Genomic DNA, 62,318 nt, shown 5'->3' with positions numbered 1-62,318 from the left:
TCATTCTTTGTTTTTCTTTTGTTTTTCTTCTTTGATATTATTCTTATCCCAGTTTCACAGAGGAGGAAACAGGCTTGGTGAGATCCAGCATCTTACCCAAGATCACATATCTAGTGACTTATAGCACCAGTACTCAGAGCAAGACTTTCTAGTTCCAGAAGCCATACTTTTAACCATCTTGATTGAATGCCTCTTGGAGATTTATTCATACATTCAACTAATATTTATTGAGAGCTTTTATGGACCAGGCACAATTTCATGTGTAAGAGCAGAGCAACGAATAAGTCAAAAAAAAGCTCACCTAGCTCCACACTTCATGGATGAGAAAACGAAGAGTGAAAGAGATGAAAAGGTGTATAATCTATGAGCAAGCTGGGCCTTCCACCTAGAATTTCTGATTCTCAGCCCAGAACTCTTTCACTTTACTAGAAATCTGTTCTCCAAGGCCAGGGACTGTTTACTTTGTAGGGCTGTGAAATCATCTCTAGAATTATCACATGGCTTGATCTTTAGGAAATTTATATTGTGAATCTGGCCAGTTTTGCCCATGCTTTAGGTATCTGTCTCTACAAAAGTTAACTCAGGTAAGGTTCACCATGGGTAAACCACTGGAAAATTATGACCAATTCTGGCACTGTCAGTCTCTGAAACCCATCAGTGAGCTTATGGTACTTTGGCTAGAGGCAATAGGAATCTTCTCTCATGAGTTCATTTTAACGACATGTTCTTTAGTTGTAGGAACAATATGTTCATCAAAATATCTCAAGTATGACATTTTTAGATATCAGATAAAGACTGGGTGAAATAAAGTCTTAGCTCAAATGCCACAAAATTTATAGTGTTCCTTTTCTATGACCAGAGTGTGGAGCCCATCTCTGCCTAAGAAGAGAGGCCTTAAACATGGGGGGATTTGTTCCTTTGAAAAGAATTGATTCTAGAATGGCAATCAAGATTGTGAAGTCTTTGAACCTCATTTTCTGTTCTTCCATCTTTCAGGAGAAGATGTTGGAAACTAGATAGCATTTTTCAGGACTTTCCAAAGGCTTATCAAGAAGGCATACTTCTGAGCCTTTATTTGTCACCTGTTTTCTCTTCTCTCTCTTTAAAGCGAGTGAGTCTAGAATCATAGCAAAGGAAGAAAAAATTCTAGGTTAAACCACAGTTTGCCCAGTTTCTATTCTTCTTCCTTCAAGGTGCCCCTTGGCAGATATTTTCTGGAAGGCCCATTGAGTTCTGAATCTCTTTTCTACGGGATTATTTTCAGTTAGGATTGTAGAATTTTGCAACTCCACCCAAGCAAGAGGTTCTCTGATCTACGTCTCATCCTACCACAGTATCTCATCCATCAGATTTTCTCTTGTAAACAATGTCTCGTGGTATGTGTGAGGCTTCTGAAGTAGAATGTGTATTTGTGGATGTGAATCTAGAACTCCAAGTAGAGGTCTGAGGTAGAGATATAAAACTGAGCATCGTCAGCTCATGGATGACCTCACGCTTGAGCTATGAGAATGGGACCCAGTTCTCACCCAGTCTCAGTGAATCAGAGCTCAGCTAGTTCCCAGCTGCTAACCCACCCAAAGCAAATTAAACAGTTTGTTCTAAAGCTGACTATGTCTTCAAAGTTCATTCTAGAAGACAATGTAATTAATCTTTCCATCTTTTCCAATACCCAAAGCCAAATGTAAGCCTTGCTGCAACTTAACACCTGACAGGATGCTCCCAACATCATCCTCACAGCCAGGCTCTTGGCCCTTGGATGCCAAAATCACAGTTACAGCCTCCACCTCATTGCCTCTCGCAGTCAGGTGCCCTTTCCTGCGTGTGGCTCCTTTTGACTTCAGTTTCTGACACCTACCCTAGCAAAAGGGCCCAGGCTTCTCCTGAAATTTTAAGCACTGCACAGGGAGTTAGTGTTTGATAGTTTCCAGGACCTTAACAAATATGAGCTTTCTCTCTTCACAGACCTTAAAATGCTACTAATACCAATCCTATGATGAAAATTATTCTGAACGTCAGTAACTCACCCAGAGTCACAACGTTGGCAAGCAGCAGAGCCAGGATCTGAACCCATGTGTGTACCAAGCTTAAGTTTGGGATAAAGGGAGATGTCCTTTCTAGAATTCAGTATTGGTACAGAGGAGTGGGTACTTTAATGTCTTTTCCAGCCCTGGGAAAAATGACTCTTTTCATTGATGTCTTGCAATTGCACAATAGTGAGCAAGAGATCCCATTTTATGTGCTTGGGACAAAGTAATCTCAGCAACAAGTGCAGTGCACTGTCCCCTTGAGCCCCTCTCTTTACCCATATGCCATCACCTCCAACAAGGTGCATCTCTCTGAGTTTCTTGCTCACCCATGTCTCTAGAACCACATGACCAGCTCTCATCCCAGTGTGTCAGGTTGCCTGACATCTCTGTATTTTGACATTTGCTGTTCCTTTGGGCGCCCGTCCCTATTCACGTCTTCTAACTAACACATCACTAGCCTTCAAAGTCTGGCTCAACTATCCCTTTTTCAGGGAAGCCTTCCCTGGTCAGGCAGTCAACTTTGAATGTCTCTCATTTAGGCCCCCATAGCCAACTGTGCTTGATGTACTTGTGGTCTCCTTAACTAGACTCAAGTCTTTGTGAGGCCACAGATTAGTGGCCTGGTTCACTTGGTGACTTCTCTTTTTATGATGTTGGCATTTGGTATGTGTGTAGAAAATATTTACTTTTAAAAATCCATGAATTAGTTAATAACACCTGAAGGCAAACTAGGCACATCTCACCTTTCTGCTGAAACGTCCCTTTCCTACACCACAGAAGGGACACTCAGTGTTTCTTCCACATTCAGACTATACCTGGAGTCCTGAACTTAATTCCTGGTGCTTCAGTCTAAGTGAGACAAAGACAAATCTGAGATTATTCTGAGATTAGTGAAGAGAGCTAAAAGGAACTAAGGTGTCCAAATCCTGTCTTGAAATATCTGAAAGGTTAAAATGTGGGGAAAAAATTTGACTTGCAGAGCACAAAGCTTAGCTATACAATAATGAATAAAGAATGTATATATATATGTGTATATGTGTATGTGTGTGTATATATATATATATATATATTCATCATTGAGGAGAATTTTTAAATAGATGCCTTAGGGACATTGAGACTCCAGTTGGTGGTTTGCTTGGTTCTGGGAACATTGAGGTACTGTTCGTCACTGAAATTTTATGATTATATGATTTAGCTGAATAGCCCAAGGACAAAACACTGGGGGAGATCAACCAGTACCTTCCACAGGCAACTGCACATGACCAAAGTCCCAGGATGTTTGTTCTCTTTCTGCTGTGCATAGTCTTTCTGGTCTGCATGAGTAAGGATAAGTCCTGGAGACAGAGGAAGGGTTGGTTGTTGATTAAGAGATGGGAAGATGCTGGGGGAGGAGAAATTTCCAGAATTGGCTCTTGGGGCTTTGGCCGATGCATGTGCGATTATGACAGGGAAACTTCTTCTTTTCACAGGTGAATTTTGTGAACATCTGATAGATATGACCACAGCTAGTCTAAAGTCCTTGGTAAAAAGGTTATTGGTGACATTTTTGGAGTAAACCTTCCCCTCCATCTTTTAAGAAAGCTGTTATCCATTCCTACTATAGAATCCTAGGAGTTTGATCTTCTCCCAGACCAATTTAGTCCATTTCATGGAGTAAGGAAGCTAAAGTCCCCGTCTTTGCTTCCTCTTCCCCATTACTGGACAAAATCATTAGGCTAGATAAGGGGTTCATTACTTGGGGACCATAGATAAATTTTACAGGCACTCCAACCTTTTGAGATTATATACAATATTTGATTTATGTCTGTATAAGTTAGCTTTCACAAGATTATCAAAGGGATCAGGGTCCCTAGAAAAGTTGGGAACCACTAGTCAATAGTAAGTTCCTGTTGGGAAGCCCCCAGACCTGGAGAACCTTCTCCATACTACATCCTTTAAGCACCTCTTTCTGTGTCTGGCAGAGCCTTCGACGATGTGTTATAAATGTAAAAAATATCATCTTGGGATATGCTATGAAGGCATGAGGTCCTGCACCCTGAAGTACCACCAGACCTGTGTTGTTGAAAACATTTACTTACTTACCAGAAAAGGTAGTGTTGGGTATAAAGTGACTGAGAAACAACCACCTTTTCCCCTTAGAGACAGTTACCTGCTTTTGTCCATGGAATACATGGGTGAGTAGGATGGGTGAGGATGGGGTGGTCCTGCAGAGGGTAGGGCAAAGATGGACTTTTCCTTAAGACAGCTTTGAGGAAAGGAAAGGTGAGTGTTCCTTATAAGTTAGGAAATAAAATCCACTCTCTGGGTCAGTAATTGATAGACTCTGTCTTTTAGCTTATTTGGGTCTAGAGAAAGATCATTGAGTCTCTGAAAAGAGGTTATTCCTAGGAATATGGTAGGAGAAAACAGAGTCATTACAGTTATATTCCCTTTCTTTCACCTCCTCAGGGCGGAGTATGTATTTTTATTCAAAACTGTCGTGTATGACCAACTGTGAGGACATCAACTTCTTAAGTTTTGAAAAGAGGACAGAGCTCATCTGTTGCAAACATAAAAACTATTGCAACCTCCCTGAGGGAGTCTAGTTCTGCATGTCTCCTGGATTTTTGATTATTCTTCAACTCACCATCCCCCTTATCTTTTCCCCCAAACCTGTATTTTGCTCTCCACTTCTAACCAATTGTAGAGAGTGAGAAAGCCAGCTGGTAGTGAAGAGTAGCCATCATAAGGAGGCTACTAGGAGATAACTGATTCTCATTAGTGATGGAGCACTAGGCGGAATTTTTGCAAATCCCCGCGCACAGCGTTTTGGTTTTCTTATGATGGTGCTGCCATGAATAGTGTTGGGTTTTAAATTGGTTATTTATTATCTCCTATATGGAAATGCAAAGACTTGTGTCAAAATAATCCCAATCTCATCCTGGGAATTCTGTGATCATACTTTATTGTCCATACCCACTCCTCTGGGCTGGGATTCTCTCTTGATTAGCTCTGACACCTGGCACTCTCCTTTTGCCCATGGGTTATGGAGATAAAAGAAGACTAACTCCAGTTTCCCAATTTGCTGGCAACGTGCGCCCCATCTTTCTCTGGTAGAGCTCTTAGGAGGAATCTCAGGCCAGGGAAAAACTGGACAGGCAAAGGGATGAGGCATCAAGAAAAATTTTAGGGGCATTTCAGTTTGTGGAAACTAAGATATGAGAAACAATTTGGTATGGGTGGAGTTATCATGGCCCTTCCTGGACAGGTAGCCAGGTATCACGTGGTTGAACTAGGTTATTGAATTGGAAATGGAAACCTTGTGCCAGAATGGCTGGTCAGTCTTCTCTCATAAGAATGTGAAAAAAATGTTGATAATAAAGCAGGTGAAGATAATAGAATGTATAGAGATGCCATGTGGTAGTGTTCCAGTTACAAAGTATCCTATGTAAGATGCAGTTATGAGTAAACAGAAGGGATGATATAGCAGAAGCTAGTGGGGGTGGGAAGAGATGCAGGTGACACGGAATGAAACAAATAGGCAGAGAGAAACTGAGTAGCATTGGTGGTGAAACAACCCACCTGTGGCCAAGGTGGTGAAGCTTCCCTGGGTTATAGAATAACCCTGGCATTTCTCTCCTTGTGAATGAAACTTACTGCAGTTCTTGGTCCTGGATTTCCACGATTATTTTTCTCCCTTACTATGCCACATGAAATTCTTACAGTAAAACAATTACCCCTCTGCTTGAAGAGTTTGGTGTACTCTCTGCCTTTGTCTGCGCCTGAAAATATAATCCTTCCTGAGGAATTCTCATCTGAGATTTTAACTGGGATGAAGAAAGTCATGTAGATAACTTTTTCAAAATAGGCAGGTTGGAAAAGCCAATGTAACATGGATATTTTGAGTTAGGGAAGCAACATATGTTTTTAAAAATTTTATTGAAGTATAGTCGATTTACAATGTTGTTTTAATTTCTGCTGTACAACAAAGTGATTCAGTTATACATATATATGTTGTTTTTCATATTCTTTTCCATATGGTTTATCCCAGGATATTGAATATAGTTCCCTGTGCTATACAGTAGGACCTTGTTGTTTATCCATCCTATATATAATAGTTTGCATCTGCTAATCCCAAACTCCCAACCCATCCCTTCCCCAGCCCCCTCCCCCTTGGCAACCACAAGTCTGTTTTCTGTATCTGTGAGTCTGTTTCTGTTTCACAGATATGTTCATTTGTGTCATATTTTAGATTCCACATACAAGTGATATCATATGTTATTTGTCTTTCTTTTTCTGACTTCTCTTAGTATGATAATCTCTAGGTGCATCCATGTTCCTGAAAATGGCATTATTTCATTTTGTTTAATGGCTGAGTAATATTCCATTGTGTATAGTACCACATCTTCTTTATCCATTCATCTGTCGATGGACATTTAGGGGAAACAGCATATTTTTATTTCTGGCTGTATATGGGCTCTCTCACCCATTGAATCACGGGGTTGGGAAACGTCATTTAGAAAAAAAAGAGAGAGAGGGATCATTGTTTTTCACTGAGTTTCAAAATAGACTTTAAAAATATTTGTGAATCAGTGTTTAGACAAAACTTGGCTTTGTTGAACAAGAAGTTTCTAATTATAAAATCTTTCCTTGATCTTTCAAGAACAAGCATTGGCATTGTCAGCAGTAGAGCATTGACTATTACATTATGTAGTGGATGATGTTGATTTGATTTTGGTGCCCTGCCCAAGTCCTTTTTGCTAATCAGTGCATCTGCGACCCAGCTGCGTTGAGTGTTGGCTTATGACAATTCACAGCTATTTACTTCTCTGGAGATTTGCCCTCTGCCAGATGGCAGCTGCCTCGCCTGCATGCTGAACTCCCAACTAGAGCAAAGACCTCAGCCAACAAATGGCCAACTCCTTCCATCAAGCTGGGACTAAGTCTGCAGTGCAATTTTTGTGCCAGAGCTTTTCCATGGGCTCTGACTAAAGCCAGTCTCCAGTTGAGACCATGTTACTGTTAACATTTCCCCTGACCTCCCTGCTTTCTTTACTCCCCCTCTAAATTTTAAGCTGAGAAGACCAAGTGTTTTCTGCCATCGTAGGGCATGGAGCTCTAAAATAAGATGAGGAAATTCCCCAGCAGTCCAGTGGTTAGGACGCTGAGCTTTCACTGCCGAGTGCACGGGTTCAATCCCTGGTCGGGGAACTAAGATCCCACAAGCCGTGTGGTGCAGCCAAAAATTTCAAAAAATAATTTTTTTAATTAAAAAAAATTTTTTTAATGTAAAATAAAACAAGATGAGGTTGGGTTAGAAAATGCAGTTACATTTTGGTGCCTCTGAGTGACAGTGCACATAGTGTGTGAATTAGCTCCTCATGAATGAGGAGAATCTTTTTTATTAGGCTTCCTTACAGCCTAGATAAAATTGCTGTAATCTTGGAGAGAATTTTCTCTTGGTTTACCCCATCTTGGGATATTCTTCCTGTTTCCATTTTCCAACTTGAACAAATGAGCAGAATAAGACCTAGGTGAAAATTTCTTTACCCCCATGATAGCACACCAAGTATCAATCCTGAAATAAGCATAAGCTCTTTTTTCATATATGCAAATTTTTTCTTCACATATCATTTTAAAGACAGTAATTTGCCTACTAATCTAAAGGTTAATTTGGAGTTGACTGGTACATAATACATGCAACCTTATGCATTAAATCAAAATAATTTTTACATATATTAAAGATTTAAATGTAATAAAATCCTTACTTCTTAATTGTTGTGACTATTACTGTTTGACCTCTTAGTGTGCGATAGACACGTGTTTTGTACTTTTCATAAATGGTCTCATTTAATCTTCACAATTTCCTATGAAGTAGCTAGTATTGTAAAACAATGTAATAGATGAAAAACCTGAAGAAGAGGTTGCCCAGATGCTAATTGGGTTAACTCAACAAGTATCACACAATTTTCCAGTTATTATTGATGCATAAAAAATGATTGTGTTCACTAGTACTGTGGGTCAGCAATTCAGAAAGTAGGTAGTAGGGATGGCTTGTCTCTGCTGCATGATGTCTATGACCGCAGCTGGAGAGACTTGAAGGCTGGAGGTGACTCGCGAGTGGGAGACTGGAATTATTCAGAGGTGTCTTCACTTCTACATTTTTGCAGTTGATACTCGTATAAGCTGTGATGTCACCTGGGGCTGTTGGTCAGAACACCTCCATATGGACTCCATATGACTTGGACCCCTGTACTGCATGGAGGCCCAGGCTCCTTACACAGAAGCTTAGGGGCTCTAAAGGCAAGTGTATATTCTAACAAGGTGGAAGTTGCATCACATTTGGAAGTCGTGCATCATCACTTCTGCTACATTCTGTTGGTTATAAGTGAATCACAAGCCTGGCCAGGTTCCACTTTTTTTTTTTTTTTTTTCGGTACGCGGGCCTCTCACTGTTGTGACCTTTCCCGTTGCGGAGCACAGGCTCCGGACGCGCAGGCTCAGCGGCCATGGTTCACGGGCCCAGCCGCTCCGCGGCATGTGGGATCTTCCCGGACCGGGGCACGAACCCGTGCCCCCTGCATCGGCAGGTGGACTCTCAACCACTGCGCCACCAGGGAAGCCCAGGTTCCACTTTTGATTGGAGAGTAGGTAAGTTGTAGAAGAGCTTGTGATATGGGAGATACTGTTGTAGCCATCTTTGGAAAATACAGTCTGTTACAACTAGTTAATGGCAGAGCTGGAATTGAATCCAGTATTTATACAATCCCAAAGCTCTCTCTCATTCTAAGCTCACTATTATATTAAAGATATTTAGAAATATTTATATAATCTAGTGATAGAGGGAGCTTTTCTAATCATGGCATCAGTCACAAAACAGGACAAAATTGATAGATTTGGAAATTCCCTGGCAGTCCAGTGGTTAGGACTTGGTGCTTTCACTGCCAGGGTTTGATCCCTGGTCGGGGAACTAAGATCCCACAAGCCGCGTGGTGAGGCCAAAGAAAAGATTGATAGGTTTGACCACATACAGAAGTAAATGTTTTTGTATGGTAAATCAAAACCATCAAAAAAACCCCCCACATAATATAAAGATTGTAATTTTCCCTTAGCTGTTGTATCTTTAGTTGAATACCTAAAGAGAATAAAGCTCCCTAAAGACCTGTTACCATGATTGTCTATTGTTGTCAAAGAAAGGATTGTGGAAATAAGAAAGAAAAAGAAGAATCTCCAGTGGGTCAGAGAGCAGGATGGAGAAGGGTAGAGAATTGATCTGAAAGGGGTAAATGGAAGAAAACCAGTACACTCCACCACCTTTACCTCTCAGCATCCATTCTCCTTCATTTACGTGGAAACTGCATTCCCAGCACGGGGAATGAGAAACTTCCCATTACAACCTTGGAAGATGATAGAAATTCAGTCATATTATCACCCAAAACTAGGAATAGCTACCCCCAGGGCTGTTTCTGGTGGGAGTCAGAGAGCCTTGAAATGAGCAAGCAATGTAAAATCTTCACTGAAGGCCCCACTCCTGTAACTGGACGTGAGGCTGAGGATAATACTCACAGCTGCATTCACAGTGTCTGCTCCACCTTCTCTCACTTCTGCCAATGTCTCAGCTGGACAGGGTTCTTGACCTGATGGCATAGTCCAGCCTTCATTCCTGTAAGATCTGAACCCTTGGCGGTTTTGTCCTTAGTGCATTGTTGCAGGTTTCTATTGAACAAGTCTGTTCGACAAGAGAGTACTAAGGATGTTCCAGCATATCCTGTGGTTTTCAAAAAAAGTTCTTCTCTTCATTGAGTAGCAGCAACCTAAGTTCCCTTGTAATCCAAATAAATCACCACAGTCAGTGCAGTGAATTTTTCTCCGCCTCTTAGCAACAGGCATTTGAGACACTGTGATGTTCTGCTCCCTCTCCCCTGCCCCCACCCTCTCTCATCACAGGCATTGTAGGTTGACGGGGGTGGGGTGAGGCATTCCCTTTATACCATAAGAGAACTGTCCGATAGGTGGCTCCCAGGTTCCATCATAAATGAAAGGTAAAGGAATTTGGAAAACTCTTTCTCAGAATAATTCCCTGGCTTATTGTCATGTTGCATACTCTTTTAAAATGTAAAACTCTGCCTATTACTACATTATTTTAATTTTCTTTTGTTTTATACCAAATCTCATTTTATTCCTGGACAGAGGGTTACCCAGGCTGGAATGGGGTCGGGTTGGTTCCTGAAGGAGACAAAAGAGAAAAATCACATAAAAGATAAAACAGAGCTTTTCCTGGTACCACTTTTCCCAGTCTTAGAAGCCTCTGCAACTGCGTGCAGGACTTGGGCTGCTGGGCCACACGTACTTCAGTGCCTCTCAGCTAGGCTGAGCTTGGGTTCAGAATGTCAACTTGAGAGACTTCAGATTTCTCCTGTCAACCAACATAGCGTTTCTTCTATCTTCCTCCTCTTAAATAAACTGTATTAACAGTGAGAATTTTCTAGGAGCTCCCCTTGTATCTTATGAAATCTAAGCTTCTACAGTAATGTTTTGCTGTTAAAAGTCTCAGAAATCTTCTCCCATGAGTCCTGAATTTCCCAACTATGTTCCTATGTTTCCTATTTGCATGGTCTCTGCAATAATTTATCTAACCTCAGCATATAAGAAAAGATATTTTGGGTTTTCTTCCAGCAGGCGGCCAGAAGTTAAGTGTACTTTCTCTAATATTACCCATGAAACCAAGTTTCTATTCTAGGGCTGTTGAAGACTGGCCATCTACCCTGAGGCATTGGCTGCTTTGAAACCACAGGCAGAGTGTAACACAGGCCCGGAGGCTTTCTCACACTTGGCCACCCTCTGGCTCAAGAGAGCACACATTGCCACATTTTAGCAGTTTGATCCAGCAGCAGTTCAAAGTATTCCTCTCTAAGGTTTGTTTCTGCACTTCCTGAAAACTTCCTATTCAAAGGGCTCCTCTTGTAACTATATTTGAGAGTAAAGGAGGTTTAGTCTTATATTCACTCCTAATTCAGTTTAATCCTATAACTGCTTCTCAGTGCAGTCTTGTTTCCACAATAGGCTCTGGTTCATTGGATGCTGGTCACCCTCTGGGACTCCTCAGCCACTGTCCTTCTTGATGTAATAAAATTTACTATAATTATAATTTTTACATTAAATAGGTAATGAGCATTTTCTTGTGCCAAGTGCTGATCTAAGCCATTGACGCACATTAACTCATTTTATTCTTACTGCAACCTTATGAAATACAGAAAGTTAATATACTTTGGTAAAGTCGCATATACAGTAGAGCTGTCATTTGAACCCAGAATTCATAGGAGCATTATTTTAAACTGATATGATACTGCTACCATAAAATGGGCCTCAATAAAGAAGTTAATGTACGAAGGCCCAGTTCCTTTATTCCTAACAATACCACCTTTCAGGGCTGAATGAATATATCAGACTTTATGGAGTGTCTGGCATAGGTGGAGCAAAAATGCAAACCATTGAGTTGGCCAAAAAAGTTCATTCGGGTTTTCCGTACCATCTTATGGAAAAACCCAAACGAAATTTTTGCAATACATGCTAAATATGGCTATCTCCATAGTCCAATGGAAAGAGAAGGCAAGTGAAATCTATCCCAGGTGGCCCTCTCATGCATATGACCCAGGTCCTAGCTTTGTTCTGTCAACCTAAATAAAGAGGTAAACCAAAGCAAGTTTGAATGACCAGAAATTGAGTTTATTCAGGAAGAGCAGAGGAATTGCAATTCGGAAAATGTATACTGTAGCAAGATACAGGCATGTTTGTTGAGGGTTTGGGGTGAGCTGTATTTATGGGCAATGAGTGCAAAGAGGGGTAAGTCCAGCCAGAGTCCAAGCAGTAAGTTCATTGGCTTGAGGATGGGGAGAGATTCCTGCTGGATGTTCATTGGTCAAGAGGTAAGTCTCAACCTTCTGTAAATCAGGCACTTATGGGAAATCAGTCTCAGTAAGTTCTGTTCTTTTCAGGGAGAATGCGTGAGATTCTTCGTTACATATCCTCCAGTTCCATTTTAGATGGAAATCTAAATCCCTTCCTCTGTTCCTCTGAATCCTTCTTCAAAGCACTATTTACCCCCTCCTTCTATTGTTCTTAGTAGCAACCCCAGCACCTCAAACAATTCCCCAATATCTATCAGATGGGAAGCATCCAATATATTTGTTGACGGTTGTGTAATTGAGTGTTAATTAATACTCTGTTAGGCCTGCTCCCTCCCCAGCAGTCTGATGGCAGTACTTGGCAACCCATAGAATTTTGTTTCTAAAGCAATGCATTGGCCCACATTGCTACGGGCTTGAGGATGTATGTTTCAGGAGGACAGTCTGGGATGAGCTTTAGCTCTCTAAAGCCAGCCCAAAGTTCAGCCAGTGGTTTCAGCTCCTCAAAACCTATTATCTTTAAAAAAAAAAAAAAAAAACCTATTATCTTTGAGATCTTCCCAGCAATACAAGATGAGACAAAGCCCCCTCAATCATGGGGAGTTTAGTTGTAAACGATCTTATCCCAAATGTAAACATCGATTTTCAAAGATAAATATCCTACTAAATGAATTGTAACCTCATGGAGTTCCATCAAATATGAGGACATATTTTTCATGAATATGCTCAGTGTTACAAGGGCTTCCGTATTCCTCCTCCTGTTTCAAACCCTGCCTAGAAGCTCAGGTGCATAAAAAGGTCGTGAATGCTCTCTTTTTATTTTCTTCTTTTTAATTTTATTTTTTGATTTTTTTTTTTATTGAGGCAAACTTGGTTTACAACATTATATTACTTTCATGTGTACAACAGTATATTTCTACTTCTGTGCATACTACAGTGTGCTCACCACCAAAAATTTAGTTTCTCTTCATCATCATACAGTTAGCTCCCTATACCCATTTCGCCCTCCAGCTGCCCCTTCCTCTCTGGTAACTACTACAGGTGACCCTTGAACAATGTGAGGGTTGGAACGACAACCCTCCACCAGTCAAAAATCCACATATAACTTTACAGTCAGGCTTCCTTATAGGAAATTCCACATTCGGGGATTCAGCCAACAGTGGATTGTGTGGTACTGTAGTAAGTATTTAGTGAAAAGAATCTGAGAATAAGTGGACCCACACGATTCAAACCCTTGTTGCTCAAGGGTCAACTGTACTCTGTTCTCTGTATCTCCATGTTTGTTTTGTTTGGTTGGGTTTGTAGTGATTTTGGTTTTTATGTGTTTTTAATATTCCATCTATGAGTGAAATCATATAGTAGTTGTCTTTTTCCATCTGACATTTCTCTTAGCATAATACCTTTAAGACCCATCTGTGTTGTTACAAAAAATGGCAAGATTTCATCTTTTTTAAAGGCTGAGAAGTATTCCATTGTGTGTGTGTGTGTATGTGTGTGTATATATATATATATGTGTGTGTATATATATATATATATATATATATATATATATATATATATATATATATATAGACACACACACCACATTTTCTTTATCCATTCTTCCACTGATGGGCACTTAGGCTGTTTCCATAACTTGGCTAATGTAAATAATACCTAGATGAACATTGGGTGTATATACCTTTTCAAATTACTGTTTTTGTATTTTTTGGATAAATACCCAGAAGGGGAATAGGTGAATCATATGGTAATTCTATTCTTAATTTTTTTGAGGACTATCCATACTGTTTTCCAGTGTGGCTACACTGATTACATTCCTAGCAACATTGTATAAGGGTTCCCTTTTCTCCACATACTCTCCAACACTTGCTATTTCTTGCTTTTTTGATAATAATCATTCTATTTTGATAATAGCACATTCATGGGTGTGAGATGATATCTCATTGTGGGTTTGATTTGCACTTCCCTAATAATTAGTGATGTTGAACATCTTTTCATGTGTCTGTTGGCCATCTGTATGTCTTTGGAAAAATATCTGTTCAGTTCCTTTGCCCATTTTTCAATCAAGTTGTTGTTGTTGTTGAGCTCTTTATATTTTGGATGTTAACACTGTGTTGGATATATGATTTGCAAATATCTTTTCCCATTCATTAGGTTGTCTTTTTGTTTTGCTGATGTTTTCCTTTGCTGTGCAGAATATTTAGTGGTCTCATTTGTTTATTTTTGCTTTTGTTTCCCTTGCCTGAGGAGTCATAGCCAGAAAGATTGCTAAGACCAATGTCAAAGAGCATATTGTTTTCTTCTAAAAGTTTTATGGTTTCAGGTCTTACATTCAAGTCTTCAATCCATTTTGGGTTGATTTTCGTGTAGGGTGTAAGATAGTGGTCCAGTTTTTGTTTTGTTTTGGGGTTTTTTTTGTTTTTGTTTTTTTGCATGTGGCCGTCCAATTTTCCCAACACCTTTCTCCATTGTATGCTCTTTGCTCCTTCATTGTAATTAATTGTTCATATATGTATGGCTTTATTTCTGGACTCTTAATTCTGCTTCTTTGATCGATGTATCTGTTTTTCTGCCAATACCATGATATTTTGATTACTGTAGCTTTATAATATAGTTTGAAATCAGGGAGTGTAATACCTCTAGCTTTGTTCTTTTTTTCTCAGGATTGCTTGTTATTTGGACTCTTGTGGTTCCATATAAATTTTAGAATTTTTTGTTATATTTCTGTGAAAAATGTCCTTGGAATTTTGATAGGGATTGCATTGAATCTGTAGATTGTTTTAGGTTATATGGACATTTTAACAATGTTAATGCTTCCAATCAATGAGTATGAAACACCTTTCCAGTTTTTGTGTCTTCTTCAATTTCAACAATGTCTTTAGTTTTCAGTATACAGGTCTTTCACCTCCTTGGTTAAAGTTATTTTGTGGTGTTTTATTCTTTTTCTGTAATTGTAAATGGGATTGTTTTCTTAATTTATTTTTCTGCTAGCTCATTGTTAGCATATAGAAATGCAAGATTTTTTTGTAGGTTGATTTTGTACCCTGCAACTTCACTGTATTCATTTATTATTTCTAATAGTTTTTTGGTGGAGTCTTCAGGATTTTCTATACATGAAGTCATGTCATCTGCAAATATTGACAATTTTACTTCTTCCTTTCCAATTTGAATGCATTTTGTTTCTTTTTCTTGCCTAATTGCTCTGGCTAGGACTTCCAATACTGTGTTGAATAAGAGTGGTAAGAGTGAAAATTCTTGTCTTGTTCCTGATTCTAGAGAGGTAGTTTTCAGTTTTTCACCATTGAGTATTAGGTTAGCCATGGGCTTGTCATACATGGCCTTTATTATGTTGAGGTTTGTTCCTTCTATACCCATTTTATTGAGAGTTTTTTTTTTTTTATCATAAGATTTTTTGAATCTTGTCAACTACTTTTTTTGGATCTATTGATATGATCATGTGATTTTTATACTTGATTTTGTTAATGTAATGTATCATATTGATTGATTTGCAGATGTTGAACCATCCTTGCATCCCTGGAATAAATCCCACTTGATCATGGTATATGACCCTTTTAATGTATACAGTAATACATTACAGTATTTGGTTGGCTAATATTTTGTTTTAGGATTTTTCTATCTATGTCCATCAAAGATATTGGCTTATATTTTTCCTTTTTGTGTTGTCCTTCTCTAGTTTTGGTATCAAGGTAATGTTGGTCTCATAAAATTAGGGAGTGTTCCCGCCTCTTCAATTTTTTGGAAGGGTTTGAGAAGAATACATATTAAATCTTCTTTGAATGTTTATTAAAATTCACCTGTGAAGCTGTCTGGTCCTGGACTTTTTTGTTTCTTGGGTGCTATTTTGTTTTTCTATTTCTTCATGATTCAGTCTTGAAAAGCTGTACAATTCTAAGAATTTGTTGATTTCTTCTAGTTTTATCTTTTATTGGCATATAGCTCTTTATAATATTCTCTTATTATTCTTTGTATTTCTGTGGTATCCATTGCTATTTCTCCTCTTTCATTTCTTATTTCATTTATTTATCAGGCCTCCTCTATTTTTTCTTAGTGAGTCTAGCTAAAGTCTTGTCAATTTTGTTTATCTTTTCAAAGAACCAGCTGTTTGATCAATATTTTCTATTGTCTTTTTAGTCTCTGTTTCATTTATTTGTGCTCTGATCTTTATTTCCTCCCTTATACTGACTTTGGGCTTTGCTTTCTTCTTTTCTAGTTCCCTTAGGTGTAAGATTAGCTTGTCTATTTGAGATTTTTCTTCTTTCTTTCATAGACCTCTATTGGTATAAACATCCCTCTAGTACTACTTTTGCTGCATCCCATAGATTTTAGGTTTTCATTTTTATTTGCCTTTAGGTATTTTTTTGATTTCTTCTTTGATATCTTCATTGACCCAATAGTTGTTCAAAAACATGTTGTTCAGTCTCCACATATTTGTTATTTTCCTAGCTTTCTTCATGTAATTGATTTCTAGTTTCATATGACTTTGATTGGAAAAGATGCTTGGTATGATTTCAATCTTCTTAAATTTATTAAGACTTGTTTTGTGTTCCAACATACAGTCTTTCTTTGAGAAAGTTCATGTGCACTTGAGAGGAATGTGTATTCTGCTGCGTTTGAATGGTATGTTCTATACATATCTATCAAATCCATTGGATCAGATGTTTCATTTAAGGCTGCTCTTACCTTATTCACTTTCTGTCTGGATGATCTATCCATCGATTTAAATAGGATGTAAAAGTCCCCTACTATTTTTGTGTTGCTCTTAACTTCTCCCTTTATATCTGTTAATATTTTCTTTATGTATTTTGGTGCTCCTATGTTAGGTGCATATATATTAATAAATGTTATGTCTTCTTGATGGATTGTTCCCTGTATCATTCTATAATGTCTGTGTTTGCCTCTGGTTATATTTTTTGGTTTGAAGTCTAGTTTTGTCTTATATGAGTATGGCTACACCCACTTTTTTTTTTTGGCTGCCATTTGCTTGGAATATCATCTTCCATCCCTTCACTTTGAGACTATGTTTTCCTTTAGAGCTGAGATGGGTCTTCTGGAAGTAGCACATAGTTGGGTCTGTTTTTTCATCCATCCAACAGCTCTCTGTCTTTTGATTGGTACATTCAATCCATTTACGTTTTGGGTGATCATTTGTCTTTTGTATTCTGGTTGCTGTATATCTCTATTTTTTCTTTTTCCTCCTGTTTCTCTCTGCTATTTTAGTTTGGTGGTTTTCTATAGTGTTTTTCTCAGTTTCATCTTTTGTTAAAAAATATTTTGTGTCTCTGCTCTAGATTTATATTTTGTGTTTACCCTGATGTTTGTATAAAACATCTCAAGTAAAATAGTCCTTTTCTGCTGATACCATCTTCATTTGCTTACATGGGTTTCATTCTTTTCCTCTTCCCCTTTTATGTTTTTGTTGTCTCAAATTATCCCTTTTTATGTTATTCATTACCAAATTGGAGTAGCTATAGTTATGTTTTCTGCTTTTTCCCCCCTTTTAACCTTTATGCTATAATAAAGTGTTAAAAATGTTTTGTGATATAAGAGTTGCAATTTTCTGATTCTGTCTCTCTAGTTATCACCTTCCTCAAAGTTTTGCGCACTTTTGCCTTTTTATTTCTGGTAGAAGAGCTCTTTTCAACATTTCTTGTGGGGCAGGTCTAGTAATGTTGATGAACTCCCTCAGCTTTTGTTTGTCTGGGAATGCCTTTATTTCTCCTTCATATCTAAAGGATAACTTTGCTGGATAGAGAATTCTTGGCCAACAATTTTTATCTTTCAGTATTTTGAGAATGTTATTCTACTCCCTCCTGGCCTATAGAATTTCTGCTGAGAAATTTGCTGATGGCCTAATGTGGTAGGGGTGGGGGGATGTCCCTTTGTAGGTTATCATCCTTTTTTTCCTTGGCTGACTTTCAAATTCTTTCTTTGTCTTTGACTTTTGACAGTTTTGTCTTGGAGGTGGTCTTTTTGCATTGAAGTAATAAGGTGTTCTCTTAGCTTCACGGACTTGTATATCTGGTTCCTTGCCAGGTTTAGGAAGTTTCAGGTATTATTTCTTTAAATAAACTCTCTCCTCCCTTCTCCCTCTCTTCTCCTTTTGGGGTAGCCATTACCCTAATGTTGCCCTGCCTAAAAGAGTTGGATACCTCTTGTAGACTTTCCTCATTTTTTTTTTTTTTTTTAGATCTTAATTCTCTTTCCTCTTCTACCTGTATCATTTCTAGATTTCTATCTTCTAGCTGGCTAATTCTGTCTTCCATATGATCTGCTCTATTTCCAGTGCTTTCTAATGCATTGTCCATCTTGTTTATTGAGTTCTTCAGCTCCAGAATAATTTCTGCTTGCTTCTTTCTTAGAGTTTCAATCTCTTTGGTAAAGTATTACTTCTGTTCATTAATTTTATTCCTGAGCTCATTGAATTGCCTTGCTTGTAGCTCATTGAATTTCATGACAGCTATTTTGAATTCTCTATCAGTTAGACTGTAATATTCTGTGACTTTAAGTTTGATTTCTGGAAAATTTTCATTTTCTTTTTGTGTATTACTGTGGTTCTTCATGGTGCTTGATAAGTTGTTCCTCTGCCAGTACATTTGAAGAAGCAGTCACCTTTCTTCTTTAGATTAAGCTTTTATTTTTTTTTAACTTGATTCTAATGATTCAACAGGTTAGAAATTAGAGGTCTCTCTTTTGTTTTGCAGTAAGTGGCAGTATAGTACAAGTTTTTGGGGTTTCTTGCACCTGAACTGCCTCTGGTTATGTTTGAGAGTCTGCACTCTGTCACGGCTGTAGCCCAGTGCCCACCTTAATGCTGCTTGTGCCTCTGGAGTTATTGGTGTCTTACTATTGCCAGTGTCTCTGGCTTCACCTCCTAGGGCACAGGGACGGCAGGCACTTCCACTGCAGCTTGGATCTCCTGAGTTGCACTCTCCACTGCTGTGGGGGAAGAAGGGAGCTGGGATCAGCATACCTCTGCCATTTTGGGTATTGTTGGGTTGGTGGGAGCCACTGCTGTAGGTGGTGGCGTAGGGACCAGAATTGTGGATGCCTCTGTGGCTGGAGGGATGAGTTCACAGGCTCCTCTGTCCCTGCTGTTCAGTTACCTCTGTCTGTGAGCACCGCCGCAGCTGTGGGGCCAGAGGCATGTGGCTACCTCTCCTGATGCTACCAGGTTCTCTGGGGCTGCAGGCTCAGCCAAAGTGGCCAGGGACCCAGGATTGTAAGCAACACTTGTGCTGTTGCCCTGGTTCTGCCTCCTCTTTGTATTCCATCTTTTAGATATAAAGATGTATGGGTTTTCTGGCATCCTGAGTGTGTTGGGAAGAGCTGCTCTGTTGAGTTGTGGATGTTTAACTGATCGAAGGGGAGAGACAAAGGATGCATCTCAATTTGCCATGATACTGATGTCAATACCATTATTTTTTAAATAAATATTCTGTAATTTGAAAGCCCACAATTGGCTACAAAAGTATGAGCTGAAGTTTTGAATCTACTACATTGCTTTGGGAAGACCACCATTGTAGGCAGGGGATTTCTATATTGCTCTCTATGTGTGAAGAGAGATAGCAAGAGGATTAAATAATATTATATCCCCAAATGAATCAGGAGTCAGAGAGGTGACTGTGTTGGTGTTACCATATGTGCAGGGTGATGGGGTAGCAGAATAGGTTGCTCATCTAGATACATAAATTTTCTGAAACACAGTGTAATAGTTTCTATGTCATTTCTTTATCTGATACATTCAAAACCTCCCAGGAAGTCTTTGCTCTAAATTCATATAACAAATATTATCTAAATTGTAAGATGCTTGTGATCTAAATGGCCTCTGTGGAAATGGAGAGAGAAGCCAGCTAATCCAGGATGAACATGTTGTTCACAGTAATAGGAGCCTTCACAATTGGCTACAATGTAGAGATAAAGGAATTCTTCTTACCCGGTACTATCTATCTCCCAATCAAGATTGGATGGGAAGAGTGACTTCTTTGAATGAGAAAGCAAAGGCACTGTGAAGAAAAGAGAGTAAGGAAGGGGAGGCAGAGAGATTGCCAGTGACAGCAAAGGCAGGTACATGGGAGAATCTGGGGAGGCAAGCAGTGGAAATCTTGATGGCAGTTTTTGAACAGTATCAGGGGACTTCCTGATTAGAGGGCAGTGCCTTCTCTTCCCTCCTTCTGAGGCAGAAGCTCTCTATTACTCTCTTGCTGAGTTCCTGGCTCCCGTCACTAACTGTAGTATGAGTGAGGGAGTTTTTGATTCTCCCCTCTACTGGAAGGTAACATATGAGTTCACATGATCTGGAGCCTTCAGAAGATCATTGAGTAATGGACAAAGTTCCTGTTACAGTGTGCTAAAGCTTGGGAAATTTTGCCTGACCTAGGCTTGGCTGGGAAATAGGTTGTCTCCCAAGAATCCTGACACTCCCTGCAGGCTCTCTCCTTCATTTTAGCCAACTACCTCCTCTTCCCCTCCCAAGCCACCTAGAGAACACTGCCAATTTCCAGAAGTTTGGAACATCTAGAAGGGCTCTGGTGGGTTGCCAACATTCTCCAAGAGTTGGGAACTCTATAAATGAAGAGGAGACACAAAGAGAGCCTCCCTAGCCATTAAATGCAAGCTTTTTGGGCTCTATGCATTCTCTGACTGTTTCGTAGACTGTGACCATCCAGAATTGTAGACTGGGGTCCAGTCTCACCCAGGAACAATTACAGAGCTCAGTGAACATCCTTGATGTTCACTCACCAAGGAAAACCGGACAGTCTGTTCTGAACCTGAGCCTCCATCTTCAAAGAAGATGGAGGCTAGAAGAAACTGTTCCTGATTCTAGGGAACAGGAACACACAAGCCCAATCTAAGCCTTGGTGGCAGGTAAGGTTTAACAGACCACTCTTTCAGCCACCGCCCCTGCCAGGTTCTTCCTCATCCCAAACCAGAGCCTTAGCTGCATGCCCTATAGCCCACTGCCCTCTCTGGGCAGAGAGCGGCTCCTGCTGGCTGAGGTTTCTGACATCTCTTCTGGCTAGGAGGGCAAAGCTACTATGGAAAACTAGAAAAAGCATTCCATGTTCTTACCTGAGCCCAACCATACGGTTTTTATTTGGGTAGTCCTGGTGAGCACACACCTGCTTCACTCTTGGCCTGGGGAAACAGAGATAATGGATCCCACAGTGTCATGTTTGCAAGTGTCAGCCACTTCCAAATGAACTTCTGAAGAAAACTGTATGAAGTTAAAGTCAGTGTTATCATTCTGGTAGGCATTGTACTTGGGTTTTTTTGGGTAAGCAAGAACAGACAGAATGCACAGCTAGGGGTCAGTATAACCTCTACTCCCTCTTCTCCAGCCTGACACGTCAAAGTCCCAGAAGCCTGTAGTAGGAAGGACACATGATGGGCATCCATTGTGACTGCAGTCCTAGAAAATAGGTTGGGGACTGTTGCTTAGGGTGGCTTGCAGGAGCCTCCCATCTGAACTCATCACTCCTAAAGTTGGTGGGCTACTATCAGAGCTCCGGACTGGAAGGCAATAGCTGGGGTGATGGGATGGGGCTTGAGAGAATGGTCTCAAGGCAAAGCCCTGTCTGCCTTAGAGACTGAGATCCTGGTGACTCAATCTAGGAAGAGTCTCAGTAGATGGGGTCATGGAGAAATCTTTCAGAGAAGTCCTTATGAAACAGTTAGTGGTTATTCCTGGCCTTCCCACAACTGATCCCCTTTTCAGCTACGTTACATGAGTTAAGCTCCTAAGCCCAACATGTAGTAGGAGCTGAACTGATGAAAAGTGGTGACTCAGAATCCATATCTGACTCCAGATTCATATTCCTTGTTTCTCTTACCTGTCAGACATGACTCCCGACCTGATAACTGAGAGGACATGGATCAGGATCTCCCTCTGCCTTTACACTGTGGTGAAATTTTAATTCAGTCCTGTTTCATAGGTGTAAAATCAAGGCATTGGGCTATATTGCTTCTATGCCCAACTCCTCTATTTTACCCTTGAAGCGTACCTTCAAGGCTATCCAAGGCTAGAAAGTTGAGAAGACGGTTAAAGGAGGGTAAGTGGGGCCAGGTCAGGAGGCGGATTTGGGCTGAATATAGAGGAGGAGAGGGTGGGTCAGTGGTTTCTGGGGTGAGATCCAGACATGCAGGGCAACATTCTTGATCAAGGCTGCTAGAGGGAGCAGGCGTCGGAGGTAGGTCTTAGTGTCAGGCGATCTGCTGGCCTGGGGGTGAGGCAGGTTAGAGGTCCTGGGGAAGAGACGTGACTGTTTCCCCACCACACACGTCCTTTCTCCTGCCTGGATGAGGGCTCTAATGGAAACCCGTAGTAAAGTAAGTCTCTGTCTCCTCACGGACCGACCAGGGACAAGGTGATTCCACCCTCAGGTCTCCTCCCTGCTGAGCAAGCCCAGAGGCAGCACTTGTTTGAGGTTGGCTGAAATGCTTGAAGAGGATATTGCTGAATGCAGGAAACATTTGGGGAGAATTTTTGTTTTTATTTTATTTTCCCTTGCATCCCATGCCCTTTCACTGTCCTCCTACAGAGGCAAAGTAAACCCAACTTTGGGCTGACTACAGAGGAGCCTAATTTGGCTTCAAAGGCATTACTCTTCCTTCCTTCTGTAGAGATAGGGGATGGGAACGGCTTGTGCCCTGCATAGGACAGGAGCAGGACAGGACAGGACAGCAAGTCCCACAGCACCCCTGGTCTAGGAAAGAGCAGCAAGGAGCGGAACAGCCTTGAATGGGAGCCAGGGGTGGGGGGAGCCAGTGCAGGCCCTGGCCCCAGGAGAGGTGGGGGGATGCTGGGAGCCAAGTTCTTGGGGCTCATTTAGAGGTGGGGAGGAAAGAGAGGATTGGAAAGCATGTCCTCCTCCATCTGGGGCAGGGAGAGGTTCCCCAGGTATCTCAGGTCTGTCTGTGGCCCACAGTAAGGTCCTGGGGTGAGAGGTGTTGAAAGGCCAAGCATCTGGCAAAGCTTCTGGCTGAGTCAAAGGCAGGCTCAGGTATTAGCCTTTTGAAAGGGGTTTACCAGGGGATCAGCTCCTGAATCTCCTGAATCTCTACTTCTGGACCTCACATTCTAGGAGGGGTAGTAAGGTAGAGCAATAAGTGTGCAAATTCCACAACAAAAACTCAGAATATCACATATATCATGTCAACTGTGATAGTCTTTAATAACATGAATATGAGATATATGTACAGAAATAATATTACATGGGGATATGGCAAAATATTCACATTGTTATTCTCAGATTCAGGGGCACAAAGAGAATTTTAATTACTTCTTAATAAGTTTGGTATAATTCCAAAATTTCTGTGACTTTTATTCTGAGAATAATGTTGTTCAAAGTTGCCTGAACAAACACAGGGGAAAGACTTGGGTTGCATGAAGTTTGGGATTGAGGCCCAGATTTTAATTATGATGCAGGAGCATCTTCTCAGGGAGAATAAAAGGCTCTTTGCTTGGAGCGGTAAGCTTAATGCTCTTAGCTCAGACCCCCTGGGACTTCCATCCGCTGCCTGTGTCTCACAAGTTCCAAATGCAAGACTTACAAAGGTGGTCCCTATGTGAATTACTTCCCTGACAATGGCCTGTAAGTTTTAAATCCCAGTCAGCCTTGTGGGACCCCTAGTTTCAGTGGGAGTTTGCCCATGAATAATATTTTCTCTGCTAGCAAGAGAGAGATTCTTTTTTTTATACGGAGACAGTATTTTTTTTTACCCCTTCTCCCTGTCTCCCACTGTCATCTGATGATTCAGGGTACATGTCACTCTAGAGCTCCAGCCCTGGGAACCCTTCTCCAGATTGTAGAGAGAAGGAGACAGCACAGTGGAGTGGAAAGATAACTGAATCAGACAGATGTGCGCCTTGTTACCTGGGGAAAGATATTCCAACTCTAAGCGCTCCTGGTCATCAACTGTAAGATGAGGTCAATTATTTCCAACCTATGAAGCTGTTCAGAAAATTCAAAAGGTGAAGTGTATCACATGCCCAAAGAATGTTGGACACCCCGTAGGTCTTAATATTTGTTGCTTCCCCTTTACCATTACCCACGTGTGAGTTTATTAAGCCCTAACAACTATATCAGCTATACCTCTGAGAGTTCCTGTTTTCACCTATGCAGTCACAGAGGCACAGAGAAGTTCAGTAACTGATTTGAGGTCACACAGCAGGGAGGTAGCACACTTGGGCTTCCATCCCAGGTGTTCAGGGAGTATCGTCAGAATGAAGATTACGTGAGGGATCCTACTTGGGTAGAGCGCATGTCTGGCTCTGGGAATGAGCCCACTCAGGTAAAGAGACCCCACACTCCCTCCATCCCCAAGACAGGGGAGTCTGCCATCACCACTGCCTGTCTTCTCTGTCGTGACTACTAACTGCAAGGTGAAGGCCAGGAACTTCATCCTGCAAACTTGGAATTAGAGGCTGTCAGAACAGAGGCACCCTTCCCTTGTGCCTCTCAGGTGAACCATACCAATCGTGCCACCCAGTTTGTCATCAGATATTTTTGATTCTCTGATATGTTCAAGGCACCATTCTAGGTGCTGAGAAGAAAGCAGCGCAACACAGGAAACTTCTTGCGTTTGTGGAGCTTTCGTTCTTGTGAGGGGAGAGAGATAAAATAACCATAAATAAGGAAAAGCTATAGAATGACAAACTGGTTTAAGTACTCTGGAGAAAAAATCAAATAGGAAAGGGGCATGGGAAGTGTGGTAAGGGAGTTTTGTGTGTGCGTATATATATCTGTATCCATATCTATATTTTATAGTACTGCCACATTCCCTTTCTAGTGAGTAATCCAAATATTTCTTCCTCTTTCTCCCCATCACCCCCAGTGTACGTCTCTCCACTGTAATCACTTATGATCTTTGTCCGCCTTGAAAAGTTTAACGAATAAAGCTGGAGGGAAGCTGAGGTCACTTTCCTTCCTGGGCTGTCCCATCCATCTCTCAGAGAGAGATGCTATACCAGGCAGTCAGACCGTATCTGGGGAATCGGCTCTGATCCCAGTGACTCACTTTGTGAGGATGTAGTGCCTCTGGAGGTCATGCTGAGGTGAATGTCTGGGAGGGTTGTGGTACCTTAAAGCGCCTGAGAAACTCACTCACAGATGCTCAGTGACCCCAGCTTTGTTACAGCTGAGTGGACATCATGTGGCTGTGGACTTACACATGTTTTGTGTAGACCAACAAGCAGAAATACAACCCTGTGAAGAGGTACTAGGGAGAGAGATTTGACACCAACATTAATTAGTATCTCATGATAGAGCTAACAAAAATGGCATGGGACATATGCCTGGCCTGAGTTCTAAGTAGGTGGAAACGAAGACAGGTTGTACTGTCTCTTGGGAACGCTGTAGAGAGGATTCAGGTGATTTGACCTAAAATTTATGATTTTGTGATTCTGGTGGGATGCCTGAGGGCAGGTGATGGGGATAAAAAAAGCTGGAGCCTCCCACTGGGACCTTCTCAGGAATGGGCCCCAGGATGTTCCAGTTGCTTCTGCTGGGCATATTCACAGTGCTCTTCATGAATGAGAGTAAGGCCTGGTGAGGGTGGCACTTGGGTGGGCAAATGGGTGGGCAGAGAATGTATGGGGAGGAAGAGAGGGATTTGGTGACTTGACTCTTGGGACTGGTGTGAAGTGGTTCAAGGAGAATTTTTCTTCTTCTCTGTACAGGAGACAGAGTCCTGACATCGAAATGTACGGTGTAGTTCATTTTCAGTTCCTGGGTAAATAATGCCACAATGAGAGGGGACATTTTTTAGTCCTTACACGTCATCTCTCTACCCTCCCTGACGACCCACCACTCTCCTCACTCACTGTTCTAGTGTCTTCTTTCAGCCCCCAGCCTTGCGTGGGGGGCGCTCCTTAACTTCTTGAAGGGAGTAACGACCCCCTGACAGAAGCTGGGAGGGGTGTCAGCATCCTCCTCGTGAGTGTGACACCACCCGTGTATAAATGCTTACAGGTGGGGGCAGGCTTCTGGAGCAGAATCCCTCTCCCTAGAATTCTGCATCAAAGCTTTCCTCTCTTTCTTTAGTTTTTCGATTTTGCAATTATTGTAAAGAGTTTAATGGAATGCAGTGTCACACACCTATGAAGCAGTGTTGGAAGTTTAATTTATTGCTGTATAACGGGAGTTGTACCACAGACCACTTTTACTTTAGTGATCGTGTTACAGGTAAGCAGGGGTAGAAAGAGACAAAAAATATTACCAGTGGTGCCCACAGTCCCTGGACTCAAGATGTGGAGGGAGACTGGGACCAGGGGAGGGTGAGGAAAGTGGGATTCTCCATACACAGACCTGGGATGGAGGCTGCATGGGGGGCAGATGTCTTTTGCCTGGTCCTATTTAGAGAGACACAGATGAGATGCAGACACAGCCTTGGGGCTCATTCCTGTGTATAGAAAACTTTGAGGTTCTGGGGAAAAGTCATCGCTTAGAAGATGGTGAGAGTAAGCAAGGTGGTCACATATGCTTTCCTCTTTTGGGAGACATCTCTACCGTTACTCAGCACTATCTTGCAGGCCTTGTGAAGAGGGAGTGTTCCAAGTACTTCATGACTTAGTGAGAGAAACATATTGCTGTAATCATGACAACAGGTGTAATGATGGAAGCTGTCTCCCAGAAAAGTCAAAGATATTTGGACTAGAAGGAAAGGAAAGTATATATGATACTGAACAGGTTAGCTACAAATAAAATGATTAACATTTTGAAACCATCTCTCCCAGTAATTTTTGCCCTTCCCTTACCCAATGGCAACATCATCTTACGTTTTCTTTTTGTTAATAATGTTTTGTTTCTTTATTAAAAAATGTATTAAGAGTAGTTTGAAAAGTGCTTGCTTTCTTCTCATTATATAACTTATAATATGGATTGAGCATCTTATCTATGTTTAGCAAATTGTCAGACTCCTTTCTAAGTTTAAGTCAGCTTCCAAAATTTTATTCTTTGTGCTGTCAAATGTCATGAAACATCTCTGAGAATTCCTTCAATGTGAAGTTTTTCAACAGCATCACTTCCTTAGAGACACATTCATCCTTTACAACTATTTTCCTCACTTAAAACTTTATATTCACCTTCACTAAGTTCTGCCTCCTGCATATCTAGAACAGTTTCTTGACTGGCAGCAGTGTCAGCACTCCCATGGTCATCTTTATCTTTTAACTCCATTTACATTCTATCCAAATCCTGCAGTTTTTGCACAGGACAGTCTCTTACTACTGTGCAAAACAAGGGCTGCCTGTAATTCTTTGAATATGGGTGCAAATTTCACAGTTGCATCCTTATCTGCACTTGTAGCTGTACCAGGTATCTTAACATTAATCAATTCATGTTGACTTCTGAAACGATGAAACCAGCCTTTACCGGCAGTAAACAGATGTTCTTGTAACTACCATTTTCCTTCAGTGTAGCAACTAACTTCAATGCCAAACGGATTGGGATTTGTTTTTGATTGCAGTCCTCAATCCAAAGTAGAAGTAAATGCTCCAGTTCAACCATGAGCGGCTTTCTGTTCCTACTGCAGTTTAAACTAAGAGATGTTGAAGCAACTTTATCTTGTTTTTATATTCATTCAGTCTTTTAAAATATGTTTTGTCTTGTAGCTTCATGTAGGCCTAGGTCTCTTCCTATCTTTGCTTTGCTGTGGCTATTTTCAAATCTTCTAACCACATCTAATTTCATTTCCAGTGTTATCACTTTTCATTTTTTTGTTCTGTCATATTTGTTGACTAATTCCCTCTTTTGATTATCCATTTTTGTAAAATGTCACATGGGTTTATCACTGGGAGACAAGGAGGCGACACAACTACATGCTTTACTATCTGTGTGTAACTAATAGATGTTCAGTGACCAATCACCAAGACTTTGAAAGAAGTGATGTAACTGTTACTGTTCATGATGCACATCTTTTATTTGCATAACGATTTTGGAATAAAGAGCTAGTAGCAAAGTTTATGCAATAGTTCACAGTTAATATTGTTACAACTAAAAGTTCAGCCTCATTGTTGGGGGACAGGTGTTGTTTAACTACACTGTGAAAACTAATATTCGTGCATGTTGAAATGTTGCAAAGGACTACCTGTATCTTATATGAATCTTAGCTATATATTTATATACACATATATATTATTCTAGGGTTTGTAGTATTCCTCCTGATATGCAGGCTCATGATGGTTATTAGTTTCTACCATATTCTATTTCTATAAAGAAGAAAATATTTTAATATACAAATTAATTTTAAAATATTTTCAATTTATGTGTGCTGGAATTTCCCCCAAATTGTATCGGGTTAGAATGAAAATTATACTTTAACATCTTTCAAAGGAGAAAATATGGTAGATTCTTTCATTCAGGGTTGTTTAATTAGTTTATATGAATAGAGTGGAGATACTAGCAGCAGGTTGCCCATGTGAAATGATTCATGGGGGACTTACTGTGATGTGTGGTTAGTGTTTAGAATGGTCTCAAATGTCAAAACTAGAAACTAAGAGGAAGTGTCACATTAATAAAGAGATACAGCGTGAGGAAGGTAACTGGTAGCAGGAAGAGTAGCAGGTACACATTGAGTGATACAGATGGAGACCAACTGTCACACATTTATAGCTAAGCTTGAAGTGAAGATTCCTAAAGCACTGTGGCAAAGCCCCTAGAGTTTCATCATATCCAGAAGACTCCAGGTCTGGTCTTCCTGAGCCTGTCCTATATGTTTCCCATCTTGGATTTTCATGAGATTCTGACTCCCCTTTGCCCCATGTTACAACACCCCATCACCCCCTAATTTTCAACTCCATTCTTTATATTTTACAGAACAAACAACAAACAACTGGGAAGTAGAGGGAACAGTGAGGGAGGCCAGACCCTGAGCAAGTGCAGTAGTTCTAGACTCAGGTCCAGAATTCTCTTCCAGCCAAAGATCCCTTGGTTGGTGGTGGACCTAAGCTGGCAAAACTGATCAAAGGAGACAAACCAACTGTATGGAACTTTCAATCTGGAGGGTTATTAATATCAGGAAAAACAGGGTTTCTTTTGTATAAATGTGTGTAAAAATCATAGATTTCCAATAGAAATGTGTTCATTATTGAAAAATTGTCAGGAAATCACATCTCAAAACTTTGGATTGCAAATTTTATACAAGTTGCACCTGTATTGGAATCCAGGAACCTGGCTCTGAAACCTCAGTAGGCTCTTCCAATTTGACTTTATGTTTTAATGGACTGGGCTCTAAAACAATTGGTGAATGTTTCAAAACATGCCTTGTGAGTATTCAACACATGTATATGGATTTCTTGATTTATGCTGGTAAGGTGCTGCTAATGGTGACAAAGAGAAACTGGAAAAATGAAAAATTATTTTTACTCTTTCAGCCATTTGGATAATATATTTATTTGTAGTTCTATTGCGGATTCGCTGGGACAGGGAAACCTGCCCATGGGCCCTCAGGCAGAGGTACCAGCCACCAGGAAGGATGTTATGAGCTGCAACTGGGAAGAGGCTGTGAGTCAGGAGGCTGAAGGTGTTTGCTGTGGAGTTCTTGGGTTGATTTTAAAGCTTTGCTTAGGACTGTCTAGGTAGGACTATGGTCTCTCAGTTGGGACAAGTTGGAGGCTAGCAGTATAGTTTATGAATCTCCACAATTTCCATTATAAATAAGGCAGAACAAGTAGGATAGTAAAAAGAAAATGCCATATAAAAAATCAGGGTCTACTAGAATAGCCTAAGCCCTCAAAGATCTCAGAAATATAGAAGTACACCATTAACATTCCTTCTGCAAAAATCGAGCTACATTCTGTGCAAGAAAGGAGCTGTAGGTAGAAATGAAATTGAACAGGGTAAAAAGACTAAGGGATAGGCAAAAGTTCAGTTATTGGTAGGAGAGGAAACAAGAGGTAGCAAGTCCTGGAAATTATTATGGAGGTTTCTTTACAAAGATAAAAACGAATTAACTACTTTGCTTTCAGTGCATTCAAGAGATCAAGCTAGGAAATCTCCCCTGGTCCAGTTCCATCACCAACATAAGAATGCTTCTGTACTGGAAAAATACCTTTAATTTAAATATGTATGACATAAAAAGACTGCAAATGAACCTCATATAATAATATGTAAGAAAAGTGAGTTGAATACCATATTAGGGAAAACAAAACAATACCGGAAGAACGTGTCTCTAAAATAGAAACTCAATGTGACATTTCAAAGTTAACCAAAAGAAAAGAAATGAGGGAAATAATAGAAACTATGAAAAAGCAGCATAAATCAAAATAAAAATAGGTTCAGAGCCTTCTTTAAATGTCAATGGACTAAACGCTCCAATCTAAAGATATAGAATGGCTGATTGGATGAAAACAAGCCTCAACAAATTTAAGAGGATAAAAATCATACCAAGCATTTTTTCCAACCACAATGGTATGAAACTAGAAATCAGTTACAGAAAGAAAAAGGGGAAAACCACAAACACATGTATACTAAACAACATCCAACTAAAAAAACCAATGGGTCAATGATGAAATCAAAGAGGAAATCAGAAAATACCCTGAGACAAATGAAAATGGAAACACAATTTTCCAAGATCCATGGGATACAAAAAAAAAAAAAAAAAAACAACCACTTTTTAGAGGGAAATTTATAGTGATACAGGCCATCCCAAATAAACAAGAAAAAACGAAAATAAGCAACCTAAACTACCACCTAAAAGAAAAAGAAGAATAAACAAAGCCCAAATTGAGCAGAAGGAAATAATAAGATCAGAGAGGAAATGAATAAAATAGAGGCCAAAAAGAAAAACCAATAGGAACCCCCCCCCCAAAAAGAAACAATAGAAAAAAAAATCAATGAAACCAAGTGCTGGTTTTTTGAAAAGATAAAAAGAGTTGACAAACCTTTATCCAGGCTCACCAAGAATAAAAGAGAGAGGGCTCAAATGAACAAAATAAGAAATTAAAGAGGTGAAATAATAATCAATACCATAGAGATACAAAAAATCATAAGAGAATACTATGAACAGTTATATGCCAACAAATTGGACAACCTAGAAAAAAATGGACAAATTTCTAGAAACATACAAGCTGCCATTACTGAATCAAGGAGAAGCAGGCAATTTGAAGAGGCAGATCACAAGAAGTGAAATTGAATTTATAATAATAATGATTAAAAACCTCCCAGGAAATAAAAGTCCAGGACCAGGGGAAGTCTACCAAACATATAAAGACATACTTATCCTTCTCAAACTATTCCCAAAAAAAAAAAAAAAAAAATGAAGAGGAAGGAACACTGCCAAATTCACTTTATGATACCACCACCATCCTGATAGCAAAACCAGGCAAAGACACTACGAAAAGGAAAATGTCAGGCCAATATATTTGGGGAATATAGATGCAAAAATTCTCAACAAAATATTAGCAAACCTAATCCAACAATATATAAAAAGGATCATACACTGTGACCAAGTTGGATTTATTCCAGGGTCACAAGGATGATTCAGCTTTCACAAATCAATCAATGTGATACACCACATTAACGAAAGGATGGATAAAAATCACACAGTATCTCAATAGATGCAGAAAAAGATTTGACAAAATTCAGCATCCATTCATGATAAAAACTCTCATCAAAGTTGGTACAGAGAGACCATATCTCAACATAATAAAGGCCATTTATGACAAACCCACAGCCAACATCACATTCAAGTGAAATCTGGGACTTCCCACTAAATTCAGGAACAAGACAAGGTTGCCCACTCTCGCCACTTCCATTTAACAGAGTATTGGAAGTCCTAGCCTGAGCAGTCAGACAAAAAAAAGAAAAATACCCAGATTGGAAGGGAAGTGTTAAAAGTGTCATTATTTGCAGATGACATGATAACTTCATATAGAGAGCCCTAAAGTCTCCACCCAAAAATAGTACTAATAAATGAATAGAACTAATAAATGAATTCAGCAAAGCTGCAGGATACAAGATTAATAAACAAAAATCTGTTTCATTTCTATACACTAACAATGAAGCATCAGAAAGAGAAAGTAAAAAGACAATTCCATTTTAAAATCACACCAAAAATAATAAAATACCCAGGAATAAACTTAACCAAGGAGGTAAAAGACCTATACCCTGAAAACTACAAATCATTGATGAAGGAAATTGAAGATCATACAAATAAATGCAAAGATATCCCATACTCTTGGATTAGAAGAATCAATATTATTAAAATGACCATACTGCCCAAAGCAATCTACAGATTTACTGCAATCCCTATCAAAATACCCAGGACATTTTTTACAGAACTAGAACAAATAATCAAAAATTTATATAGAACAACAAGAGACCTTGAATTGCCAATGTGATTGTGAATAAAAAGAATAAAGCTGGAGTTATAATCCTCCCAGACTTCAGACTATACTACAAAGCTATAATATTCAAAACAATTGATATTGGCACAGAAACAGACACATAGATTAATGGAACAGAGTAGAGAGCTCAGAAATAAACTTAGGCCCCTATGGTCAATTATCTACAACAAAGGAGGCAAGAATATACAATGGAGAAAAGACAGTCTCTTCAACAATGGTGCTGGGAAAACCGGACAGCCACATGTAAAACAATGAGATTAGAACATTCTCTCATGCCATATACAAAAATAAAATGGTTTAAAGACCTAAATGTAGGACATGAAACCATAAAGCTCCTAGAAGAGAACATAGGCAGAACACTTCTTAGTAGAAATTGTAGCAATAATTTTGGAACAGTCTCCTAAAGCAAGAAATAAAAGCAAAAATAAACAAATGGGACCAATTTAACCTAAAAGCTTTTTCATGGCAAAGTAAACCACTGACAAAGCGAAAAGACAATCTATGGATTGGGGGAAAATATTTGCAAAAGATGTGACTGACAATGGGTTAGTGTTCAACATATACAAACAGCTCGTACAACTCAATATCAAAAAACAAACAACCTGATTAAAAAATGGGCAGAAGACCTAAATAGTCATTTTTCCAAAGAAGACATACAAATGGCCAACAGACACAGGAAAAGATTCTCAACATTATTAATCTTCAGAGAATGCAAATTAAAACCACAATGGGTTATCACCCCACACATGTCAGAATGGCTATTGTCAAAAAGAACACAAATAACAAATGCTGGTGAGGTTGTAGAGAAAAGGGGACCCACTGCTTCTGGGAGTGTAAATCGGTGCAGCCACTGTGGAAAATATTATGGAGGATTCTCAAAAAACTAAAAATAGAACTACCGTATGACCCAGCAATTCCGCTCCTGTGTATATATCTGGAAAAAACAAAAACACTAGTTTGTAAAGATACATGCACCCCAGTATTCATAGCAACATTATTTACAGTAGTCAAGATATGGAAGCAACCTAAGGGTCCATCAGCAGATGAATGGGTAAAGAAGGTTACTTAGCCATAAAAAAGAATGAAATTTTACCATTTGCAGTAACATGGATGGACTTGGAGGGTATTATGCTAAGTGAATTAAGTCAGACAGAGAAAGGCAAATACTGTATGATATCACTTATATGAAGAATCTAAAAACTACAGCAAACTGGTAAATATAACAAAAATGATGCAGACTCACAGATATAGAGGACAATCTAGTGGTTACCAGTGGAAGGAGGGAAGGTTGGAAGGGCAATATAAGGGTAAGGGATTAAGATGTACAAACTATTATGTATAAAATACGCTACAAGGATATATTGTACAACACAGCGAATGTAGCCAATACTTTATAATACGTATAAATGGAGTATAACCTTTAAAAATTGTGAACCACTATATTGTACACCTGTAACTTATATAATACTGTACATCAACTATATCTCAATTTTTAAAAAGATATGAGGCAAAAGAAAAAGATAAATTGGAATATGTAAAAATTAAAAATTCTGTGCATCAAAGGACAGAATCAACAAAGTGAAAAGGCAACTCATGGAATGGCAAATTGTATACCTGATAAGAGATCATATTCAGAATGTATTAAAAAAAAAACTCCTGTAACACAGCAACAAAAAAGACAGCCAGCTGATTAAATTGTGGACAAAAGGACATGAATTCCTCCAAAGAAGATACACAAATGGCCAATAAGCACATGGACAGGTGCTCAACATCACTAATCATTAGGGAAACACAAATAAAAGCCACAATGAGGGCTTCCCTAGTGGCACAGTTTTTAAGAATCTGCCTGCCAATGCAGGGGACATGGGTTTGAGCCCTGCTCTGGAAAGATCCCACATGCCGCAGAGCAACTAAGCCCGTGCACCACAACTACTGAGCCTGCGCTCTAGAGCCTGCGAGCCACAACTACTGAGCCTGAGTGCCACAACTATTGAAGCCCGCACGCCTAGAGCCTGTGCTCTGCAACAAGAGAAGCCACCGCAATGAGAAGTCTGCGCACCGCAACGAGGAGTAGCCCCCGCTCGCTACAACTAGAGAAAAGCCCGCATGCAGCAACGAAGACCCAACGCAGCCAAAAATAAAAATAAATAAATAAATTTATATTAAAAAAAAACGACAATGAAATAACCCTTCACACCCATTAGGATGGCTACTAACATAAAAACAGAAAATGACAAGTGTAGGTAAGGATGTGGAGAAATTGGAGCTCTAGTACACTCTGGGTGGGAGTGTGAAATTACATAGCCACTGTGGAAAACAGTATGGCAGTTCCTCAAAAATTTAAACATAGAATTACTATATGATCTAACAATTTCACTTCTGGATATATACCCTAAAGAATTGAAAGCAGGGACTTGAACAGATACTTGTACACCTGTGTTCATTGTAGTATTATTTGCAATAGCTAAAAGGTGGAAGTAACCTAAATGTCCATCAATGGATGATGAATGGATAAACAAAATGTGGTATATACCTACAATAGAATATTATCTGGCATTAAAAAAGGAGGGATGGGCTTCCCTGGTGGTGCAGTGGTTGAGAGTCCGCCTGCCGATGCAGGGAACACGGGTTCATGCCCCGGATCCTGTCCTCTGCAACGGGAGAGGCCACAACAGTGAGAGGCCCGTGTACCGCAAAAAAAAAAAAAAAAAAAGGAGGGAAATTCTGGCACATTCTACAGCATAGGTGAACTTTGAGGACATTATGCTAGTGAGATAAGTCAGTCACAAAAGGACAAACACTGGATGATTGCACTTCTATGAGGTGTCCAATATAGTCAAACTCAGAAACAGAAAGTAGAATGTGCTGCCAAGGGATGGGGAGTATTGTTTGATGGATACAGAGTTTCGGTTTTGTAGGATGAAAAAGATGGTTGTAGGATCCATGTGGAGATGGATGGTGGTGATGGTTGTATAGCAACATGAAAGTACTTAATGCCACTGAACTGTATATTTAAAAATGATTAAAATGGTAAATTTTGTTTTATGTATGTTTTACCACAATAAACAACAACACAGTGACAATAGTAGCACAAGAAGCAGAAGTGAGTAAATGGAATCAAATTCTTACAGTGTTCTTGGGTTGCTAATAAGGTGGTAAATGTACTAACTTAAGGTAGACTGTAAAGAGTTAAGTATGCATAACTATTAAAAGAATTATTAAAGAATGTATAATTTAAAAGGTAATAGAGAAGATAAAATGACCAATACTAGATTAATCTTAAAGGGTCCAAGAAAGATAAGAATGAGAAAATATTCTATAGTTACATAAAATTCAAAATATTCTTTGTCATAAAGCAGGTTCTGATAAATAAATACATTGAGAACATCCACAAAGTATCATTCTTATTCTTTTATCCATGGGGAGAAAGTTATAAAAAAAATTTTTTATTATGTTTTTTCCCTTACCAAAAGATTCTTTTAAGAACCTTGACTTCAAAGATTTTTGCACTCGTCCATGAAACCGGCTATCTTAATTAACAATCTGCTATGCCAGAAATAAAACTTAGACATGACTTCTTCTGAATTTATACATTGTTCTAAGTTTCTTTGTTAAGACTTTGGCATTTATTCTTTCTCCCTTTATGCTTTTCATGCTCTTTCTTACTGGAAGTGCTTAAAGATCTGTCATCTTTCATAGTCTTTAACTTATGTTTTACTATATATAACTTATGTTTTACTATATTTAGCTTATGTTTTTCCTTATTTCTTAGGTCTGTACTCTGTAAGCCTTTCTATTCTATGGTCATCTTTTCTACATCTTCTTCTTTCTTACTGTATTCTGGGAGAGTTCCTCATTCTGGTCTTCCAAGTGCCTAATTCTTTGCGCATCTTTTTCAAGAAATACGTATAATATTTCATCTATTGTGGGCTGTTTTTATTTGTTATATTTTATACCAAATATTCCCACCTGTTTATTTTTTATTATTTTGTTTCAACTTGCATGTTTAATTATCTCTTTATATTTTCATTCTTGCTTCAGACACCATGAGGACAGCGGTCAGGCTACGGTATCCTAAGGTCCAGCAGTGCCTTAAATACAGGACTTTTAAAATAAATATTTGTTGGCGAAATTAAAGAAGGGTTTGGAGACGAGAGAAAGAAGAAAACACAATATGGGTATGGAAGAAATGTAACTTTCTTTATGATATTTTTATAATATTAATCAATCACCCTTTTCAGGCCTCATCCTACCAGTTTGTTAGGAATCAGTAATCAATCCTTATGAGCATACATTTTCCAACCCCTGTTTTTTCCCAGGAAGGGAAAAAGAGGAAAGGAAGGGAAGGAGCAGGGAAAAGAATTGACCTATCCTCTTTCTTTTCTGAAGCAACTTGGGTATTCAGTGAAAGCACTAGGTTCTGTAACAACCTGCAGGATGTATGTGCTAGAACCGTACAAGCGGAAGACCTGAGCGTGTGTGAGGAGGAGGTGGAGGGTGAGGAAAGGCATCTGGTCATGGGGACAGCTCTCCACAGAGGTTGCTGCTGAGATGTCTAGTGGACAGACCCACATGGCTTCTTCAGACCCCACAGATCTCAGCTTCCTCCATGCCATGCTGCAGGCATGGGAATATTTATGTGACTACTTCTGGTCTCATCCCCTTGGAAGCATACTACAGCTCTTCCCTGTCTAGGGGTTGATGCCTTCCTATGAGTTTGCCAGGGAAGCAGAGTGCAAATACTATCTCTAGAATTCCAGGCATGCCTTCTCCTTTTCTTCTCCAACCCCCAACTCCATAGAGAGTCTCATTCTACAAGGCAGAAAATCTTTTTCTCTTCATGGCTCCGGTACAAATTTCTTTCTATATTCTGCCCTGCTCCTCTCTCGGAGAATAGTATTCATGAACAAAATTTATGAAGACTTAAGTCATCTCTTTTCACGTTGCCCCCTCCCTCCCCATGAGGTCAGAGTTATACGCTTTAATTGGAGTGAGATAAGAAGAACAATACCAAGAGAAAAAAATGAAAATATTCTGTCACAGAAGGAAGGGAAGGAGCAGGGAAAAGAACTGACCTATCTTCTTCCTTTTCTGAAGCAACTTGGGTATTCAGTGAAAACACTAGGTTCTGTAATAACCTGCAGGATGTGTTGATCTTGTATTCAAGGTGTTCCCTACCCCTCACCCTGCCAGGGGCCAAGGCAGAGAATCTATTGATAGAAAAAGAGAGGGCTTTTTCTTACATATGCAGAAGGCAGAGCCATATGTTTGCAATCTGAAATGTGTGTTTTTAGAAAATCATTGTGAAGAGGTGGCACCAACAATGTCACCCACCCAGAGACTGGAGCCAGAAAAGGACCAGTCATTTCTAGAGGTCTTCGTTGCACAAGTCACGTCTTCTGCAGCACCTGAAGTTTACCAGATAGACCCTCCATTATATTGTTCACATTAGCACAGTTCTTTAGGCAGCCCCTAAAGGTTAACCAGGGTGTACCATTATCTGCAGAAGGAGGAGAAACAGGTCAGCAAAGAGGTTTCTGGAAAAGCAAACAAACAAAAAAACACCTTCTTTCCAGCCTGCACCAGCATACAAAAACAACCTTGTGTAGTTCAAGGCTCGGTTATTCAAATGTGAAGAATCAGAAGATGTTGGAATTTGGGGGTTTCCCAAAAGAAAAGCAATAGCAGAGTAGTTAAAAAAAAATTCCTGGATGTGGGGATGTAATGACAGCAGCAATTCAAGGATTGCCCAAGTTGGATGTTTCCACTGGGAATGGTAACCCTGGTTTAAGTAAGGGTTAGAAACACTAAGGAATCGCTCAGCACAAAGGCTAGGAAAACTGAGAAATCATGATGTTTAGTCTTACCCATGAAGAGCCATTTAGTCAATATTTATTGCTAACACTGGCCCCTCTATTTTCACAGTTTAAAACCACCCACAAGGAGGTCCAGGCAGGGACAAAGACAAAGAACTGCCCTCCTCACTCCAACATCCAGCTGTTCTCCACTGGCCGTATTGTGCCTCTCCTTTCCCCTCAGGTAAGTCTCCTCTGTTTTCTTCAGGCTTCTCAAAATATTGATTCCATAGCTACAGACCCCCACCCCTTAGAGACTACCTCTATCTGTTTTTCATTATGGCATGCGATGGGGTAGAGATAGTCAGTCATCCCAGAGTTGAGACTGCCTGAGCTAAAGTAAGGTCCCACCTTTTTACTATGACTAATGTATTCCTGTCTGCTTCCTCTGCCCCTTCCTCCTTCCCCAAACCCACAACTTACTTCTGAAAATCCTCCCAGTTGTGCAAGCCTCTTCCATTGTTGCAGTACATATTCCTCTGCCTCTGGAACACTTCTCACCTGGAAACTGGAGGTGGCACATCCTACACTGAATAATTTCTATAATTTGGGCCAGAGAGTAGGGAAGTCGAAGTGAGAGAGGGTCTCACACTACTATGAAAGGACCCACCTGCCCTTTCAAATTTGAAGTCTGCTGGGAGCCCCGAGGGCTTTGTCAGAGATTCATTAAACATGGGAATCTACCTCTATTAAAATAGGCTAAGTCAAAAGAGGGGCTAAAGTTTATGGTCTCAGAAGTTTTAGCCTGTAAAACAGGTGGAGGGTTAAGGAAAAGGGGAACAAAATCAAAACTGAGATAATCAGGTCTGGTCCTCTTCATACTCACCAGGAATATGGTATTCACCAACAAATAGTTCATGGACTGTGCTGGCAAAGAGAAATAAAACATATCTGCAATTTTCTCTAAGATTTACCCTTGCCTAGGGTCACTGTAAGCCTTGTAACACATGAGGCCCATCCTGCTCTCTTAACCTGGAGCCACTCTAGGCTCTTATGTCCCTCCAAAGCCTAGTCCCCCCGTCTCGTGGCATATCTGCACCTCTCCCTCTTTTCAATTCTCTTCACCTCTAGAGGGCCTCTCAGCCTCCCCTGCCCATCTCTTAGGATACAGCACAGACTCAAAGGAAAAAGATAAATGCACATTTTTTGTGTGTGTGCCTCATTCCCTTCTTTTTAATTGACCTATGTGACTTTCTTACCTACATGTGCCTGGAAGCTGACAAGGGGGAAAGCATCTGAAATCCATGAAATTGCTACACTTTGGATTTAGCCAGCTAGTGCCTTAAAAATCAACATTCCACTTCCCCCTTTCCCTTTTTCTTGCTTTTTAATACACTCATCCTTAGCCTTGTCAACTGCTGCTCATGTTTTTTCATCAAACTTAAAATCAGCTCCCATCCCAGCCCAGTCCTGCTGGAAGAAGTTGTTGAGTGTTGAAATTCAAGGTCTATCTCTGGATTCCTTTCAACCCTCAGTGCTCAGCCTGCCCCTTTCATCTCCTCCCTCCCCCCAAATTCCCCATCCCACACCACTGATCCATTTCTACTCACTTCCATGTTCTTTGTCTGCAAATGACCCGTACAGTACTGTTGGGAAAAAAAAAAAAAAAAAAAAAAGACACACTCTCTGAAGACCTCATTTTAAAAACCTCACCTCACAGCTTCTGTGAAAATCTTTGCAATTCCTTTATAATCTACCTGTTTCCTTCTGCAAGGGCAGACTAAGACTTTGGTGAATGTCCCAGGGACATGATGTGTTGTGGACAAAAGTCATGGCATCAGAATGACAGCTTCTGTTACCATATGGCTCTCATAAGAGAACTTCTGTCATGTGAACCCCGACCCATTCCAGGATCCTGGACACGTCTCTCCAACTGTCAACCATAGGGACTCCCCTCTAAAGCAGCAGAGGAGGGTGGGGAGCCCTAGCAGGAGGGAGTTGTCCATCTTGGAGGGAGAAAACAGCAGGTTAGAGCAGGAAGCTGCAAGGTGCCCGTTTATATATCTACCAGGTTGGGCTTCCCCAGGAAGGGCTAGGGGTGGGGACATTGCGGAAGTCCTTCAAAGGCATTTCCTGCTCCTAGGGAAACCAGGGACTCTAAAATTTTTTCTTTTTGGCAAATTGTGGGGAAGAGGGACTGCCTGGGTAAGTCCTGGACCCAATTTATTTCAGTCCTAGCATCCAGGATTTTTGATTCAGGATTTCTGTGGTCTTTTCATTATACCACGCTGTGGGAGAATACAAGGATAAATCCAGGCTAGGTGGGTTGGATTCAGAGCCATTTACACTGAGATGCTCATTCAAGCTGAGAGAATATATGAGTGTAAATAATTGGAATGCAGGAAGTCCAAAAGAGGGCTTAAGCACAGAGCCTTTAAAACTCAGTACTATAGGGAATGGAGAAGAGAGGTGGAGAGGTTAGATTCAGACGCATTGACAGAGGATACTCATGAAGGAAGTAGTTTCCTGCTGTCAATCATCCTGGAACAAATTAAACCCTGGGGTAGAAAATGAGAGCTGAGGAGGAAGCTGCTTCCCGTACTTGGAGTTCCCGGTGGTTGAGAATTAGACTTTTACTAAGAGAGAGGTTTGAGATTACTTCACCTGGAGTGAGGTAAGCTGGTCCTTCCCACTTGATGTCGAGCCAGGAATTGCGGGGGGGCGGGGGTGTTAGCTCAACTCTGAGAGTGACTAGGTAATCAATTAGGGTGGTGATTGAATGTAAAATTCCTGTAGAGGGGATTGAGCCTGTGGATTCTAAGAACAGCCATATTTAGTATCTCATTCTAAGTTTTCTGTTAGTTTCCTTCAGTTATTCCTATACCTTCCAAAAATTGTGATGGGAGTTGCAGCTTAGTCTCTGCTGTCATTGCAAGGAGTTGAAGGAAGGGTCTGTGCCCATGCTTAGGGCAAAGAAATACAGGGGAAAGAAACAGCAACCTGAAGGAAGCAGACTGCAATAGAGCACACTCTAGGTCTACAGAAAAGTGGGGTAGTAGTCTAAGACAGATGTTGGCTGAAGAGGCAGGGACAGCAAGAGTGACATATGGAAGAGATGCTCTCCAGAATATACTGGGGGTTGTTACTACACGCCCAAAGAGCAAATGGACATTTCCATACAGGGAGGAAGGAGGAAGGGGATATAACTAGTTAACTGCTTACCTGTGGCACCTAGGACTCTGGTGAAGCTTTGAAATAATACCATGAAGTAATCATGTATTACTCTCTAACACACACACACACACACACACACACACACACACACACTCACTCTACATCACTTGTTTTTGTGTTCTGCTTATTCACTAGATGATCTGTCCCTTTCCATCCTCTCAATGCCCTGAAATTTAGCATCTTCTCTTACACTTTTACATTTCTTTCTTCGACTTTTTGAGATCTCCCCTCCTTGCCTTCTAGGAATTCCGTAGTTAATTCTTTGACTAATGGTGGCACACACGAAAGAAGGGAAGGTTTTCTTCCTCTGCCCCACAAGAAACTGTCTCCTCACTTAATTACACTCCGATGATATTATTTTACCACTTCCCCTAAAGCAGAAATTTCCCCCTCTCAGCTTTACTGATCCATCTGAATTACTTGCTTATATTTGAACCCTATTTTATTGACTTACTTTTCTCCTAAAATCTCCTCAAATTCACACTCCCAGTCTTAGTATCCCATAATACCTGATTTTCTTACTGGGCCACATTCGATACCTTTTCTCAGTGCTCCTAATCCTTTTTTCCTATCCTCTTAGGGTACCCCAAAATAATTATTCTTATGTCATAAATTACAGACCCATGACTTAAAAGTGTTCAGGAATGAATTCCTTTTGCCTATTGCCCCAAACCTCATGTGGAGTCTGTATGACCCCTTTACTCATGCTACCCTTCTCTCCATCACAGGGTTCTGGAGGTCCAGTTAGTCCAGAAGAGTAGCCCTGGATTTTCCTCAGCTCTGTGAGTGACTAGGTGAGTACTCAATTACATCTTTATGTATATGATTAGAAGATGTTTAGATTATGCACTAGGATTTTTGGTTTGCACCTCCAACGTTACCATGTAAAACAATAAATTGATGTTTCTTGAATGGAAATCCACTTTCCAATCGGTTACCATTATTTTCAAAAGATATAGATCTACTCTCCATGGTGAATACAGTAAAAATATCCTGAAATTCATTGGTCATAGAGGTATTTTCACACAGTGACATTTTTGGATAGGTTAATGGAGCTGGTGGTGAGTGCCAAGATTTGATTTGAGGAAAGAGATCTCACCTTAGGCAGATGCCACATGTGATGAGGAAGGTCAACAAGATGAAGAACCACAGTTACTGTTCCAAGGCAGCTCAATGACCTTAAGCTCCTGGGGTTTTCCCAGTACCCATAGGATTTATACCAGTGATCTGGCAGGAAAAGAACAATTTCTTCTAGATCAGGGTTTGAAGGAACAGTCAGATCAGAAAATCTTGTCTCTTTTTCCTCAAGCAAGGGAGCAGCTCAGTTCTGGGTGACTGAGACTACATGAAACCAGAGAAGTTCTACCCTCTTGAGGGATGTGAAAATGAAAATTTCAGACAATATGTGCAGATCCAAGAAAGAACATGAAAGAAGTGTCTCTGAGGAGATCTTCTGTGCGTATTCTTTTCTACCATGAGACCCAGCATCCCCGAGGATTGGCTGGGAGTCTCAGAATTGTTCAATACATCCACAGTTCCCTAGATAGTTCATTCCTAGAGTGCTGGGGGCTGGAGAAGGTAACGTGGATGTTAAAGTAACTAGGGAGGCAGTCAACAATGAAGAATAATCTACCCATTGTTCCTGTATAGCTTACAGTTCAAATAAAATGTTCTGTATTTTCAGTGTGCTGTTTCAACGACTCTACTATCACCAGGAGAGCTCTATTTATTTATTTATTGACTTTTTGAATTTTATTTTATTTTTTATACAGCAGGTTCTTATTAGTTATCCATTTTGCACATATTAGTGTATATATGTCAGTCCCAATCTCCCAATTCATCACACCACCACCACCCCTGCTGCTTTCCCCACTTGGTGTCCATACGTTTGTTCTCTACATCTGTGTCTCAATTTCTGCCCTGCAAACCGGTTTATCTGGACCATTTTTCTAGTTTCCACATATATGCGTTAATATACGATATTTGTTTTTCTCTTTCTGACTTACTTCACTCTGTATGACAGTCTCTAGATCCATCCACGTCTCTACAAATGACCCAATTTCGTTCCTTTTTATGGCTGAGTAATATTCCATTGTATATATGTACCACTTCTTCTTTATCCATTCGTCTGTCGATGGGCATTTAGGTGGCTTCCATGACCTGGCTATTGTAAATAGTGCTGCAATGAACACTGGAGTGCATGTGTCTTTTTGAATTATGGCTTTCTCTGGGTATATGCCCAGTAGTGGGATTGCTGGGTCGTATGGTAATTCTATTTTAAGTTTTTGAAGGAACTTCCATACTGTTCTCCAGAGTGGCTGTATCCATTTACATTCCCACCACCAGTGCAAGAGGGTTCCCTTTTCTCCACACCCTCTCCAGCATTTATTGTTTGTAGATTTTCTGATGATGCCCATTCTAACTGGTGTGAGGTGATACCTCATTGTAATTTTGATTTGCATTTCTCTAATAATTAGTGATGTTGAGCAGCTTTTCATGGGCTTCTTGGCCATCTGTATATCTTCTTTGGAGAAATGTCTATTTAGGTCTTCTGCCCATTTTTTGATTGGGTTGTTTGTTTTTCTAATATTGAGCTGTTTATATATTTTGCAGATGAATCCTTTGTCCATTGATTCGTGTGCAAATATTTTCTCCCATTCCGAGGGTTGTCTTTTCAGCTTGTTTCCTTTGCTTTGCAAAAGCTTTTAAGTTTCATTAGGTCCCATTTGTTTAGTTTTGTTTTTATTTCCATTACTCTAGGAGGTGGATCAAAAAAGATCTTGCTGTGACTTATGTCAAAGAGTGTTCTTCCTATGTTTTCCTCTAAGAGTTTTATAGTGTCTGGTCTTACCTTTAGGTCTCTAACCATTTTGAGTTTATTTTTGTGTATGGTGTTAGGGAGTGTTTTAATTTCATTCCTTTACATGTAGCTGTCCAATTTTCCCAGCACCACTTATTGAAGAGATTGTCTTTTCTCCATTGTATGTCCTTGCCTCTGTTATCATAGATTAGTTGACCATAGGTGCATGGGTTTATCCCTGGGCTTTCTATCCTGTTCCATTGATCTATATTTCTGTTTTTGTACCAGTACCATATTGTCTTGATTACTGTAGCTTTGTAGTATAGTCTGAAGTCAGGGAGTCTGATTCCTCCAGCTCTGATTTTTTCCCTCAAGACTGCTTTGGCTATTTGGGGTCTTTTGTGTCTCTGTACAAATTTTAAGATTTTTTGTTCTAGTTCTGTAAAAAATGCCATTGGTACTTTGATAGGGATTGCATTGAATCTGTAGATTGCTTTGGTTAGTATAGTCATTTTCACAATCTTGAGTCTTCCAATCCAAGAACATGGTATATCTCTCCATCTGTTGGTATCATCTTTAATTTCTTTCAGCAGTGTCATAGTTTTCTGCATACAGGTCTTTTTTCTCCCTAGGTAGGTTTAATCCTAGGTTATTTTATTCTTTTTGTTGCAGTGGTAAATGGGAGTGTTTCCTTAATTTCTCTTTCAGATTTTTCATCATTAGTGTATAGCAATGCAAGAGATTACTGTGTATTAATTTTGTATCCTGCAACTTTACCAAATTCATTGATTAGCTCTAGTAGTTTTCTGGTGGCATCTTTAGGATTCTCTATTTATAGTATCATGTCATCTGCAAACAGTGACAATGTTACTTCTTCTTTTCCAGTTTGTATTCTTTTTATTTCGTTTTCTTCTCTGATTGCCATGGCTAGGACTTCCACAACTATGCTGAATAATAGTGGTGAAAGTGGACATCCTTCTCTTGTTACTGATCTTAGAGGAAATGCTTTCAGTTTTTCACCATTGAGAATGATGTTTGCTGTGCCTTTGTCGTATATGGCCTTTATTATGTTGAAGTAGGTTCCCTCCATGCCCACTCTCTGGAGAGTTTTTATCATAAAATGGTGTTGAATTTTCTCAAAAGCTTTTTCTGCATCTATTGAGATGATCATATGGTTTTTATTCTTCAATTTGTTAATATGGTGTATCACATTGATTGATTTACATATATTGTAGAATCCTTGCATCCCTGGGATAAATCCCACTTGATCATGGTGTATGATCCTTTTAATGTGTTGTTGGATTCTGTTTGCTAGTATTTTGTTGAGGATTTTTGCATCTACATTCATCAGTGATATTGGTCTGTAATTTTCTTTTTTTGTAGTATCTTTGTCTGGTATTGGTATCAGGGTGATGGTGGCCTCATAGAATGAGTTTGGGAGTGTTCCTTCCTCTGCAATTTTTTGGAAGAGTTTGAAAAGGATGGGTGTTAGCTCTTCTCTAAATGTTTGATAGAATCCACCTGTGAAGCCACCTTGTCCTGGACTTTTGTTTGTTGGAAGATTTTTAATCACAGTTTCAATTTCATTAGTTGAGATTGGCCTGTTCATAGTTTGTATTTCTTCCTGGTTCAGTCTTGGAAGGTTATAGCTTTCTAAGAATTTGTCCATTTCTTCCAGGTTGTCCATTTGATTGGCATAGAGTTGCTTGTAGTAGTCTCTTAGGATGCTTTGTGTTTCTGTGGTGTCCGTTGTAACTTCTCCTTTTTCATTTCTAATTTTATTGATTTGAATCCTCTCCCTCTTTTTCTTGATGAGTCTCCCTAATGGTTTATCAATTTTGTTTATCTTCTCAAAGAACCAGCTTTTAGTTTTATTGATCTTTGTTATTGTTTCTTCGTTTCTATTTCATTTATTTCTGCTCTGCTCTTTATGATTTCTTTCCTTCTGCTAACTTTGGGTTTTGTTTGCTCTTCTTTCTCTAGTTCCTTTAGGTGTAAGGTTAGATTGTTTATTTGAGATTTTTCTTGTTTCTTGAGGTAGGCTTGTATTGCTATAAACTTCCCTCTTAGAACTGCTTTTGCTGCAACCCATAGGTTTTGGATTGTCGTGTTCTCATTGTCATTTGTCCCTAGGTATTTTTTGATGTCCTCTGTGATTTCTTCAGTGATCTCTTGGTTATTTAGTAACGTATTGTTTAGCCTCCATGTGTTTGTGTTTTTTACATTTTTTTCCTGGCAATTCATTTCTAATCTCATAGCATTGTGGTCAGAAAAGATGCTTGATATGATTTCAATTTTCTTAAATTTACTGAGGCTTGATTTGTGACCCAAGATGTGATCTGTCCTGGAGAATGTTCTGTGTGCACTTGAGAAGAAAGTGTAATCTGCTGTTTTTGAATGGAATGTCTTATCCATATCAGTCAAACCTATCTGGTCTGTTGTGTCATTTAAAGCTTGCATTTCTTTATTAATTTTCTGTTTGGATGATGTGTCCATTGGTGTAAGTGAGGTGTTAAAGTGCCCCACTATTATTGTGTTACTATCAATTTCTTCTTTTATAGCTGTTAGCAGTTGCCTTATGTATTGAGGTGCACCTATGTTGGGTGCATATATATTTATAATTATTATATCTTCTTCTTGGATTGATCCCTTGATTGTTTTGTAGTGTCGCTCCTTGTTTCTTGTAACGTTCTTTATTCTAACATCTATTTTACCTGCTATGAGTATTTTATCTGCTATGAGTATGGAATATCTTTTTCCATCCCCTCACTTCCAGTCTGTGTGTGTCCCTAGGTCTGAAGTGGGTCTCTTGTAGACAGCATATATATGGATCTTGTTTTTGTATCCATTCAGCAAGCCTGTGTCTTTTGGCTGGAGCATTTAATCCATTCACGTTTAAGGTAATTGTTGATATGTATGTTCCTGTGACCATTTTCTTAATTGTTTTGGGCTTGTTTTCGTAGTTCCTTTTCTTCTCTTGTGTTTTGCAATTAGAGAAGTTCCTTTAGCATTCACTGTAGAGCTGGTATGGTGGTGCTGAATTCTCTTAGCTTTTGCTTGTCTGTAAAGCTTTTGATTTCTCCGTCAAATGTGAATGAGATCCTTGCTGGGCAGAGTAATCTTGGTTTTATGTTTTTCCCTTTCATCACTTTAAATATATCATGCCAGTCCCTTCTGACTTGTAGAGTTTCTGCCGAGAAATCAGCTGTTAACCTTATGGAAGTTCCCTTGTATGTTATTTGTCATTTTTCCCTTGCTGCTTTCAATAATTTTTCTTTGTCTTTAATTTTTGTCAATTTGATTCCTATGTGTCTTGGCGTGTTTCTCCTTGGGTTTATCCTGTATGGGACTCTCTGCACTTCCTGGACTTGGGTGGCTATTTCCTTTCCTGTGATAGGGAAGTTTGCGACTATAGTCTCTTCAAATATTTTCTTGGGTCCTTTCTCTCTCTCTTCTCCTTCTGGGACCCCTATAATGCGAATGTTGTTGCATTTAATGTTGTCCCAGAGGTCTCTTAGGCTGTCTTCATTTCTTTTCATTCTTTTTTCTTTATTCTGTTCCGCAGCAGTGAATTCCACCATTCTGTCTTCCAGGTCACTTATCCGTTCTTCTGCCTCAGTTATTCTGCTATTGATTCCTTATAGTGTATTTTTCCATTCCGTTATTGTATTGTTCATCTCTGTTTGTTCTTTACTTCTTCTAAGTCTCTGTTAAACATTTCTTGCATCTTCTCGATCTTTGCCTCCATTCTTTTTCTGAGGTCCTGGATCATCTTCACTAACATTTTTCTGAATTCTTTTTCTGAAAGGTTGCCTATCTTCACTTCATTTAGTTGTTTTTCTGGGGTTTTATCTTGTTCCTTCATCCGGTACCTAGCCCTCTGCCTTTTCATCTTGCCTATCTTTCTGTGAATGTGAGAATTTTTTCTAAGGGTGACCTCAGCTAAGGAGAAATAAGGGATTCCTCTTCTACTTTCCAAGGTAAATTCACCAGTCATGAAAGTCATACTCAGAGACCAGCAGTCCCATGGTAGCATATAACCTTCTGTTTTGCTGAGTTTACTACTTACATTGAGACTATCCCTGACCAGTTTACTGAAGCACATTCCCCCTTCTTATTTCCTCTCTCTCTCTCTCTTTCTCTGTCTCTGTCTCTCTGTCTCTCTCTCTCTCGCTCTGTGTGTGTGTGTGTGTGTGTGTGTGTGTGTGTGTGTATGTGGGAAGCAAGCTGGGAGAAATCTGTTATTTTTAAAATGCCATAGAACTTTCCTACCATGTTTAAGCTGCCTTATTCTGATTCATCATTTCTTGGTTGCTGTAAACCTTAGACAAAGTGGATTTCAATGAATTTTGCTCTTTTGGTCAGTGTTTCTGTGGAGGGACAGTCCTTTCGAGCTCCCTTGTCTGTCATTTCCACTGATGACACCTCCAGGGCTCCTCAAAATATATATTTTAAAATAATTAAATAGCTCATAAGTTCTAATTTAGTCCTCACAATTATTCTTGATAGATACCATTTTTTTTTTCTAGGTAAAAAACCCCTGAGGATAGGGAGGTTAAAGGACACACACAGGGTCACACAACCAGCAAGTGGAGAATCCAGATTTAAACAGAGTTTCATCCAACACTGAGCATGACGCTATAATGATCACCCATGGAAAGAAGGTAGCTGGTTTTCATAGACCAGAGATTATAATAACTTGGTAAGATTTTTATATATATATATTTATTTTATTTATGTATTATTTATTTTTGGCTGCATCAGGTCTTAGTTGTGGCACATGGGATCTTCATTGAGGCATGGGGGGGGGTCTTTCTGCGCGTGGGCTTCTCTCTAGTTGTGGCATGCGGGTTTTCTCTTCTCTAATTGTGGCGCACGGGTTCCAGAGCATGTGGGCTCTGTAGTTTGCGGCATGCAGGCTCTCTACTTGAGGCTTGCGAGCTCAGTAGTCGTGGCATGTGGACTTAGTTGCCCTGCAGCATGTGGGATATTAGTTCCCTGACCAGGGATCAAACCCGCATCCCCTGCATTGGAAGGCAGATTCTTTATCACTGGACCACCAGGGAAGTCCCTAACTTGGTAAAATTTTTAAAACTCTTGTAATGTTCTTGTGTTTGAAATGATCAGCAGTAAAATCCCAAAACTGAAAAGTGTATGTAGGGTCATGGAGCCTAGTGGCCTATTGCATGGCCACGCATAGATGGAGAAAATCTGAAACATGAAGTGGATAGTGGTAGTGTGGGAAGGAAAGAAAGAGAGTTGAGTCTCTGGGTCATTGTGAGGAAGGCTGGAGGGTCCTGGAAATCTCCCAGGGTGAGGTGATGCTCTCTCCCAGTTGTTTGCTATGCAGACAGCCCCACTCAGCATGCACCCTAAGCTTCCACAATGGAGAACCTTCCTCATCTCCCTGCAGAAGCCCCATTCCCTCTTGCACATGCTAGGAAAATGCCTCAACCACAGGTCTTTCTTCCAGGACTCCTCCTCTGCCTCCCTGTTCCTCCTGTGTGTTCCCACAGCACAGCTGAGGCCCATGATATGAAAATAGTCAGCCTTATCTTTGACTCCTCTTCCTCTCTCATTTCACATTAAACCACTGACAGAGTCCAGTCTGTGCTGTCTTCATAAGATCAGGACTGTCATTTCCTTCTCCATTCCCACTATTGCTGCTCTTGTTATGACTTTCATGTTGCCCACCTGGAGCTTATTCTTTTCTCAGTATGTAAGCATTTGTTGAATTAAATCCATTGAAATAGAGTCTTAACAAGCATTGGTTAGAGAAGCAAGCTTTGCTTCTGATCCTTGGAGCACAGGAAGTCTGTCATTACAGAGTTGGGATGCTGAAGCTGCTTGGAGGAATGAAGAAAGGAGAGAGAGATTATTTTAAGCACTTCAACCTGGGAGAAGCCTCAGAGGAAGAAAATGATGAAACTGAAGAAGGAGGTGTTGCATAACCAAAGTCAAGGAGATGAGGCCCTGAGAGAAGTGCATCCCCTGATCATGACTCACAGCACCAGGCAAAGACTGGATCCTGCTCTCAAAGAGGGGCAATAATGCAAGGGGTCTCCTTGAGAGCTTCATGTAGCTCCAGACAGGGTAGGAGGAGGGTTGTGGACCCAGTAGTTCATCAGAATATAATCCTGATAAGCCTGGGAACATAAGCCTTGGGTGCAGCCTGTGGGGTTAGGAGAACAGAACATCTTCTTCTTGAGTCCGTGAGCTGAGATAGTTTTTGATCATTAAAGTCCAAATGGGCATCAGATGAGAGGTGAAAAGCTTAGTCATGTGAGAAGAGGAACAAGGCAACACTGGAACTCTTGGCACCATCCAGAGGTGGGCGGAGAAGGAGTAAGAGGGCATTAGTACATTTATAAGACATCAATATACTCAAGCAAAAAAAAACAGCACTTATCATATCATTTCAAAGACTTAAACATGTGCCAAAATGTTGACAACGCAAGGTTAGAAAGAGGACACAGCCTCCTTTCCGTGTCTTAGATGTTTCCTGAGAGTGTGTGCTCACATGCAGTATAAGAAAGTGAGATTCCTGTAACAGCTCCATACTCTCCTTCTTGCCCCAGAAAAGTTCCTCCCCCCAGTAGAAGTCTGGAATGCAGCTCCAAAGACATTGTGATGAGGACTTTCTGCTCAGGTCAACCGAGGTACCCAGTAGTTCAAAACTGATGAGCTAGCCACAAGTTTAGTATCACAGGTATAGTGGGGCATACTTTGAATCATAATATATATATTTAATTATAAGGTTATCTTTTGTTTCTCAATATGCGTCAGTAGTTTACCATTCTGTCTTCTGTCCCATCTCCTACCATTCAGTACCACCAATTGGCTTTATGGGGTATTGGGTTGGGGGACCTATTTTTGCTACTTCCATTATTCCGATGCTGCCATTTGGCTGATCCTTAGAAGACAATCAGTAGACACAAATCCGACTGTATTCATTCAGGAGGATTCTTAGCAAGCAGCAGAGGCCACAGTGTGAAAGCCATACTGAAAACACTGTGCTTATTGGGCATGCCACTATGCAAGCAGGTGCACAAGAGCTGTATGAAACAACGATAACAACAGCACCACCAGCAATAAATAATAATAACACCTAGTGTCTTGAGTTTCAGGTTTTTATTTTTTCTTTTCAGTTCAGTACCAAAAATCTGAGGCTATGGAGTGATATGACTTTCTCAGTCCTTGGTCTTCTTACCCTATTACTTAACTCCTCTACTGATCACATGTCATAGTTCTAAATACCCTCTATACGCTGATGACTGGCAAATCTCTACTTTCCTCCCTAAACTCTCCACTGCCTTTTAAAAATCTGCATTTGATGGGTTTTTCAAACTTAACATGCCCCAAAACAAACAACTGATTTCCTATCCCAACTCACTCCAACACCATACCCTCCACACACCTGTCTCCCCACTCTAGCCTCACCTCACTTTTCTCACATTCTGTCCCATGTCACCCAATCACTGCACCATTCACCCAATTGCTTGGGCTAAAAACTAAGGGCCATCATAGATTTCTCTTTTTTCTTTCCTTACCCCCCCACCGCACCACACATTCAATCCATTAGCAAGTCCTGTTGGCTCTCTCTTCAAAGTGTTTCCCAAGACCCATCATTTCTTACCACTTGTTCTCTAAGTTAACAGTCTCTTTTCTCTCACAGTTTAATTTTTTCTGAGTTTCATTTTCTTTCTTTTTTTTTATTATATAAGTTTCAGGTTATAATTCAACATCTCTATATACTACATAGTGATTCTCCCAAAGGTCTAGTTACCATTCATCACCATACAGTTGACCCCCTTAACCTTTTTCACCTACCCCTAGCCCCCTTCCCTCTGGTAACCACTGATCTGTTCTCTGTATCTTATGAGTTTTGTTTTGTTTGTTTTGTTTTTGGATTTGACATATGAGTGAAATCATATGGTATTTGTCTTTTTCCTTCTGGCTTATTTCACTTAGTAGAATACCCTCGAGGTCCAACCATGTTGTCACAAATGGCAAGATTCCATTCTTTTTTATGGCTGAATAGTATTCCATTGTATACATATAAACCACATCTTCTTTATTCATTCATCCATTGATGGACACTTTGTTTCCATATCTTGGCTATTGAAAAATAATGCTACAATGAACATAGGAGTGAAATATCTTTCAACTTTTTTTTATTCTCTGGATAAAAACAGAAGTGGAATAGCTGAATTATATGGTAGTTCACTTATTAATTTCTTGAGGAATTTCCATGCTGTTTTCCATAGTGGCCACAACAATTTACATTCCCATCAACAGTGTATCAGAGTTCCCTTTTCTCCACATCCTCTCCAAAACTTATTTCTTGTCTTTTTGATAATAGCCATTCTAACAGGTGTGAGGTGGTATCTCATTGTGGTTTTGATTTGCATTTCCTTGATGATTGAGCATCTTTTCATGTGCTGGTGACCATCTGTATGTCTTCTTTGGAAAAATGATATTCAAATCCTCTACCCGGGACTTTCCTTGTGGCATAGTGGTTAAGACTCTGTGCTCCCAATGCAGGGGGCCCAGGTTCAATCCCTGGTGAGGGAAATAGATCCCACATGCATGCCACAACTAAGAGTTCTCATACCACAACTAAGGAGCTGGTGAGCCACAACTAAGGCGCCTGTGAGCCACAACCAAATAAATAAATAAATAGAATATTTTTAAAAATCCTCTGCCCATTTTTAAATTTGGTTGTTTTAAGTTGTATGAGTTCTTTATATATTTTGGATGTTAACTCCTTATCAGATATATAATTTGCAAATATCTTTTTTCATTTACTAAGTTGCCTTTCATTTTGATGATGGTTTCCTTTGCTGTTCAGAAACTTTGTAGTTGATGAAGGCCCATTTGTTGATTTTTGCTTTTTGTTTCCCCTGCTTTTAAAGTCAGGTCCACAAAAACATCACTAAGGCTGATGTCAGTGAGGTTACCAATGTTTTTTCCTAGAAATTTTATGTTTTCAGGCATTACATTTAAGGCTTTAATCCATTTTGAGTTTGTTCTTGTGTATGGTATAAAATAATGATCTAGTTTCAATATTTTGCATATGTCTCTCTAGTTTTCCCATCATTATTTATTGAAGAGACTGTCTTCTCTCCATCATTATGTTCTTGGCCCCTTTGCTGTAAATTAATTGTTTATATGTGCATGGATTTACTTCTAGGATCTCAATTCTGTTCCATTGATCTGTGTGTCTGTTTTCGTGCCTGTGCCATAATGTTTTCATTACTACAGCTTTGTAGTATAATTTGAAATCCAGGAGCATGATACCTTCAGCTTTGTTCTTCTTCCTTAAGATAGTTTTGGCTATTTGGGATCTTTTGTGTTTCATACAAATTTTAGAATTATTTGTTCTAGTTCTATGAAATATACCATTGGAATATTGATACAGATTGTATTGAATGTGTAGACTGCTTTGGGTAGTATTTACATTTTAACAATATTAATTCTTCCAATCCATAAGCACAAGATGTCTTTTCATTCATTTATGTCTTCTTCAGTTTCTTTCATCAATGTCTTATAGTTTTCAGTATACAGCTCTTTAGCCTCCTTGGTTAATTTTGTTCCTAGGTATTCTTTTTAATACAGTTGGAAATAGGATTGTTTTCTTAATTTCTCTTTCTGATAGATTGTTATTAGTGTACAGATATGCAACAGATTTCTGTATATTAATTTTGTACCTGCAACTTTGCTGAATTCATTTGTAAATTTATTTATTTATTTATTTTTTGGCTGTGTTGGGTCTTCGTTTCTGTGCGAGGGCTTTCTCTAGTTGCGGCGAGCGGGGGCCACTCTTCATCACGGTGCGCAGGCCTCTCACTGTCGTGGCCTCTCTTGTTGCGGAGCACAGGCTCCAGACGTGCAGGCTCAGTAGTTGTGGCCCACAGGCCCAGTTGCTCCGCGGCATGTGGGATCTTCCCAGACCAGGGCTCGAACCCGTGTCCCCTGCATTGGCAGGCAGATTCTCAACCACTGCGCCACCAGGGAAGCCCTGCTGAATTCATTTGTTAGTTCTAATAGTTTTTTTGTGGTGTCTTTAGGGTTTTCTATGTATAGTATCATAACTTCTGTGAAGAGAGACACTCACTCCTCCTTTTCCAATTTGAATGCCTTTTATTTCTTTTCTTGCCTAATTGCTATGGCTAGGACTTCCAATACTATGTTGACTAAAAGTGGTGAGAGTGAACATCATTGTCTTATTCCTGTTCTTGGAGAAAAAGCTTTCAGCTTTTCAACATTGAATATGATGCTGAAGGTTTGTCATATATGGTCTGTATAATGTTAAACTGTGTTCCCTCTATACCTACTTTGTTGGGAATTTTTATCAGAAGTCAATGTTGAATTTCGTCAAATGCTTTTTCTGCATCTATTGAGATGATCACACAATTTTTTTAATAGATCTTTATTGGAGTATAATTGCTTCACAATACTATGTTAGTCTCTGTTGCACAAAAAAGCGAATCAGCCACACACATATACATATCCCATATCCCCTCCCTCTTGAGCCTCCCTCCCCTCCTCCCTATCCCACCCCTCTAGGTCATCGCAAATCACCGAGTCAATCTCTCTGTGCTATGCTGCTGCTTCCCACCAGCCAACTATTTTACATTCAGTAGTATATATATGTCAATGCTACTCTCACTTTGCCCCAGCTTCACCCTCCCACCCCATGTCCTCAAGTCCGTTTTCTATGTCTACCTCTTTATTCCTGCCCTGCCATTGAGAATGATCATACAGTTTTTATCCTTCATTTTGTTAAAGTGGTGTATCATGTTGATTGATTTGCAAATATTGAACCATCCTTGCAACCCTGGAATAAACCCCACTGAATCATGGTGTATGATCCTTTTAATGTATTGTTGAATGAGGTTTGCTAATATTTTGTTGAGGATCTTTGTATCTGTGTTCATCAGAGATATTTGACTGTAATTTTCTTTTTTTGTAGTGTCTTTCTCTCATTTGGTATCAGAGTAATGCTGGTCTCATAGAATGAGTTTGGAAACATTATTTCCTCTTCAATTTTTGAAATAGTTTGAGATGGATAAGTATTATTTTTTTAATGTTTGGTAGAATTTACATGTGAAGCCATCTGTTCTTGGACATTTGTATATTACATGTTTGTTTTATTACTGATTCAATTTCATGATTAGTAATCAGTCTTTTCAGATTTTCTATTTCTTCTTGATTCAGTCATGAAAGATTGTCTATTTTTAGGAATTTATCCATATTTTTCCAGGTTGTTCAATTTGTTGGTGTATAATTGTTCATAGCGGTCTCTTATGATTCTTTGTTTTTCTGTGGTATCTGTTGCAATTTCTCCCCTTTCATCAGGTTTTATTTATTTGAGCCCTCTATTTGTCACTTATACCTTTATAAAGCTGAAATTTGAAAAAAAAGCTGTATGGGCTTTGGTGACAGATCCAAGTTGAAATCTCACTCCTGCTCCCTAACATTTTGACCATGACAAATTACTTAACCTTTTCTAGCCCCCATTTCCACACCTATAAAATGAGTATAATGAAGCCTCAAGGAGAAAACAGTCTAGCATCAATATCTTGGAGTTTTTCTTACCTCGTTTTTGAACTTGGGGTCCAGTAGACTGGTAAGAAATCGGGGATTTTTCTTGTTCTTTAGTTGGGAGTAGTTCCTCTGCTATTTCATTTTACTTAACTATCTCTGTCTCTATGAATTTAGGAGAAACAGTTATCTAATGTGGTCTTGACGGAGTGTTTTAGGTGGGAGCATCCCGTGTAGACTGTGTGAGCCCAATATTTTTGTTGTGCAGGCTAGTTTTGGTATGGCTGCCAGCCACGTCTTTCCTCAGAGTGTGCTGGCTGTTATCCCTTTGATAGGGGGTGTGATTGGTGTCCAGAACCTGCCCTGGATGTTGGGTGGGGACGACTCCTTGCTTCATGGCTGTCACAGCCCGGACAGGGATGGGGTCTGCTCCCCAGTTGTTGGAGTAGAAGCCAGGAGGATCGGGTTCAGTCAGGTTCTGCTGCCCTTGAGTATGTGCCCTGACCCAGAGGAGGTGACCACTGAAGCAAGTGAGGCCTGTGTGGTCACAGCAAACCTACGTGTCACCTGTGCATGCATCTGTGGTTCTGCCCAGAAGCAGCCCAGTCTCATCCCTTTCTCCATTGTGTTAGTCCCAGACCTAGTGCCAGACTGTTGTGTGGAGTGGGCTGGGCTGGGAGCCAGGGCGTGGTGGCTGTAGCAATCAAGGTGGTTGTGCTGCCGCCTGGGACCTGGGCTGCCTCTGAGGCCCTCTCCCAGGACCTGTGCGCCCCAGATCCAGCTCCAAGCTGTGGCGTGGTGTGGTCGGAGCCAGAGTTCTCCTGTCAGGTGAGAAATGGAATATATCTCCATATCAGTAAACAAAGGATGTCACAGTCATCAGCGATTGCAGGTGGGAACTCAGGAAGGAAAGAATACCTGCCATCAGACTGCAGCCACGCCCTACCATGAGCCCTGAGGAAACTCAGGACATGAAAGCACAGGATACTGGCCCCAGATAGCTGAGGTGCACATCAAAGGAATGATTTCAGTGAGCCCAGACTCTTGCATCTTCCCATCCATAGAAAAGTACTAAATTCCTTAACTTGAGATATCTAGTTTTCTTTTACTAACGATAATCTTTTGTTCCTACTACCTGCCCTTTGTTGCCAAACTCCTATATATCCTGCTCCCCCTTTGCCTCCTCGGAGCAGTTTTCTCAGGCTTACTTGAAATGCTGCCTCCTGGGCTTGACGTCCTCAGTGTGTCCTCCGAATAAAACATAACTCTCAACTTTTAGGTTGTGCATTATTTTTTAATCAACACAGGAAACGAACCCTTGTGTCCTCCTGCCCAGAGCCTGTCCGCCCGAGACTCAGCGACCAGCTGCTGTACATTTCTGGGGTGCCACCTGATGCACTTGCCAACAAAGTCCTGCTTGGTGGGATCCGCCCCCATTGTGCGCACTGACAGTGGGCTCCAAGATTTGGCTGGGACCACATCCCAGGCCCTCCAGGCTCTCTCCATGCAGCCAGATCCCGTCCTCTCCTGGGGCCGGTCTGCAGAGACTCAGCACTTAGCTGTTGCATGAATTTGTGGCACCGCCCAGAATGCCCAGTGTGAGCTCTAGATTGGGAGTGCAAGGAGCTGGTGGCTGCCACTGCCGTTCTCTCTGTTAGTGCAAGTTCCTGTTCCTGATGCAGAGTGAGGCCAAACAAACTGAGTTTGGAGCAGAGAAAGGTTTATTGCAAAGCCATGCACGGAGACAGGTGGCTCATGCCCTAAAAAAAGCCCAAGCTCCCTGAAGGGTTTTGGCAAAGCATTTTTAAAGGCCAGGTGAGGGAGTGGTGGTCACAGGGCAGGTGATCAGCTCGTGAACAAATCTCTGATTGGCTGATGATGAGGGAACAGGGTGGTGTCACGGGGTTAAGATTATCAGTCTTTAGGCTCCAGGAGGCCTGGGGCTATGTGCTCATGGTCATCAAGTATCATGTTAACATCAATAGTTAACATCTTCCATTTGGGGGGGCGGTGTTTCACATCTGTAAAACAAGCCAGAAAATGTGCATCAAATACCTAGGTACTTCAGAGAGGAGCTGAAGCAGAGGGTATGGGGGAAGGCCTGTCCCAGGAAGGCCCCATAGGGTCCTGCTAGGTTGCATCTCTCTGCCCTGACGGCTAGTAAGCCAGCATGCACTCAATTCTCACGAACAGAATCCAGTCCCTTGAGCCCCTCTATCTGTCCCAGAGGATTTCCCAGCAGACAAGGGGGCCCCACAGGGCGAGGATCTGCCTGTGTGGACCTTCTCTCCTTTATAGATTCCTCCCAGGGGCAGAGGTCCTGTCCTGATGCCTCCCTGCCCTCCCCACCTCCATCCTACCCAGTTATGTGGAGATCTTTCTTGCAGCTTTGGTTGTATAGGAGATGTTCTGCCAGTTTCCAGTTTGATTTCCGTGAGAATTGTTCCACATGTATTTTTGATGTGTTTGTGGAAGGAGGTCAGCTCCGTGTCCTCCTACTCTGCCATCTTAATCCCCATTCTAGAGAATTTTTTTGTCTTAGTCTAAGACTGTTCTTTTTCTCTTAAGAAGATAGGAATTATAATGACTATAATTTTCTAAGCACCTGATCTGTTGTAAACACTGCAAACATTTTGTCAACTGAAGAAAAACGCACAACCTAAAAGTTGCAAGTTATGTTTTATTTGGAGAACTTATTGAGGAGTATAGCCCAGGAGACAGCCTCTCAGTTAGCTCTGAAGAACTGTTCCAAAGAGGTAAGGGAGGAGCCAAGATATATGGGAGTTTTTGCTGAAAAAACAAACGAACATGTAGTTGAACATCAAAAGATTACTGGTAATCACACAAAGCAGACATCTCAGATGAATGATTTAAGTGCTTTTCTATATATAGGAAGATGCAAGAGTCTGCTCATTGGAATTATTCCTTAGATACGCATCTTAACTATCTAGAGCAAGTACCCTGTTTTTCCCCATCTTGAATTCCCCTCAGGGTGCACTGTGGCTGCAGTGGCTGATGGCTTGACGTCAGGCAAACATTTTTTGTTTACTGGAATGGCAGGCAACATTTTTTGTCCACAATTTTATCTTAAGTCTTCACATAAGCACACTCATATGGTGCTTATTACGTCAGACCGTGGGCACTTCCTAAGGACTCCAGCTACCAAAGGACACTTAAGAAGAAATAAATGCACTTTTGGGACTTCCCTGGCAGTCCAGTGGTTAAGACTCCACACTTCCACTGCAGGGGGCGCAGGCTCCATCCCTGGTTGGGGAACTAAGATCCCACATGCTGCAGGGCATAGCCAAAAAAAGAAATACACTTTTATCTATTAACAATATTGACTTTGTAGTCATATAAGGAAAACCCAGATGGCTTCAGGGTGAACTCTAGCAAACACTTCAGGAAGGAATAATACCAATTCTAGGAAGAGTCTTCCAGAAAATTGAAGAGAAGTTAATTTTCCTAACTCTTTTATGCAGCCAGTATTACTCTGCTACCAAAACCAGGTAAAGACATCACAAGAAAAGGAACCAATCTGTGACATAGCTTCCAATCTCTAGAACTCTGCATGTGCCTTCCCCTCAATAAAGAATACGATTTTTCTTGATTCTGCTTAGCCAAGTCCTACAATTACTTACAATGTACCCCCCTCCAAAAATCGTTGTTCTCTCAATCTAGTTAATGGTGACCGATTCTTCTTCCGAATAGATTTTAGTCTTGTAGGTGAGGGGAAATTTCCCGTCTTTCTCCTCTTAGTTCTTTTGGTGGGCAATTAAAATTACCTAAGGCAGACTAACAGAAGAAAATAAAATTTATTCTGTGCACATGGGGAATCCACATAAGTAACGAAAACTTCCAAAGACAATAAGGCAAGTTGATCTATCTCTCTATCTCTCTATCTATCTTTCTATCTATCTATCCATCTGTCTACCTAACTATATATCTGTCATCTATTCCGGACTAAGGAGAAGGAGGTAGGGGGTCTGAGGCTTCAAGGGGAAGTAAGATAATTCACAGGAGGATAAAAAGAGTTAATGTTTGGGAAACAAATGTTTGCTGGGTCATTCAAAGACAATGGGACATAGAGAGGATTTTGATCAAATTGGCTTTCCTAGGTTCCTTGTGCTGGACATGTTTTTTTAGTGATAACTGAATTTGTAGGCTCCAACTCCATTCTTATAAGACATTCCAAAACTCTGAGGTGAGTCAGTTCCTTACCTTCACCTGAATGGTCGCTCCTTTTACCAGCCCAGTGTTATGTGGTTTGGCTAAATCAAGGAATCCAACACAACACGTGAGTGTTCCATGCGCTTATATGCCTGCAAAGCAAAGCCTAATACCGGAGCTCAGTGGGGTAGTTTGTGGCATTACACACAGTAAGCTGAACAGAGAAAATGTGGAATCTGAAGGTGGCTTCCATCTCTGTTTTACTTAGATCCTCTGTCTTCTCTGGGATGAGGTTGTTACTATCTTGAGTAAGGTCACCTCTTTCCTATGTAAATTCCTTGGTCAAGGCCCTGCATTGGCTGTGGAATGGGGAGAGGAAGCAGAACACCCACTATCTTACAGCCAGGGCCTCCCGGTTCAGGTAAATGAACTGTACCCTTTACAGCCCAGGACATAACTCACAGAACAGGAGACTAGAGAGGGAACCACAACTTCATCTCCATTCCACACCCTGTCTGGTGCACCATTACTGAGCCCTTCCTGGAGCTTGATTGGCTGCTTCGTTGTCCTTTTCTCAATTTATATGGACTGGCTCCTGTTCCTCCTGCTCCCTGGAGCCCTCGTGGTTCTGTGCTGGTCTTCCACAGAGGGTGAGTACAATGGCAGTAAGGCAAAGGGGGCAGGGTGATGGGGTCAGGGAGTACTGTCAGGAGGAACAGGAGCTACAGAGACAGTGCTTGCTGGAGCCAGGCCCCTGAGCCCTTGGCTGCTGCAAATTCCCTTCCCCATAATGAAAACTCTTCCTGAAGACCCTGCTGTTGCTGCTGTCCAGTAGCTCTCCAAACTCTAGCTCCAGGAAAGGTGTGAGGGGAAGGGATGATAAAGAATCACTGGGGCATCTGTAGCTGGGCAAGGTAGACTGACCAACTAAGACCCAGGTCTTAGTAAGAGGTGTCTGAATGGAGATCCTTCTCCTTCTTTTACCCCATTAGATGCTGGGTCTGCTCTCTCAGCTAAACTTGCCCAGCCCTACTGGCAATGAAATGCCCATTCAGTGCCCCTTTGGAAACCACAGCTGCAGGCTGAGCCTGAAAAGAAAGAAGGGAGAGGGCTTCCTGGTAACCACGTGACTCCTAAAATGGATTCCTTGGTAGACGCGGGCTCTGCACGGAGGATCCTCAGAGGCTGAGGAGGAAGGCCTGGCAAGTCCAGGGTTCTGGCCTCAGTCCCACCACCAGCAGCAGCAGCCCTTCTCTCTTCCCCTTAACTACCTGGCATCCCTTGTTCTCATCCCATGGTTCTCCCATATTGTCCAGATTCTACAATGAAATTTATTTCTTGCACCTCCTGCGACGAATTTGTTGGCAAGAACTGCAGAAAGAATTTAGGCTCCTGTCACTCCAGATATCCTGATTTTGCATGCCAGACCAAAGAAGTATATTCTCAACATTTCACCGGAGGTGAGATGAGGGCAGGAGAATGGGGAGGCAGGGGAAATTGACTGAGTTACAGTTTCTCACCTGTACAATGATTGGGTTTTAACGGATGATCTCCAAATTCCTTTCCATTTCTGATATTCAGTGACTGAATCCCTAGTAGAGTATGTCTGTTACAGCTCCTTTGTTGTAAATGTATGTGGGTGTTGAGAGCAGAATCAAGTTTCCCTGGAAAGAGACTGCCCCTTTTGTGGAAGGGTCTTCAAGTCCAGGCTTTGCCTAAGGGGACAGGAGGGAAGGGAAAGACTGGTCACTTGAAAACATTCCCTGTCACATCCCAAGTCTAACTTGGACCTCGGTTATTCTCCTACCCTCTTCAGAATATATGTACCGATATTCTATCCTGGGCTGCCCAAGAAGATGTGTGGAGTATATACACATCACCGAGTGGGAGAAAAACGTGTTCTTCTGTTGTAATACAAGCTACTGCAATAGCTTATCAGTAAAGGATGAGGTTCCATTCAATTCCATCGCATCAGAGGATTTAGCCTGAGATATTCAGCTAATTTTCAGGGACTTCCTCTTGACTGCATTCTGCTCATCATTCTTTAAAAAAAAAACATCAAGATCCAGAAATACTTTCACTCTCAACCACTACCCACATTGCCTCCTGAGAGCCAAGAGCCCCAAGAGAAATAAACTATGGATGAAAAAGAAATGCAGTGTAACTTTGAAATGCTGTCTGGGCCCAAGTTAGACAACCAGGCCTGGTTTTCTGGTTCTGCTGTTCTGGCTGAGGGCCAAACTCCAAGTCTAGGGAGTGGGAAAGTGGGGGAGGCTGCACTGGGACATCTGGGGGCACTGAATGCATTACAATAAAAACTCTAATGAATGACAAGACTATATTCGGGGGAACTCACGGGCTGTTTCCACAGTGGACTAGATAAGAAGGAAGGGATACTGGGCAAAGCATGACCTGGCAAAAGTCTCCAAGTCATTTTACTTCTCAAATGTCCAGGATCCTAAATCCCATCAGGCCCCTGACACTCTAGGCCTGGAA

General features: G+C 40.5%; 3 protein-coding genes across 3 annotated transcripts; 2 read left to right on the top strand and 1 right to left on the bottom strand.

Moving 5' to 3' along the window:
* The first annotated feature begins 3,241 nt into the window (after positions 1-3,241).
* On the top strand, positions 3,242-6,160 carry LOC111165496 (prostate and testis expressed protein 2). The gene is made up of 3 exons (XM_022556259.2): positions 3,242-3,378; positions 3,989-4,117; positions 4,476-6,160. The coding sequence occupies exons 1-3, from the start codon at positions 3,303-3,305 to the stop codon at positions 4,610-4,612; spliced, it is 342 nt and encodes a 113-aa protein (XP_022411967.2). The 5' UTR covers positions 3,242-3,302; the 3' UTR covers positions 4,613-6,160.
* Positions 6,161-23,244: 17,084 nt separating this feature from the next.
* LOC149748832 (prostate and testis expressed protein 13-like) lies at positions 23,245-54,662 on the top strand. Its single transcript, XM_089915789.1, has 7 exons — positions 23,245-25,469; positions 25,611-25,634; positions 25,975-26,119; positions 26,430-36,454; positions 38,202-38,315; positions 42,034-42,099; positions 48,635-54,662. Exons 1-4 carry the CDS (start codon positions 25,406-25,408, stop codon positions 26,632-26,634), a joined length of 438 nt encoding a protein of 145 aa, XP_089771915.1. The 5' UTR covers positions 23,245-25,405; the 3' UTR covers positions 26,635-36,454; positions 38,202-38,315; positions 42,034-42,099; positions 48,635-54,662.
* Positions 36,599-39,687, bottom strand: PATE1 (prostate and testis expressed 1). Its single transcript, XM_089915790.1, is given in 3 exon segments — positions 36,599-37,711; positions 37,713-37,776; positions 38,555-39,687. Coding segments are annotated over 3 exon segments (231 nt in total). The 5' UTR covers positions 38,655-39,687; the 3' UTR covers positions 36,599-37,644.
* Positions 54,663-62,318: the final 7,656 nt, after the last annotated feature.

This window comes from Delphinapterus leucas, chromosome 7 (assembly GCF_059928025.1).
Source record: "Delphinapterus leucas isolate spDelLeu-1000000601 "Yukka" chromosome 7, BTC_Dleu_Yukka2, whole genome shotgun sequence".
NCBI classification, from domain to species: Eukaryota; Metazoa; Chordata; class Mammalia; order Artiodactyla; family Monodontidae; genus Delphinapterus; species Delphinapterus leucas.
This window is presented reverse-complemented; position numbering and strand designations above follow the sequence as displayed.

Bases quoted from the DNA above. Each gene is read 5' to 3' on its own strand.
- LOC111165496 (XM_022556259.2), top strand. From the start codon at position 3,303: ATGTTTGTTCTCTTTCTGCTGTGCATAGTCTTTCTGGTCTGCATGAGT. The intron at 3,379-3,988 runs GTTGGTTGTTGA...TGTGTCTGGCAG, and splicing joins GTCCTGGAGACAGAGGAAGG to AGCCTTCGACGATGTGTTAT. The intron at 4,118-4,475 runs GTAGTGTTGGGT...TCACCTCCTCAG, and splicing joins TTACTTACTTACCAGAAAAG to GGCGGAGTATGTATTTTTAT.
- LOC149748832 (XM_089915789.1), top strand. From the start codon at position 25,406: ATGGGCCCCAGGATGTTCCAGTTGCTTCTGCTGGGCATATTCACAGTG. The intron at 25,470-25,610 runs GTAAGGCCTGGT...TTCTCTGTACAG, and splicing joins AGTGCTCTTCATGAATGAGA to GAGACAGAGTCCTGACATCG. The intron at 26,120-26,429 runs GCAGGGGTAGAA...CTCTTTTGGGAG, and splicing joins AGTGATCGTGTTACAGGTAA to ACATCTCTACCGTTACTCAG.